Source organism: Scyliorhinus torazame, chromosome 8, assembly GCF_047496885.1.
Source record: "Scyliorhinus torazame isolate Kashiwa2021f chromosome 8, sScyTor2.1, whole genome shotgun sequence".
NCBI classification, from domain to species: Eukaryota; Metazoa; Chordata; class Chondrichthyes; order Carcharhiniformes; family Scyliorhinidae; genus Scyliorhinus; species Scyliorhinus torazame.
The window spans coordinates 5,885,991-5,958,079 of NC_092714.1; the positions used below are offsets into that span (position 1 = coordinate 5,885,991).

Here is a 72,089-nt window from a genome sequence, read left to right on the forward strand (position 1 = left end):
GCGCAGAATATTGCTAATGTGGAAAGAAGCCAAGACCCCGGGGGTGGAGACCTGGATAAATGATATGGCGGGGTTCATAAAGTTAGAGCGGATTAAGTTCGTCCTAAGGGGGTCGGCTCAAGGGTTTACTAGGCGGTGGCAACCGTTCGTCGAATATCTTGCGGAAAGATAGATAGGGGAGAACAAAGAAGGCAGCAGCAGCGGCCCAGGACTTGGGGGGGGGGGGGGGGGGAGGGATGGGGGGGGGATGGGGGGGGGGTGTGGCCTGAGACAAGGCTGTTGCCAATTAGGGCTAGTTTTTATTTTTTGTTATTTAATATTTATTTATTTGTTGTTGTTTTTGTTTAAATTTAAAAAGGTCATTATTATCTGTATTGTTACAATGTTGTGTAAAGGATGCACAATGTACTGTGTTGGTTGACCAAAAATTTTCAATAAAATATTATTTAAAAAAAAAAACATTGCTGCCGCATGACATCGAGGTCCCATGTTCGATCCCGGCTCTGGGGCACAGTCTGTGTGGAGTTTGCAAATTCGCCCCGTGTTTGCGTGGGTTTCACCCCACAACCCAAAGATAAGTGAATTGGCCATGCTAAAATTGCCCCTTAATTGGAAAAAAAATGTAGGTACTTTAAATTTATAATAAATAAATAAATATGCATCAAAATATCAAGGAACTGGTTATTTTTCTCAGTTGCCTCTGAACTTATATGATCTACAAACAAGAAAGAGATCTTCAAGATCATTTTATTTTTGTATGAAAAGTGGATTTTCTTGGAAGTGCAGAGCAGATCAGGCAGCACCAGAAGATAAAGATAGATTGATTCAAAGCTCTTCATTTTCTTTGTTGAGATCAGACTCATTATAAAGTAAAAATCATTGGGCAGCACGGTAGCACAAGAGGCTAGCACTGTGGCTTCACAGTGCCAAGGTCCCAGGTTTGATTCCCCGCTGGGTCACAGTCTGTGCGGAGTCTGCACGTTCTCCCCATGTCTGCGTGGGTTTCCTCCGGGTGCTCCGGTTTCCTCCCACAGTCTAAAGACGTGCAGGTTAGGTGGATTGGCCATGCTAAATTGCCCTTAGTATCCAAAAAGGTTAGGAGGGGTTATTGGGTTACGGGGATAGGGTGGATATGAGGGCTTAAGTGGGTCGGTGCAGACTCGATGGGCCGAATGGCATCCTTCTGCACTGTATGTTCTATGTTCCGAGAAATTCAGGGAACAGCAACAACCCTTGCATGTGGCCGCCTTTGACCTCACAAAGGCCTTTAACATTGTCAACCATGAGGGATTATGGAGCATCCTCCTCTATTTCGGCTGCCCTCAAACGTTTGTCACTATCCTCCGCCCACATGCAAAACGTGATCCTGGCCAAAGATCCACCATAGACCCAAGTCAGGTTTCGATTGGAGTCATGCCAGGCTGTGTCATCACACCGATTCTATGCTCGATCTTTCTTGACACAATACTCCATCTCACCCTCAGCAAACTCCCCGCTGGAGTGGAGCTAAACTACAGAGCAAATGGGAATCTGTTCGACCACTGCCGCCTGCAGGCCAGATGCAAGGTCATCCCATCCTCTGTCAATGAACTACATTATGAGGATGATGCTTGCATCTGTGCACACTCGGAGACAGAGCTCCAGAGCTCCAAACCATCATCAACACCTTTACCGAGGAGTACCAGAGCATGGACTTTACACTAAATATCCATAAGACAAAGGTCCTCTACCAACCTGTCCCCGCCACATAGCACTGTCCCCACAGGGCCCTGCGCCAACTCCCCATTGCCGGGGTTTGCGTGAGGTTGCTCTCTAGTCGGTCATGTAGGCCGTGGAGCCTGTCCCATTAAAGGCGCCGTGCTCCCACAGATATAGTCAGAAGCTGTGGAAAAAGAGACCACATCGAGCGTGCATGCTGGAAGATAAAGCAGGCTACCAGTAAAAATAAGAAGAAGCAAGAGCAGAATCAAAGAAAAAGTGTTCATGTTGTACAAAAGGGTTTAAGAGGAATGAGACGTTTCTCAGTCTGAAGACGAATTGTCACTGAATATGTTAGCCATTGCTGGTGTTACAATAGGTACTGGGTCACTCCACTGCTTCACGGACAGCCTGTAAGGATGGAAGTTGACACTGGGGCAGCAGTCTCGCTGGTGCCAGAGACTGTCTATAAACAAAAGGTCAGACATATTCCCTTGAAACCTTTTCAATAATAGTGTTGAAGTGGTGCCATTCAAGGACCGCATTGACGTAGTTTACAACTGAACGGACAGGCATCAAATTTACGCATTGATGGGTTGAACATGGTTAGAAAATATTCGATTAAATTCGCCAAAATCAACCTCATGACTAATGCAGAATCAGGCCTTACATAAATTCTCATGAAACACAATAACATGTTTGACAGTGAGAAGGGAAGTACGAAAGACATCACCACTTTAATGGAAGATTAAAGAAGGGAGCTAAGTGAAACGCTTGAAGGCAATGTTGGTACCCTATGCTATCAGGCCAAACATTAGTAAATGGGCTACAACAATCGTACCAGTTATTAAGAAGGACGGAGCCGTATGGATTTGAGGAGACTTCAAAGTCACTCTAAATCCAGTATTGTATGTGGAACAGTATCCTCTGCCCAATATCAATGGCCTGTTTGCAGGATTGACAGGAGGCCAACATTCACATCAGCTACGGCTTTATTCCAAAGAACAATGGCCCAAATTCTGAGGGGTCAAAGAGGAATCCAGATGCCATTCTGGTTACTGGTAAAGATGAAGAAGATCATCTTCGGAATCTGGACACCACTCTTCTAAGATTGGAGGATTATGGATTGAAAGTCCGCAAGGACAAGTGCGAATTCTTTCAGTCTTCAGTCGAATATTTGAGACATGTGACAGGCTCCACGGGACTTTACAAATCTCCTTTGAAGGTCAAGCCTATTACAGAGGCACCTACACTTCATAATGTTAACCAATTATGATCCTTCTTGGGACTGCTGAATTACTAGAACATAGAACATAGAAAATACAGCACAGAACAGGCCCTTCGGCCCACGATGTTGTGCCGAACCTTTGTCCTAGATTAATTATAGATTATCATTGAATTTACAGTGCAGAAGGAGGCCATTCGGCCCTTTGAGTCTGCACCGGCTCTTGGAAAGAGCACCCTACCCAAACTCAACACCTCCACCCAACACCAAGGGCAATTTGGACATTAAGGGCAATTTATCATTGGCCAATTCACCTAACCCGCACATCTTTGGACTGTGGGAGGAAACCGGAGCACCCGGAGGAAACCCACGCAGACACGGGGAGGACGTGCAGACTCCGCACAGACAATGACCCAAGCCGGAATCGAACCTGGGACCATGGAGCTGTGAAGCAATTGTGCTATCCACAATGCTACCGTGCTGCCCTTAAGAACAAATAAATCTACACTATATCATTTTACCGTAATCCATGTACCTATCCAATAGCTGCTTGAAGGTCCCTAATGTTTCCGACTCAACTACTTCCACAGGCAGTGCATTCCATGCCCCCACTACTCTCTGGGTAAAGAACCTACCTCTGATATCCCTCCTATATCTTCCACCTTTCACCTTAAATTTATGTCCCCTTGTAATGGTGTGTTCCACCCGGGGAAAAAGTCCCTGACTGTCTACTCTATCTATTCCCCTGATCATCTTATAAACCTCTATCAAGTCGCCCCTCATCCTTCTCCGCTCTAATGAGAAAAGGCCTAGCACCCTCAACCTTTCCTCGTAAGACCTACTCTCCATTCCAGGCAACATCCTGGTAAATCTTCTTTGCACCTTTTCCAGAGCTTCCACATCCTTCCTAAAATGAGGCGACCAGAACTGTACACAGTACTCCAAATGTGGCCTTACCAAAGTTTTGTACAGCTGCATCATCACCTCACGGCTCTTAAATTCAATCCCTCTGTTAATGAATGCGAGCACACCATAGGCTTTCTTCACAGCTCTATCCACTTGAGTGGCAACTTTCAAAGATGTATGAACATAGACCCCAAGATCTCTCTGCTCCTCCACATTGCCAAGAACTCTACCGTTAACCCTGTATTCCGCATTCATATTTGTCCTTCCAAAATGGACAACCTCACACTTTTCACGCCCCCCCCCCCCCCCGCCCCCTACAGAAGATTTGTTCCAAATTTTATGACCATTTTAAAGCTGTTGCATAACCTGCTGTGGCAGTGATCGTTGGATCAGTGCAACAACGCATTTGTGCAAACCAAGGAGGCTTTGCTCAAATCTGAAGTCCTGACACATTTCAATCCAAATCTTAGCGTGTGACACATCTCCCAATAGTGTTGGAGTGGTGCTATCTCACATCATGCCACCGGGTGAAGAAAAACCCAGGGCGAGATTCTCCACTCCCGCGCCAAAGTGCCCACGCCGTCGTGAACGCCGTTGAGGTTCACGACGGCGCGAAACGGCCCCTATCCCAACCGATTCAGGGCCCAATAATGGGCTAGGAGCGGGGCCGCGTCATCTACTCGCGCCAGGCCTTGTTGCCGCGTAAAAGCGGCGCCGCATACATGATGCGGCCGGCGCCGCATAACTGGCGTCACCCACCGGGTTGGCCGGCGCCAACCCGTGCATGCGTGGTTGCCGTCCTCTCCGAGTCCGCCCCGCAAGAAGATGGCGGGCGTATCTTGCGGGGCCACGGAAGGAAGGAGGTCCTCCTTCAGAGAGGACGGCCCGATGATCGGTGGGCACCGATCGCGGGCCATCCCACATTTGAGGTACCCCCCGGTGCAGGATCCCCCCCCCCCCACAGGCGGCCCCCCCCAGCGTTCCCGTGCTGTTCCCGACGGCAGCGACCAGGTGTGGACGGCGCCGGTGGGAACCCGCTGTTTTGGCCTGGCTGCTCGGCCCATCCGGGCCTGAGAATAGCGGGGATGCTGGAGAATCGCCATTTTGGGTGTCTCCGGCGATTCTCCGGCCTGCAGAACTCGACGGGGCCGTTCCCGCCACTTGGGAGAATCACGGGAGGGCGTCGGACCGGCGTCCCATGAAATTTTGGCGGCCCAGGCGATTCTCCCAACCGGCGCGGGAATGGAGAATCTCGCCCCCATTGTTTTACATCCAGAATATTGAGCAAAGCTGAAAGGAACTGAGCACAAATCGAAAGAGAAGCCTTAGAAATTATCTTTGGAGTAAGAGCTTCTACCAATTCTTGTTTGGCAAGAAGTTTGCATGATTGACTGGCCATCGTCCATTATTGAAAATTTTTGGACCACATAAAGGAATATCGTCATTGGCACCAAGCAGAAAGCAGAGACGGGCACTGTTTTTGTCTGTACACACATATATCAAGTATTAAGGTGGCACAGTGATTAGCACTGCTGCCTCACAGCACCAGGGACGCGGGTTTGATTCTGACATCAGGTTAATGCCTGTGTGGAATTTGTACATTCTCCCCGTGTCTGCGTGGGTTTCCTCCGGGTGCTCCGGTTTCTTCCCACAGCCCAAAGATGTGCAGGTTAGGTGGATTGGCCATGATAACTTGCCCTTAGTGTCCAAAGGTTAGGTGAGGTTACGGTTATAGGGTGGGGAACTGGGCCTGGGTAGGGTGCTCTTTCGGAGGGTTGGTGCAGATGCGATGGGCCAAATGGCCTCCTGCTACACTGTAGGGATTCTATCAACAATCAAGTTTTCATTGTAATGTAGGTGGGCTTTCTCGTTTATCACAACCAAATAGTTTATCAGCAAGTGGTTCGAGCGGAAGCATCTTCTACTTTGAACAGGTAGATGGTATACCTGTCATTTCAACACAAGTGAAGGAGTAAACTCGGAGCGTTCCAATAGTCTCCAAAGTGATAGAGATGGTGCTCAGGGACAAGATCTCAGAGCCAAAACTTGATCTGAAACCATACTCCACTAGACGACTGGAGTTATCTGGAGTCAGGATGTCTTTGTTGGAGCTCAGAGTAATCATTGCGCCACCACTGAGAAGACGAGTATTGGACAAATTACACCCGGACCATTGTGGAATTGTGAGAATAAAAGAGGTAACGAGGAGCTATTTCTGGTGGACTGGATTGGATGTAGATGTTTTTCATGTGCAAAGATGCAAAACCTGCCACCGGAAGTGGCATCAGCGATCGTCAGCGTGGGTGACTGTGCAGAGTAAAGAAGCAGCCTGCACTGAACACATCTTGTTCACAAACTCAGAACATAGAACATACAGTGCAAAAGGAGGCCATTCGGCCCATTGAATCTGCACCGACCTACTTAAGCCCTCACTTCCACCCGTAACCCAATAACCCCATCTAACCTTTTTTGGACACGAAGGATAATTTAGCATGGCCAACTCCTTTAGTTTGTCAGCCTCCGTGCCTCCTAGCACCAATACTGAGACACTCTTGACCACTGCTACTTAAAAATCAAGGGCGCCTACCGTTCCATCCCCCGACCGCACTTTGGGAAATCAGACCATAAGACGGTGCTCCCTTCTCCCGGCATACAAGCAGAAACTGAAGCGGGAGAATCCAGCTAAGAAGATTGTGCAGTGCTGGTCCGAGGAAACAGAAGAGCTCTTACGTGACTGCTTAGAGACAGTGGACTGGTCCATATTTAAGAACTCAGCGACCAACTTAAATGAGTATGCCACCACCGTCATAGACTTCATCAGCAAATGTGTGGACGACTGCGTGCCAAAGAAAGTGGTACGTACGTTCCCCAACCGGAAACCATGGCTCAATGACGAGATTGACTCCCTACTGAAGGACAGATCTGAGGCGTTCAAGGCAGACGACCCTGACCTATACAAGAAATCCAGGTACGACCTCCGCAAAGCCATCCGAGATGCCAAGAGAGAATATCAAACCAAGCTAGAGTCACAGACAGACTCTCGGCGGTTGTCGCAAGGACTAAACAACATATTGGGCTAAAAAGCGAACCTGAGCAGCAGCACACCCCTCCCCGATGAACTCAATGCATTCTATGCTCGGTTCGAGCAGGTAACCAACAATCAGCTGTTGAGTGCCCCAACAGCCAATAACTCACCCATACCCACCATCACAGCTTCCGAAGTCAGATCGGCCTTCCTGAAAGTGAACCCTCGGAAGGTGATGGGCCCGGACGGTATCCCTGGTCGTGCACTCAGAGCCTGCGAAGGCTAGCTGACAGAGGTGTTCGCGGACATCTTTAACCTGTCCCTACTCCACTCCGAGGTCCCCACCTGCTTCAAGAAGACCACCATCATACCGGTGCCAAAGAAGAACCAGGCAACGTGCCTCAATGACTACCGTCCGGTGGCCCTGACTCCAGTCATAATGAAGTGCTTCGAGAGGTTGATCATGAAGCGCATCACCTCCATACTCCCAGAATGCCTTGATCCACTGCAATTCGCATACCGCCGCAACCGGTCCACAGCAGACGCCATCTCCCTGGCCCAACACTAATCCCTAGAGCATCTTGACAACAAGGACTCCTAGCTCCAAAACCTAGGACTTGGCTCCCCACTCTGCAACTGGATCCTCGATTTTCTGACCAACAGACCACAATCAGTAAGAATGAACAACAACACCTCCTCCACAATAGTCCTCAACACCAGGGCCCCGTAAGACTGTGTACTTAACTCCCTATTATACTCCTATACACACACGACTGTGTGGCAAAATTTGGTTCCAACTCCATCTACAAGTTTGCTGACGATACGACCATAGTGGGCCGGATCTCGAATAACGATGAGTCAGAATACAGGAGGGAGATAGAGAACCTAGTGGAGTGGTGCAGCGACAACAATCTCTCCCTCAATGCCAGCAAAACTAAAGAGCTGGTCATTGACTTCAGGAAGCAAAGTACTGTACACACCCCTGTCCGCATCAACGGGGCCGAGGTGGAGATCATAGAATCATAGAATTTACAGTGCAGAAGGAGGCCATTCGGCCCATCGAGTCTGCACCGGCTCTTGGAAAGAGAACCCTACCCAAGGTCCACACCTCCACCCTATCCCCATAACCCAGTAACCCCACCCTACACTAAGGGCAATTTTGGACACTATGGGCAATTTAGCATGGCCAATCCACCTAACCCGCACATCTTTGGACTGTGGGAGGAAACCGGAGCACCCGGAGGAAACCCACGCACACACGGGGAGGATGTGCAGACTCCGCACAGACAGTGACCCAAGCCGGAATCGAACCTGGGACCCTGGAGCTGTGAAGCATTTGTGCTATCCACAATGCTACCGTGCTGGTTGATGGTTACCGTGATGGTTAGCAGTTTCAAATTCCTAGGGGTGCACATCTCCAAAAATCTGTCCTGGTCCACCCACGTCGACGTTACCACCAAGAAAGCACAACAGCGCCTATACTTCCTCAGGAAACAAAGGTAATTCGGCATGTCCACATTGACTCTTACCAACTTTTACAGATGCACCATAGAAAGCATCCTATCGGGCTGCATCACAGCCTGGTATGGCAACTGCTCGGCCCAGGACCGCAAGAAACTTCAGAGAGTCGTGAACATCACCCAGTCCATCGCACGATCCTGCCTCCCATCCATTGACTCCATTTACACCTCCCGCTGCCTGGGGAAAGCGGGCAGCATAATCAAAGACCCCTCCCTCCCGGCTTACTCACTCTCCAACTTCTCCCATCGGGCAGGAGATACAGAAGTCTGAGAACACGCACGAACAGACTCAAAAACAGCTTCTTCCCCACTGTTACCAGATTCTTAAACGACCCACTTATGGACTGACCTCATTAACACTACACCCTGTCTGCTTCATCCGATGCCGGTGCTTACGTAGTTACATTGTATATGTTGTGTTGCCCTATTATGTATTTTCTTCCCTTTTCTTCCCATGTACTTAATTGTTGAGCTACTCGCAGAAAAATACTTTTCACGGTACCTTGGTACAAGTGACAATAAACAAATCCAATCCAAATCCAGTCCAATCCAATCCAATCCAAGCAGTTATTCAGAAACAAGGTCCTATGAAGTCATTACACACAAAGGTGCAATGGTAACTAAGGATAGCTCCTCCACCATTGTGCAGTCTTATTTCATCGAGGATAAGATCCCAAATGCAATCAGGAACAACATCCAAGAATGATAATCCCATCGATCACTGTGAGCCATTATAGAAATCTCCAGACAGGTTACCATTAAAAGGTGCGGGCATACCAGAAGATTACCTCTACACTGGAGGGACTCATAGATTTACCAGTCCTATACACTTATGTAATGGTAATTGAACATGAACATGTATTGTAAATAGTTATACTTTTTTTAAATGAAAGGTGTCTATTGTAGTAAGCCTCTAAGGGATAGAGGCATACCATCACTAGAAGGGAAATGTATCATGTGATCCAGTCTCAGTTTCACTTTGATCTGTGAGCAGAATACAGGACACACAGCTCTACCGCTGATGACTTCAACCTTTCTAACTTTGTACAGCTGTTCTTATTCGTCTAGTCTGGATAAATGAACCCACAACATATTTACCAAATCCCTTATGAGTGATTGATGCCTTTACTTCATGCTAAAAACACAACAAGGAAAAGGCCTTTTACCCCCTTGAATATGTTCCAATATCAAGGATTGGGAATTATTTTACATATAAAAAGGACAAAGTAGTTAATTTTTTTCTCCTTTTTCCTTTCCTTGATATCCTAAGATAAAAAAATACTATTGGTTGCTGCAGTTCATTGGATATATAAACAAGGAAAGGTTCATGCTATTACACAAATCTTTGTGGATTTGATCGAGTAGATTTGTGTAATGTTTCTCTGCATGCAATGTGGGCATTGGAGACAAGCCTGTCCACATTAATTTCCCACCCCTAAGTTCCATTGAGAAGGTGGTGGGCCTCCTCTATCACTCGCTACAGCCTGGGTGGTGTATTGTGGTCAGGAAGAGAGTTCCAGGATTTTGACCAAGCATCAATGAAGGAACAGTGATATTTTTTCAAGTCAAGATAGTGTGCGACTTGGAGGGATAAGTTACAGGTGGTGGTGTTCCCATGAAACTGCTATCCTTGTTCTCCTTTGTGGTAGATGTTATGTATTTGAAGGTGCTGTTGAACCATTGAAACATTGTCCTGGAATAAGATGATTGGGCTCCAACAACCATAAACATCTTCCTTTGTGCTATGTCGGAATCCAACACATGGACAACTTTTCCTTAATTCCCAATTACTTCAATATTAGTCAGGTTTTTTGATGCCACATTCAGTAAAATGTTGTAATGTTGTCAAGGCAGTTACTCTCACACCTACTCTAGAACATGGTATCTCACAAATAGGTCTGGAGGTGTCGTATGGTTGAACATAAATCGCTTATTGTATCTCATAACTATATACATCTCCAAGGTACAGTCTTAAATGGGTGCTGTCTCCATATTGGCTCCATCCAGACTCTTCTTAGCACAGCCTATCATCATATGCCTCTCTACATCAGTTTGTGGTTGGTACTGTTCCTCCAGTCCCACATTACCCATTGCTCTACCAAACACCCTTATACTACAGCCCACACCATGTGCATAGCCCAGCAGTTTCTACTGGCCAACTGTCAGGCAAGGGTGGGGCAACCTCCCTTGTGGGTCTCCTGTCACCATCATCCCCCCTTTCCTCTAACAAACCAGACCCCCACCCCAATATCTGATTGCTGGGGACTACCCATCCCCTCAGACTTACCTTCAGCTCAGCCTCCATTACCTCCCCTTCATCTGGAGCTGTCTGTAGTTCCATCAGTGGCCACTGCTTAAACCCAGTACTGCTGGGACAACAGAGCTGCCGACCAATCAGATTGGCTGGCAGCTCTCTAAGGGGGGGCAGAAGTCTTGCTGAACCAAACAATGCCCCGCCAAGTGTAAAATGGCTCCAGGGCAGCTGGCTTTCACGTTAGTGGGCTCCAACTGACTTTTTAGTTGTGTGGAGGGGTTGGGAGGGTGGGTGCTGAGAACATGGCACCCCATAAAATCCAGCCCTCAATCTGCTCACCTGACCCTGTTGGACTGGGACTGTCATGACATCTGGAGCTGAAGGTCTTGGCAGGGCACAAACTGAGCATCAATTAGCAGGTTATTGGTGAGTAAGTGCACTTGATGGCACTGTCATTGACAACTTTATTCAATTTGCTGATGATTGAGAGTGAATGGACAAGATGGTAATGATGGCACATCCTGCATTTTGTAGACAGGAAATATGTGGGCTATTTTCCACTTTCTCTGATAGATGCCAGTGTTGTTGCTGTACTGGAAAACCTGGCCACAGTGGTAGGTAGTTAGAGAGAATGCCATCTGAACCACAGAGGATGTTCTCGGGTATCCAGTGCACTCAGTTGTTTTTTCAAATCACCAAATTGGCTGAAGACTAGGCATCTCTGATTTTGTTTTTATATTCATTCTTGGGATGTGAGCGTCACTGACAAGGTCAGCATTCGTAGCCCATCCCTAACTGCCCTTGAGAAGATGGTGGTGAGCTATCTTCTTGAGCCGCAGGATTCCACCTGGTGTATACACCCACAATGCTGTTCCGAAGGAAGTTCCAGGATTTTGACCAGCTACTGTGAGGGAATGGCGGTACAGTTCCAGGTCAGGATGGTGTCTGACTTGGAGGGAATCCTGTAGATGGTGGCGTTCCATAGGCCAGGATTTTCCACTCCCCTCGTGGTGTGTTTTCTGGCAGTGAGGTGGCTTGCTGTGAGCCACTGGCAGGGTCTTCCAGTCAAGACAAGGTCTATGACGTTTTGTGTGGTCCCCCCCCGCCCCCACATTGACAGAACGGACCAATTTCAGGCTGCAATGTTTTAAGCCCGAGATACTGTATGAGTACTGGAGCTACCACCATGAGCATAGGCAGCTGATCAGGTATCCACAGCATCCACCTGAAACATATGTTGGCCATGGGCATATAGAGACCTGTAGGAAATTGAAGGCAGCAGTAAAGATAATCATTCAGTGTATAAACACTGCCCGTGCATTACTGTCCATTTTGTGTCATTGTCGGAGACAAATTTCACCACATTGTGTTTATTTATGCCTGAATATTAAGAGTTCTGACCCAGCTACCATGTCATCCATGTTTGGTTTCATGTGAGTTCGAAACAGCTGCACAAATAGTCTTATATCACTGTCAGGCCTCCTTTGTGTCGGAGACTACTCTATAACTATTCTATCAGTCATGCATACTTGACAAAATAAGTGCTATTCCCTTGGCCCGTGCTATTAAATTTCTCTCACATAGAGCAGACATCAAGTTCAAAACTAAAAAAAATGATATATTCTTAATTTACTTCAGGGAACAAACTAAACTGTCGAGACTTTAAAAAAATCAAAGACACAAGGAGACATTTTGTGAATTAATTTGAGATTATTAAAACTGATGCCTTTGCAGACCGCGATCACTGTTTTGAAGCATTCAATAGCGTTAAAGCTGGAATTATGCATAATGAATGATCACATCAATCTGTATCAGTGTCTGAATCACCAAGGGCAGGAATAGATTTAATGCTACTGTGTGTTACTTTAGAGATTAATTTTATATTAATACTTTGATGCTGTCAGGTACATTTCTATTCATTTTTTAAAAAATTCTGACAATTAGTTTAGATGACCTCAAGCAAATTGTAAGGTAATTTTTCTTTGATTTATTGCAAGGTGAGTTTCTGGTGTCAGACATGCCACTATGGGGAGCTGAAAGGCAGAGAATAAAGAAGCCTGGGCTGCAGGAGCAAGGGGCTGGATTCTGGAACTTCCCTGTATGCTGTGTAATTAACCACAGGCAATGCCTGTCTGTCTCAACTAAATACTATGCAAGATGACAATGACAAAATGGAGTATAAATATATTATTAAAAAATGTACAAATAATTTATTCTTTCAGAATTGAAAAATAATTTTTAGTATTAACATTTTAAAAAGGTAATCCAGCTGATTGATACAGTCGGGTTGTAAAGCGAGCACTGAAGGATCACAGATTGTGGTCACAGGACCCAATGTAACAATTTCCTGATTTTGGAAGGATAATACCAGGAAGGTGACTAATAAGAAATAAGAACTTGGGGTGAATTTCTCACTCACCAATGCAACTTCACAGAAAAAACTGCAGAATCTACAAAGGAATATTGTGAAGTCAAATATTTATTCACTCAACATTAAATAATATTTGGAAATTAACTCTGTTTTTCTCTCCAAATTACTGCCAGACCCACTGCAGATTTCCAGCAGAGATATGTTCCCTTGGAGGTCACTGTAATTGGGCTGGTGCCAGCGGAACGGACTGCCAGTAAGGACATCCTCATCATGAGACATGAGGATTGCAAGGACTACATTTGGAGGATAATCGGAGGTTGAGAGATGAGGCAGAGGATGGGGTGGAGGAATGCAGGGAAGTTACTTGTTTGTTGCAGGCCATGGCTAGGATTGTTTGCTATGAATGCATTACACCATGGCACTTGCTGTTGCAGGACAAACCAATCTTGGCGAGGAGACCTGAAATAACATCTGGTGTCCAGAAAATTACCTCAAATGGTCGAACCATTCCATTGGAGCACGGTGGCTTGAATGGTGATTCATGGGCGACAAAGCCTTTAAGAACCCATCTGGTTTACTAATGTGACCTTTAAGGAAGGAAATCTGCCTTACCCAGTCTGGCTACATGTGACTCCAGACCCATAGCAATGTGGCTGACTCTTAACTGCCCTCTGAAATAGCCGAGAAAAACTGAATTATATTAAATCCATACAAAACTATCACATGAAAATAAAAATAGAAGAACCACTCATCATCGTCCTAGGTAGACCTCCCTCACCTGCAAAATCCTCTTCATTAACGCCTGGGGTCCCGTACCAAAATTAGGAGAGCTGTTCAACACAATAGTTAAACAAGAGCCTGACATGGTCATACTCACTGAATCATATATTATAGCCAATGTTCAGACACCATCACCATCCCTGAGTATGTCTTGTCTTACTGGCAGGATAGATCCATCCAATGTGGCGGCACATTGGTATATAGTTGGGAGGGAGAGGCCTTGGGAGTCCTCAGCATTGATTCTGGGCCCAATTAAATCTCATGGCCTGTGTGGAATTTGCACATTCTCCCCGTGTTTGCGTGGGTCTCGCCCCCACAACCCAAAGATGTGCAGGGTAGGTGGATTGGCCACACTAAATTGCCCCTTAATTGGATCTTGGTTTCGGACAATGCTCGGCACAACATCGAAGGCCGAAGGGCCTGTTCTGTGCTGTACTGTTCTATGTTCTATGTATGTATTACGGCACTGCCTGTGTATTAAAGGTACTACGGTAAATCCCTGCCTGCTGGCTCCTCCCAGCAGGCGACGTATAAAAGTGTAAGCTCTCCTGAGCTGCTCCCATTCTGGTTCCAGCTGCAGGAAGCACAACATCTTGTGCAATAAAGCCTCGATTGTTTCACCATTCGCGTCTCGTGGTAATTGACGGTACATCAGGACGAGAGCTCACGGATGGCCTAATACTGAATCCGGTGGCTGGTCCCCCTCCCCACAATGCAAATTCTGTCCCCCACCCCTTCCGCTGACAATTGGGAAACCTCCCTCCGAACACTAGGGGAATAACGTGTCAACTCCCCACAGCACGCATGCATGAGGGTGACTTGACCGCCCCCCACCCCCACCCCCACCCCCCCACTCCACCAACCTCCCATCAGACCTCCTATCAAACCTCAACAGAGGCCCCCTGTCACCACCTCATCTTCTGCCCCCACCCCCCATCCCTGTCCTCCAAATAGACACTCCTGCCTGAAAGCTGAAGAGCAGTCCAGGCAGTAGGAAGAAATATTACTGATTTTCACTTACCCTTTCCTAACATCTGTTACCTCAGGCAAAAATGTTTAAAGCAGCGTCTGTTATAAGTGTCATAGGCTGCCTTGAAAGGGGCTTCAAATCCCTTGACAGCCTTTGGAATCATAGAATTTACAGTGCAGAAGGAGGGTATTCGGCTCATCGAGTCTGCACCGGCCCTTGGAAAGAGCACCCTACTTAAGCCTACACCCCCACCCTAGCCCCGTAACCCAGCAATCCCACCCAACTAAACCTTTTTGGACACTAAGGGCAATTTAGCATGGCCAATCCACCCAACCTGCACATTTTTGGACTGTGGGAGGACACTGGAGCATCCGGAGGAAACCCACGCACACAAGGGGAGGATGTGCAGACTCCGCACAGACAGTGACCCAAGCCGGGAATCGAAACTGGGACTCTGGAGCTGTGAAGCAACTGTGCTAACCACTATGCTATCGTGCCCCCCCCATGCTACCGTGCCCCCCTATGCAAATCTTACATTCAATTTCACACGGCAGTACATTGCATTAGCCAGTGATCGATAGTTTTATTACTCCAGAGACAGCTGCTTCGTGGATTGTTGATCTATCTTTCCCTTCACGCTTGAATGTATCACAATTACCCTGTTTTCATAGAATTTACAGTGCAGAAAGAGGCCATTCGGCCCATCGAGTCTGCACCGGCTCTTGGAAAGAGCACCCTACCCAAGCCCACACCTCCACCCAATCCCCATAACCCAGTAACCCCACCCAACACTAAGGGCAATTTTGGACACTAGGAGCAATTTAGCATGGCCAATCCACCTAACCTGCACATCTTTGGGCTGTGGGAGGAAACCGGAGCACCCGGACGAAACCCACTCACACACGGGGAGGATGTGCAGACTCCGCACAGACAGTGACCCAAGCCGGAATCGAACCTGGGACCCTGGAGTTGTGAAGCAATTGTGCTATACACAATGCTACCATGCTGCCTACTTTTGATGCAAACTACAGTGTTTATAAATATTCTTACCAAGATTGATAGCTCACCACCACATCAAAAGCATCTAAGTACTTTGTGTTGTGAAAAAGAGCATTTCATTGATCCCCTTAACCCACTATGGGGTCCACCGCATGATGGCCATGCTTGAAAATACCTGCACAAATTCACACCCACGTTAATCGGGGCCGGGAGGGTATGAGCATCACGGGGGCCTGGAGAAATGGGCTTCCAGCACGTTAATCGGAAGCAAATGGGTGTTAATGACCCATTTGTTTGATACTCTTGGCACGGGGCATGGAGCTCATTGCCACCACTGGTGGGGAAATAAAGCATTAGAATGGGATTAACGTACAGCACCGATCCCGTTTTCCAGTGGACGCTCGATTCTTCATTGGATCAGGAAACCCACTCCCGGATGTGGGCAATGGAGAATCCATCCCCAGGTCATGCAAATGGGCCAGCATGCAGGCCACATTCAGCCTGACCGATACCCCGCCCACTGGCATCTGATTCGCTGGTTTGGAATAGCCTGACCAGCTGGAGCAGCTTTTAGGCGCTCCACTCACCACAAATTCCAGATGGCTGCACGCAGACCAGCCCCCAGATTCCGTGAGTCAAAGATAGGCCGAATGCTGGATTAACTTGAGGAGAGGAAGGGCACTCTTTTCCCAAGGGGGTTCCAAGACTCAATCCCACCCTTCTCCACAATGCCTGGGATGAGGTGGCCGAGGTTGTTAGTGCTGCCAGCTCCACTAGGAGGACTGGTGTTCTTATCTGTACCCCTAAACCCTTGAAAAAGTCTGTCAGTATGCCAAGTTTAAAGGTTTGTCATATGAAGGTGAAAGTTATGCCTTTAAAGTAGTGCAAACCTTTGATGTGGTTTTCACACATTCAATTTCATTGCCTTTTGAAGTATTGCAGTCAGAATGTACGACTAAGACACTGAAAGCTTTGAACTGGATTGTTTACATTTAAATTCACACTCCATTGCCTGCTAAGCTATTGATGGACAGATCACTGGACTTGCAAATTGTAGAATCAGATTGTTTATTTTTCTAGCTCTGCAGGGACTCATTTAGTCAGGATAGCAGCTGTTTCTCTAACCGCAATATTATTTAATGAATCTGCCTCTTTGTTCTCAAGGAAATAACAGCTGTGGGGTTGTCCCCCACCTTCTAAGAAGCACTGGTGATCAGGGTGTCATGGTGGCACTATGGTTAGCACTGTTGCCTCACAGTGTGAGCGAGCTGGGTTCAATTCTGGCCTTGATGTCTGTGTAGAGTTTTCACGTTCTCCCCGTATCTGCGTGGGTTTCTTCCGGGTGCTATAGTTTACTCACACAGTCCAAAGATGTGCGGGTTAGGTGGATTGCCCATGTTGTGGGCGGCACGGTAGCACAGTGATTAGTACTGTTGCTTCATATCGCCAGGGTCCCAGGTTCGATTCCTGGCTTGGGCCACTGTCTGTGTGGAGTCTGCACGTTCTCCCCGTGTCTGCGTGGGTTTCTTCTGAGCGCTCCGGTTTCCTCCCACAACTCCCAAAAGACGTGTTGTTAGGTGAATTGGACATTCTGAATTCTCCCTCTGTGTACCCAAACAGGTGCTGGAGTGTGGTGACTAGGGGATTTTCACAGTAACTTCATTGCAGTTTAATGTAAGCCTACTTATGACAATAAAGATTATTATTATTATTAATTGTCCCTTAATGGAGGTTAGGCTACGGGGTGGAGTGGATAGGGTGAGGTGAGGTGCTCTTTCGGAGGACCACTGCTAGACACAATGGGCCGAATGGCCTCCTTCTGCACTGTAGAGGTTCTATGATCATATCAAAGAAGCAGTCGTTCCTCATAAGACAGTTTGCCCACACCAGGTATTAGTATCTGATCTGCTTCCAATGTATTTCTATGGTGGGACTCATCACTTCTGGGTTGCTCATGAGCACTGTAACCACTGGGCTACTAGGCTCTAAACCTAGGATTGTAAAAAGGATGAAAATGTACAATATAAAAAATATCAAGTATGAATATTGTAGACCGAGTGATCTTGTGATGATGTAAATATGTGGCTACCATAAGGGTCAAGTGATGGGGGCGTGAGAGTTCTCCCCAGACTATGGGCAGAGCACAAGCATGGAGTTGCTGCTTAGCTAGTGAATAAAGCAGTGTTTGTTGCAAGCCCTTGTTGTCAGTGAGTGTTTGAGAACCCAACAACTTTACACGGTGTCAGGAGTTGACAGTATAGCACAAGGACCTCGCCACATCAACCCACTCATTTTTGACAAAAATATTGCAAACAGTTGAGAAAAGTTTGAGAAGGGATGGCATATTTACTGTGATGCTGCATTATCTAACAAATGAAAAAAGGTACAAGCTTACACCTTACTAAACTCAGTGTGTCCTGTGGCCGTTGAGAATGTTCACCCATTTGTTTTCCAAAAGGAGGGGGAGAGAATATTTTTCTTCTGGTAAAATATACAATGCTTAACAGGCAGGTGTTTAATTCAACAAACCAAAGAGCTGATGAATCAAAACAATTTTATATGGCAGCTTAAAAAACATAGCAAATAAATGTGTATTTGAAACCCGTACTGATGAATTAGTCAGGGATCAAATTGTCTTTGGGGTCCACAGTGATCTTGTCCGTAAGCAGCTTCTGAGAGAGAAAAATGTAACACTACAACAGCATCTGCATGTTAAACTAATAGAAAAAAGCCTCAGCGATTTTAGACGGGAAACAATTCAAGGGCACATTCTGTCCCATCACCCTGAGAACAGAACAGCACATTTTGCATATGTTAAACGCTCAAATAAATGTGGCAAGTGGAATTATTTTGCAAAATGCTGCAGATTGAAACCACAGCAGTCTTCCTCTGCCAGCAGCCACATTGCAGCCAGTCAGTCCTACAGGGATTGGAGCGTCAGCAAAGTGAACGAACGGGAGCTCAGCCAAAGCAGCGAAACCACTGAGCCTCCAACAACACTCTGTTGTGAGAGTGTCCACACTGTCACAGGAAAGGCTGAGATCTTCACCACCCTCAACATGAGATACGGTAATGCAAGACTGAAGGTAAGAATTACCACTGGAGAAAACTATAGCTTTTTGCCCAGCCGAATGCTATACACCGTATCTCGGTACCCAAATGGACCTCAGGCTCATGACAAACAAGCCACATGTACCAAATTTGTGGCCACTCTCCACTGCACACAGGGCAGTTTCAAGTTTCATACAGTTGAGCACAACGTAAGGTCACTTTTAGGTCTTTGGGGCACCCTTACTCTCGGGCTCATCCAACCTGGTCTAGAGGAGCATGCTTTAGAACACCAGGCCTCGGAAATGATAGAATGCAAAGACCTCTTCAACTGTGATCTCATTGGTTAGCTACCAGTTGTATACCACATGAGACTAGATGTTTCGGTACCACCAACAGTCTGTGATTCGAGAAGAGCACCAATAACCATGAAGCAGAAAGCAGTCAATGAGCTGCGTTGGTTGACGACACTGGGTATCCTAACTCCTGTAGACGAGGCCATAGAATGGGTTTCTGTAATGGTGGCTGCAGTAAATAAAGACGGCAGGCTCAGGATATGTATTGACCCAGTTCACTGAAACAAGTCACTGCTCAGATCTCATCTTCCTATGAAGACAGTGAACAGGTGATATCAGACATGCTCAAAGTTCATGTCTCTGATGGGCAGATATTGTTTTCTTTGTATGTCCTGTGGTATCTCCAGTGGCAGTGAGGTTTCCCAGTGTTGTATGGAGCAACATGTTGCAGGCCAACCCTGCAAATTCATTGCTGATGATACCCTGGTCTGGGATCATACTGTACAAGAACATGATACACATCTTCGTCTCATCCTCACCAGAATCAGGACCAGACAGAGGAAGCTTAACCCTGCTAAATGCAGATTCAGTGTCAACCAGGTTCCTCACACGGGTTATTCACTCACAGTCAATGGTGTAAAGCCAGATCCAGACAAGACAATGGCTATGTGACAGATGGCCATTCCCGTCGACAAGCCCACTTTACAGCGTTCCCTCGGTTTGATAAATTATCTTCTAAGATAGATACCTTTCTAAGAATAGGAAGATTGTGAAGCTAAGCATGTGCTTAAAGATTGGTGTAGGAAGGAGTGTTTCAGATATCTCGATCATTGGGATCTCTTCCGGGGCAGGTGGGACCTGTAAAACAAGGATGGGTTGCCCCTAAACCAGAGGGGCACGAACATCCTGGGCGGGAGGTTTGCTAGCGTAACTCTGGCGGTTTTAAACTATTGTGGCAGTGGGGTGGGAACCAGAGCAGTAGGTCAGCAGGAGCAGCAACTAAGGTGGAACTAGAGAATAAGGCCAGTAAGACTGAGAGGAAAAGCAGGCAGGGAGATATTGCTGAACTCAGCGGGACTAGTGGTCTGAAGTGCATTTGTTTCAATGGGAGAAGTATAACAGGTAAGGCAGATGAACTTAGAGCTTGGTTTCGTACTTGAACTATGGTGTAGTTGCCATTACAAAGACTTGGTTGAGGGAGGGACAGGATTGGCAGCTAAAGGTTCCAGGATTTAGCTACTTCAGGCAGGATAGAGGGGGATGTAAAAGGGGTGGGGGAGTTGCAGTCCAGGTTAAGGAGAATATCACAGCTGTACTGAGGGAGGACACCTCAAAGGGCTAATACAGTGAGGCAATATGGGTAGAGCTCAGAAATAGGAAGCGTGCAATCACAATGTTGGGGGTTTACTACAGGCCTCGCAACAGCCAGCAGTAGATAGAGGAGCAGAAATGGAGACAGATTTTGGAAAGATGTAAAAGCAACACGGTTGTTGTATGGGTGATTTTAACTCTCCCTATATTGACTAGGACTCACTTAGTGCTAGAGGCTTGGATGGAGCAGAATTTTTAAGGAGCATCCAGGAGGGTTTCTTGAAATAATATGTAAATCGCCCAACTAGAGATCGTATTGGACCTGGTGTTGGGGAATGAGCCTGGCCAGCTGGTCGAAGTACAATAGGGGAGCATTTCGGGAACAATGATCATAATTCCATAAGTTTTAAGGGACTCGTGGATAAGGATAAGTGTAGTCCTTGGGTGAAGGTGCTAAATTGGGGAGAGGCTAATTCCAACAATATTCGGTAGGAACTGAAGAATTTAGTCTGGGGGCGGCTGTTTGAGGGTAAATCAACTTCTGATATGGTGGGAGTCTTTCATATGTCAGTTGATTCGAATTCAGGACCGGCATGTTCTTGTGAGGAAGAAGAATAATTATGGCAAGTTTCAGGATCCTTGGATATTGAGGGATATTGTGAGCCTCATAAAAAAAGAAAAAGGAAGCATCTGTAAGGTCCAGAAGGCTGAGAACAGATGAAACCCTCGGAGAATATAAAGTGCACTGTAGGAATTCCATGAAAGGAGGAAGGAACTTAAGCAAAGAGTCACAAGGGCTAAAAGGGGTCATGAAAAGTCCTTGGCAAACAGGATTTAGGAGAATCCCAAGGCATTTTATACATATTTCAAGAGCAAGAGGGTAGCCGGGGAAAGGGTTGGCCCACTCAAGGGCGGAGGAGGGAATCTATGTGTGGAGCCAGAGGAAATGGGCAAAGTATTAAATGTATACTTTGCCTCAGTATTCACCAAAGAGAAGGACTTGGTGGATGATGAGTCGAGGGAAAGATGTGTAGATAGTCTGGTGCTGCCGATACCAAAAAGGAGGTGCTGGGTGTCTTAAAAAGCATTAAGGTAGATAAATCCCAAGGGCCTGATGGGATCTACCCCAGAATACTGAGGGAGGCAAGGGAGGAAATTGCTGGGGCCTTGACAGAAATCTTTGTATCGTCATTGGCTACAGGTGATGTCAAAGAGGACTGGAGAATAGCCAATGTTGTTCCTTTGTTTAAGAAGGATAGCAGGGATTATCCAGGAAATTACAGGCCGGTGAGTCTTACGTCATTGGTGGGGAAATTATTGGAGAAGATTCTTAGGGACAGGATTTATTCATATTTGGAAACAAATGGACTTATTAGCGATAGGCAGCATGGCTTAGTGACTTGATCACTAACTTGATCAAGTTTTTTGAGGAAGTGACTAAGATGATTGATGAAGGAAGGGCAGTGGATGTTGTCTACATGGACTTCAGTAAAGCTTTTGACAAGGTCCCTCATGGCAGACTGGTACAAATAGTGAAGTCACATGGCATCAGAGGTGAGCTGGCAAGGTGGATACAGAACGGGTTAGGTCATAGAAGACGGAGGGTAGCGGTGGAAGGATGCTTTTCTGAATGGAGGACTGTGACTAGTGGTGTTCCGCAGGGATTAGTGCTGGGACCTTTGCTGTTTGTACTATATATAAATGGTTTGGAGGAAAATGTAGCAGGTCTGATTAGAAAGTTTGCAGCCGCCACAAAGATTGATGGAGTTGCGGATAGCGAAGAGGACTGTCAGAGGATGCAGCAGGACAGAGATCGGTTGGAGGTTGAATGAACTTGGAGTATTTTCACTGGAATGACAGAGGTTGAGGGGCGACTTGATAAGAAGTATACAAAAAATTATGAGGGGCAGGAACAGATTGGACGCTTTTTCCGAGCGTGTAAAAGTTATTTACTAAGGGACATAGGTAAAAGGTGCAAGGGGAAAGTTTAGAGATGTGCGTGGCAAATATTTTTACACAGAGGGTGGTGAGTGCCTGGAATCCGCTGCTGGGGACGGTTGTGGAAGCAGATACGATAGCGAGGTTTACGAGGTATCTTGACGAATACATGAATAGGATGGGAACAGAGGGATATGGACCCCAGAAATGTAGAAGCTTTAGTTAGACAGGCAACATGATCAGCACAGGCTTGGAGGACCGAAGGGCCTGTTCCTGTGCTGCATTGTTCTTTCTTCATTCCTTGTTATACTGAGGTTGCTGGACCGCTCTGTCAGGTCCTCCACCAGGATGTTGAATGGTGCTGGCAGGAGCAGCACACAGCCGTCTTCAACAGACTCAAACAGGCACTCACCCCCTCACCAGTGCCACAATACTTTAACGTTTGAGCACCCGTATTCATATCAGTAGATGCTTCCCAAGACGTTATTGGCGCAGAGTGCATCCAGATTGGCAGACCTTTGCTTCAAGGGTTCTCACTGACACTGAGACTTGTTCTGCTCAGATTGAAAAGGAATTCCTCACTCTCGTCTTCGCCTGTTAGAAATTTCATAACTTCATATCTGGTCATCCTGGAACTGCTGAAACAGGTATTCAGTCACTCAGAACCATCTTCAAAAGGTCTCTCCACACTGCGGCTGCACGACTGAAACACATGATGCTGAAGCATCATTACACTCTCAGCATCGTCTAAAAACGTGTTCAGGAGCTGTGCTTGGTTGACGCCCTCTCCAGAACCTTCTTACCCACTACAGAGCAAGCAGATCATGAGGAAGACAGAGACATCATGACAACAGAGGTGCTGTCCTCTTGTCGACTCCAGGAACTCAAAGTTGCCTGACAGGTGGACATTACAGGCAGAAAACTGCACGTCATCACGAGGGGCTGACCTGAGTCCTCAAGGGAGCTTCCCCATAAGCTCCGCACAATCTTCACCATCAGAGATGAACTAACAGTACAGGATGGACTGATTCTGTGTGACCAGTGACCCATCATTCCTACTTCTCGTCAGAGATTTCAATCACAACAACTTCAACAGGTGCATCCTGGGTTGGAAGCCGCCAGATACAAGCCCAAGGAATCACTGCACTGGCTGGTCCTCCATATACACATACATGGAGAGGGAAGTCTCCAGATGTGCAATGTACTCCAGCAGCATCAAGCAAAGGAGCCGCTGCATTTACACGGGGTCCCAGGCCGCACATGGTCATTCACAGCAGTGATATCTTCGAATGGAATAGTAAACATTCAGTCTTAGTCGATTCGTATTCCGGGTGGTTTGAACTCAATTACCTGCCAAACATGCCGAATAAAACAGTCATCATCAAGCTTAAAAGACATTTCACCACACACGGCATCCCACAGATACTCATGACAGACAACGCTCGTAATTCGGCTCCACTGAATTTACAAACAGTTCAACGGCGAAACGGGATTGCACAAATTACTATGCTGCACTTCTCAGACTACAAAATTTATCATGACATGCCCTTTCCAGGCACATCAGCACCACAATTCCTACTGTTCAGATATGCTGTAGCCCAAACCTGAAACCAACGTGAATGCCGATTGAGAAACCTCATGCAATGCCGATTGAGAAGCAAAACACAGTATGATTGAAATGTCTAGAAACTCGGCCCTCTAGTGCCTGGTCAAATGGTCAAGATCTAGACTGCATATGACCTGAACAAGTTGGCGGTGGTACACAGCCATACCCCGCAAATGAACAGTTACCTGGTAGCCTCAGACTGTACGTACACAACCAGCCTCACCACATCCAGCACCATCAGATACCACAGCACACCAGTCATCTGGCCTCCAGTACAGGCCTCCTACTACAGCACATGCCTACACCGGTGGACATGCAGACTCCTCCAGAGACCTAAGCAGCAAAGCTTGCACCCATTGAGTACACTGGTGAAATGCCCCAGGTCATCGACACTGACAACACCAATCTGTGAAAAACTATCGCAGAACCAATTGGCATAACCACACATTTAGGGCATGTGATCAAACTGAACATAGGGTTCCAAGACAATATCATCACATAGTCAGCAACTGGCCTTCGAATCTCATCATTGCTCAACAAAAGAAGTGGGGGAAGGAGACGCGAAGGGTTATGCACCAGCTGCAACAGCTTAATATATGTCTCACCAAATGTAAACAGTTATTTGTTATTGTTAGCCCGTTCAATCTATATGTTATATATGGGTTCATACACAGTTACTGGTTGCGCAAACTGTTACATCTCAATACCACCGGATGTCCCAACTTAAACAGAGAAACTGTGGACCAGATGGTCATGTGATGACATGGCTACAAAAAGGGTTATGTGACGGGAGCGCAGGAGCTCTGCCCGGAGCATGGGCAAAGTACGAGTATGGAATAACTGCTCAGCTGGTGAATAAAGTATTGTCTGTTACAAGGCCTTTTTGTCAGTGTTTGGGAACACAGCAAGAACAAAGAACAAAGAACAACGAAATGTACAGCACAGGAACAGGCCCTTCGGCCCTCCAAGCCCGTGCCAACCATGCTGCCTGACTAAACTACAATCTTCGACACTTCCTGGGTCCGTATCCCTCTATTCCCATCCTATTCATGTAATTGTCAAGATGCCCCTTAAATGTCACTATCGTCCCTGCTTCCACCACCTCCTCCGGGAGCGAGTTCCAGGCACACACTACCCTCTGTGTAAAAAACTTGCGTCGTACGTCTACTCTAAACCTTTCCCCTTGCACCTTAAACCTATGCCTCCTAGTAATTGACCCCTCTACCGTGGGGAAAAGCCTCTGTCTATTCACTCTGTCTATGCCCCTCATAATTTTGTAGACCTCTATCAGGTCGCCCCTCAACCTCCATCCTTCCAGTGAGAACAAACCGAGTTTATTCAACCGCTCCTCATAGCTAATGCCCTCCATACCAGGCAACATCCTGGTAAATCTCTTCTGCACCCTCTCTAAAGCCTCCACATCCTTCTGGTAGTGTGCCGACCAGAATTGAACACTATACTCCAAGTGTAGCCTAACTAAGGTTCCATACAACTGCAACATGACTTGCCAATTCGTATACTCAATGCCCCGGCCAATGAAGGCAAGCATGCCGTATGCACGTCCACAAATCTTAATTAATATTATTTGGGAATAGATATCTTGGGCGGGATTCCCCCCTACCCGGCGGGGCGGGGGATTCCGGCGTAATGGAGTGGCGGGAACCACTCCGGCGTCCTGCCGCCCCAAAGGTGCGGAATTCTCACCTTGAGGGGCTAGGCCCGCGCCGGAGTGGTTTCCGCTCCGCCGGCAGGCGGGAAAGGCCTTTGGTGCCACGCCAGCTGGCGGCGAAAGGTCTTCGCTGGGCGACGCATGAGCGGGAGCGTCAGCGGCTGCTCACGGCATCCCCACGCATGCGCAGGGGAGGGGGTCTCTTCCGCCTCCGCCATAGTGAAGACCATGGCGAAAGCGGAAGAAAAAGAATGCCCCCACGGCACAGGCCTGCCCGCGGATTGGTGGGCCCGATCGTGGGCCAGGCCACCGTGGGGGCATCCCCCGGGGCCAGATCGCCCCCCCCCCCAGGACCCTGGAGCCTGCCCGTGCCGCCTCGTCCTGCCGTTCAAAAGGAGGTTTAATCCACGCTGGCGGGCGAGGGTTGACAGCGGCGGGACTTTGGCCCATCACGGGCCAGAGAATCGGCGGGGGTGGGCCCGCCGACCGGCGCGATTCTCGCCCCCCGCCGAATCTCTGGTGGCGGAGAATTCGGGACACGGCGGGGGCGGGATTCACGCCAGCCCCCGGCGATTCTCCGACCCGGTGGGGGGTCGAAGAATCGCGCCCCTTAGCTCCAAAATTGGGAGCTTTTCTGAATATAACTCAATGTTATGTTTAGTATTCAATCAACATTATTCCAAAATAATAATCCAGACCAAATATAGATTTTGTATCACATTTGTGTATTCTGCTCCATCTCCTGTTACAAATAGATCTAAACAAGTGGATCTAACAGGAGTTTGGTTCTGTGCCATATTCCTCTTGCTTCGCAAACAAACTTAGGTAATTATATTTATGAGCAATTAATGATTTTATGTAATTAAAAGTTGTAGTAACTGATTTGCATGAATAGTCTATTTTTACATTTAAAGCTCATCAGTTTAGTACTGAATTAATGCAGTGGGACAAAGTAAGGAAGGCTTGTGATTGGATCAATCACATTATTCAGAAAAGAAAGAACTTATCTTCATAAAGTACTTTTTATGACCTCAGAAAGTCTCAAAGTGCTTTACAACCCATAAAGGAGTTTGAAATGGAGTCAGAGTTGTAATGGAAGCACTGTGGCATACAATTAGCACGCAGCCAGATCCACAAACAACAATGTGATAATAATCAGATAACTATTTTAGTAATATTAGTGATAAATATTGACCCCGATAACAGGGAGAGCAGAAACCCCGTTTTTCTTTGAAATTTGTCATGGAGTCCTTTATATCCACCTGCAAAGCAGACAAGGCCTTGGTTTAACATCTGATGCCAAATCTGGTCCCTGCAACAGTGCAGCACTCCTTCAGTATGCCAGCTCGCTCACATCTGTAGTCGAGCTTGGACCCCTAGCCTTCTGAGCAGAGAGAGGTGTCCAGCCAGTTACAAAAGTAAATTGGGATCAGCTTTTCTAACATTCAGCCAGACTGTCTAATATTAGAATGGCTCCACCTTAAGCTCATGTTATTGTGAAAACTATCATAATTTTGTCAATGTTATAGTTTTTCTTCTGACATTAGTATCTGCAACAATCACAGCTTGCATTTATATACCATCTTTAATGTTGCAAAATGACCCTCGGTGTTGCGTTATTCTTTGAGCTGGCAGTGTAAAATCAATTGAGAACATAAAGCACTTCCTCCAGGTACAACAGGAGACTGTCTGCTGATTCAACTTCTGTTAGAGAGTCACTCTGTGGCAAACTGTGTGTTAAGTCTATCTCTCAGGGAACATTTGTTCTTTTCTTGAATCTTTACTCTCCAGAACAAGGGGGAGGGGTTGCAAATCTTCTCAGCTACTTTAATACACTTATTTTGCATCAGAATGGGTAGTTTCATTTTGCTTTATACAAATATTCTCATGTCAATGATGTCATTGACTCACACAAAAGCTGAGAAAAACGGGCAAATCATTGGTTTGTTGGAGCCAGATCCTCCATTTATTAAACGAACAGAGTGCATCTCAGCAAAACTCAAGCAAATATATTCAAACCTAATCGCTGACTCGAACATTGATCCATGTGTGCAGAATTCTAAAAAGGCCCACTGCAGTACCAGGATATTTACTGCAACAGAGCATTAAACAAGGCCGATGGTTGTAGATCTGAGAGTTTTAATGTTAATTAACTATCAATTAACTAATAAACTTCCTGAACACTAGAGTATGTAAGCATTCATCAGAGTTCAATGATATTAATTAAAATATTTTATTGATATTGTGGTATTTGGTTATATTAAATATTAGGGAGAATGTTCATAGAGATTCATAGCTTGGACATTTTTCCTCTGGGTATTTACGTCCCTCAGAGATTAAATAACCTGGCGAGTTCATGACCAGTCAGATTCTTTTGTAGGAAATGGGCTTGATAGGAAAATAGCAACTTCTCATTCTTATGCCTTCTGTTCTAGGTTGTTAACCATCAGAGCTGTTTCAGTTTTAAATGAGCCTAGTGCTTTTGAAAACCCAATGCTATATGACATCAGCATGGCAACTGAGAATAACGGTGTATTAGTTCCAGAAAAGGACAGAATGTGGGCTTGCAGCCACCAATCTCCATCTGGTGATTTCCGAAGTGAAAGGAACCAGAGTGCAGGTCAGTCTGAACCCTTCGATCAACCAGCTATTGAATAGCAGAAGTTTGAAGTAGGTCGAAAATCAGAATACTGCAGACTCTGGAAACATGAAGTAAAAACAGAGATAGCTAGAAGTACTCAGCAGGTCAGTCAGCATGTGTGGAGAGAGAAACATAAGAACATAAGAACTAGGAACAGGAGTAGGCCATCAGGCACTTGGAGCCTGTCGGAGTTAATGTTTCAGGGATATGACCTTTCATCACAACTGGGAAATGTTAGCCGGATGGTGGAAAAAGAAAGAAGGAAGTTCTCTGTGAGGCTGGAAGACAAAGAGAGATTGGAGTTCACAAAATTATTTCACGGGATGTGGGTGTTTCTGGCCAGACCCATCCCTAATTGCCCTTCAGAAGGTGGTGGTGATCCAGCTTCTCCGGCCTCCCGCAATGCTCCGCCCCCACCAGGCGGACGTGACACGGCGTGGTTCACTTGTGGTATTTAAAACAGGAACTGGGCGCCAAGGCTGCTGAGGGTGTGAGAGGAGGCAAAACATGTTTCCAAGGCACAACGGTGGCCTGCCAGTTGTGCCACTTGCTGGGGCGGGCATCTATCTGCCAGAGCCGGAGGGAGTAGCGGGGAGCAACCAGGAGACGGGCCGTGGGTTTGGCGTGCCCCCAACATGTCCCATAAATATGTGGAGCAGCAAAGATCATATGGGTGCCACCACCCCCCCCCCCCCCAGACGACCCATCAATAGGATGTGCATAGCCCAACACAGCCAGTGGCCCACCAGCTGTTGGCACCCCTCAGTGCACCCATCTGAGGCACAGCCGCACTGCAGGGGAAGTGGGGGGGTGCAGAGCGCAGCCGAACAGCGGCAGCATGCACCGTGGCCTTTGCCATCTACCCTGGTACAACACCACCCCCACCCCCACCCCACAGGCCAAATGCTCCACCAGAGGCACCATCGGCCAGCCCATCCCACAGGAACACTGGCTGTCACCAAGCCCCGCCTGCCCACTGCACCCCTGCTCCCATCCAAGCCGCCCCCGGACAGGTAGGCGCAACCATCGGGTCACGCAGAGGACCCATGGTCCCAATGGGTACCCACTCCCCTCATCAACCCTGTCCATGGTCCCTGCCGTATGCATGTCATCAGTCATGGCACCGGTAGGTGAAATGCGGTGCCCCCCTGCAACCAGATGCACCCTGCTGGTGGGGTAGCACACGGCCCACCCAAGTACCCATGATAGACTCCACAGGAGGGTGCAGTACAAGACTGCAGAGCGTAATGCTGGCAAGGGATAGAGTGCAGTAGGAGGCTCCCCAGTGACTGGCACCAGCTGGGCCAGGGGCGCAGTGCAGAGGGAAGAGTGTCGGGGGTGGGGGGGAAACGGCAGGGGCGTGAAGCTAGGATCGGGAGGAAAGAGGGGCTGTGGGGGGCAGGAGTTGCAGTGCAGGCCAGGACCCTTGCGTAGCCGGGTGATTTCAGTGCATAGCCAGGTGTGGTTGGCATCTGCCTGGCTACCTCAGGCCTGGCGAACGCACTGTGGCTGCATGGGCAGCAGCTGCTCAGGGAGGACCCTGCTGTAAAGGACCTTGCCCCAGAGAAGCAGGAGTCAGCGGTGACGATAGAGAGCTGGCCACCCAGCAGGCCGAGGGGAAGTGGGAATGAGACGTCACCATCAGGCCACGACGGCATCAACACTTAGCCTCAGGATCAGCGAATCCCGCCCTATTTTCCTCTTCTTATATAATTACGAACAATGTTTTTCTATGTTTTCTTACAGATTTGAGGATCCTTCGAACCTCGAGGCCCGGACCCGATGACCCGACACGACCCCACAGGCATCCCTGTAAGAACACTATTCACGACGCCCTATGCTGCTCTTGCTCATGTATTTGCTTTGTTTGGCCACTTGTTCCGCACTGTAACCAATCACTGTTTGTCGATGTACCATTTGTCAATGTACTCTGACAATTATTCTTTTGTCTACTATGTACGTACTGTGTATGTTCCCTCGGTCACATAAAAACACTTTTCACTGTACTTCGGTACATGTGACAATAAATCTAATCAAATCAAATTGAACTGAAATGTTAACTCTATTCTCTCTCCACAAATGATGCCTAACCTACTGAGTGTTGTTGGGTGTTGGTTACCATAAGAGCATATGACACAGGAGCAGAATTAGGCACTCGGCCCATAGAGTCTGCTCCCCCATTCAATCATGGCTGATAGTTTTCTCATCCCCATTTTCCTGCCTTCTCCCCATAACCCCTGATCCCCTCCCCATAACCCCTGATCCCCTTAATAATCAAGAACCTATCTATCTTTGTCTTAAAGACACTCAGTGATTTGGCCTCCACAGCCTTCTGCGGCAAAGAGTTCCACAGATTCACCACCCTCTGGCTGAGGAAATCCCTCCTCACCTCTGTTTTAAAGGATCGTCCCTTGAGTCTCAGATGGTGTCCTCTGGTTCTAGTTTTTCCTCCAAGTGGAAACACTCGTCTCGGTTGGTTGACATAGTCTTTCGCAGGTTAACTGTAAGTCTTTATTAACCCCCAGAATTATTTACAAATATATAATAAATAGTACAAGTTTGGAGCTCTCGCCATACTGGCTGGCACACATGGCTTTCTCCAACCTGACCCTGGGTGAGGGTCATATGTTCTCTTACATAACTGTGTGGGTGGTACTGTACTCAGTCCCAAATTAACACAATATGTGCCACATCCTTATACTATACCTCTTGCCAAGTTTTTATTCAATGTGTTTAATGGCTATGCTAGTTTACATTAAATCTGCTGGCTCAGACACAGGAAGCGCCCCATGTCAATTCCTGGAAAGAGAAATCAGTAACCTGCATTTAAACCCCTCAGATCCTTAAGCTGAATGCCATTCATTCATCTCCTCATTAGGTTTTGACTGACAGCTTTCGCGCACATGCAATTGTGAGCTTTACTTCATTCATCTTTTTCATGACTCAGTAACTCTGAAGTGCTCTGACCATAACAGTTACAAATATCAACCACTTCAAAGAGCATTCCAATCACCCACTTCACGCTATAGTGATTTTGAAGTGCTCAACTGGAAATTGACAGAAATTAATTCTCTTTGAAGTGGTTGATGTTTGTAAACATTGTGGTTACAGCACAGGGTTACTCACCCATGAAGGGAGATGAATGCACCAAAGCTATCAGTTGAGTTTGTGGAAGCTGTCAATCACAACCCACTAAGAGAAACAAATGAGTGACTTGCAGCTAAAGGATCTGGTCACTGCTTTTCTCTTTCCAGGAATGGACACATGGTGCTTCCTCTGTCTGAGCCAGCAGGTGTGTGTTACAGCAGTAATTGTTTTCACTGCCCTTGTCGGGCCACGGGTCTCTTTTCTGGGTGGCCTGTGGGGAGGCTCCTTTTGTTAGCCTGTCTCTGGGGTGGTCACTTTAGTTAGGGGGTCTCTGTGGCAGGTCCCTCTATTTAGGGGGACTCTCTGAGGAGTCCCCATATTCAGGGGGTCTTTCTGTGTGGGCACCCTATCCATAGGGTCTCTGTGCAAGGTCTCCATATCCAGAGGTCTCTGTGGGGTCCCACTATCCATAGTGCCTGGGGTGGGGGGGGGGGGGGCCCTATCCAGGGGCGCTGGTTTCTTGACAGGTTTCTCTTTTCTGGGAGGAATCCTGTCAGGGGTCTCATTTCTGAGTGGTCTGTGGAGATCTCTCTATTTAGGGGTCTCTGAATGTGGTCTCTCTATTTAGGAGGATTTTTTGGAGGGGACCTCTCTGGGGATTCCCTTATTTTTGGGTCTCTCGGGGGGAGGGCGGATCAGGTCACTCCTGTAATTGAGGGGTAGGGGAGACCCAGAAGATCCATCGGTCAGGGCTGCTTTGCAATGAGGGGGGTGGGGTCTGATTTTTGATGCGGGGGGAGGTGGGGGGTGGGGTTGGTGTCCAGAGGTGGGACCTTGCTATTGGGACGACCGCATAAAATGGCAGCCCGATATCAGGAATCCCTCGGGAATCCCTTGCAATCCTGCAATGCAAACATTTGCATGGCTAAGGATTGGGAATGGCTTCCTGATTTATTCTCCCAGCATGCAGCAGTGCAGGAAGCGATCGGGTCTGATCCAGCGGCCTGTAAATCGCCCCATTATTACCAATAAAAAAAAGTTAAAGTGTGCCTTCCAAAGATTAACATCAGTGGTGGGGTTCACAGGGGCTGCAGTGTTGCACCGAGTTTGAGCTAAGTACACACTACTCGATTTTGAATCAATGATGCTACTTTACTGAAATTTTGCATTAGAGTTGACGATGATTCGCTTTCTATCAAGTGCTGAGATTTTGTATCAGGACCTGTCATTTCAAACCCCAGTATCCCTCCCCTGCAGAAGAGCATTTAATCTTCAAGCTGTGGTGATTATTGTACATTTTTAGAATTTCTTGGCTGTGTGATTCAATGAGGCATTCCCACAAGCAAACATGAAATAACAGCGAGTAAGGCAGTCAGAAAATCAGCCTATCCAATTTTTCTCTCTACATTTTGAAGATTAACGTTTTTCCACCCCACAAGAATAGATTCTTATTCACATTTGCATTTCTTCTTTTTCTCATTTTGAGGCCTGCACAGAATGTGAGGTAGGACCAGATGGCTCAGATAATTTGCATATGAATGTAAACATTGGCAGTGAAGAATGCACATTTGGGCACAGAATCTTTCTTTTAATAATTCAACTGCAATTTATTTCAGGATATTCTTTGGAAGCTGTTTTTGACCTGAATGGTGTGTCTGGTTTACACACAGCAATAAATATTTAGCTTTACTGGACAACAATACCTGAATTAGACTGGTTTCTTGTGTGGTTAGACTGTATGAAGTAGCATTGGGTCAGCACGGTAGCACAGTTGCTTCACAGCGCCAAGGACCTGGGCTCGATTCCTGGCTTGGGTCACTGTCTGTGCGGAGACTGCACGTTCTTCCCGTGTCTGCGTGGGTTTCCTCCGGGTGCTCCGGTTTCCTCCCACAGTCCAGAGATGTGCTTGTTAGGTGAATGATACATTCTAAATTCTCCCTCTGTGTACCTGAACAGGCTCCAGAATGTGACGACTAGGGGCTTTTCACAGTAACTTCAGTGTTAATGTAAGCCTACTTGTGACACTAATAAAGATTATTATTAAATGTGCTGTTCACCATTATAATGGGAGAGTTGGGTAATAGAGGGTTGAATTTTGATGGGTCAAATACTTTTTCTTGGCTTCAACCTTTATTATAAACTTATGTTTTTTAATAGATTTTCAGTCAGTAAACATATTGTGAAATAAAAATGTACCTTACCTGTCCTCACTTCAATATCTGGGTTACAATGTGGTGGAATCCACAAAAAAGAGACAACTTACTTTTCAAGATTTGTTGTATAAAGATTATGGACAGGATTCTCCGCTTGGCGGCACCAAAATTGTATTCAGCGATTGGGCGGAGAATCCCCTTTGACACCGAAATCGGGCGCGGCGCCTGTTTTTGGATGCTCCGCCTCCTCCAAAACAGCATCATCAGTGAGTATGCCGCATGCCGTTGGGAACGGCCTCAGGACGTCACCTGATGATCCTCCCCTGATGCTCCATCCCTGATGGGCCGGCTTCCCGCCTGCGTTTTCGCCAACTTTGCGTGGTGGCTGTAGACTGTATCCAGCGCCGCCAGTCACGGGGGGGGGGGGGGGGGGGGGGGGGGGGGCGTTCCGCTAGCCGGGGGGGCTGCGGCGGGGGCTGGAGAGACTGGTGGGGGGTGGTCTGGGGGTGGCGAGGAGGGTTACAGGGGGACACTATCTGGCAGGCCGGGTCCACGCGCAGCTGGCGCCATATTGTACGGCGCAGCCACTGCAATTTGTTGCTGTGCACATGCGTAGCCACGGACCCAGCAATTCTCTGGCCGTTTCTGTCGGGAATGCTGGGGTGTTTTGTGGTATGGCTGCTAGCCTCTTACTGGGTGGAGCATCGGTGCGGGGCGACACAAACGTTTTCATCGTAAAACTAGGCACTTCCTCCGGACACAGCCTCAAAATTCGAGAATCCAGCCGTGTATTTCCACTGTTAAATGCTTTTCTCATATCTCAGCATAGTTAATGCCATTTAAAAAAATTTTATTTTTATACTTCCACTGTCTAAAGAGAAAATACTCACAAATAAGGGCAAAAATCAGTATTTCTCTGCTAGGTTCAGGTTGATAATTCAGCAAAAATCTGAACTGCATCACAAAATATTTATTGACTCATCGAATCTAAGGACTGAATATCCATGGGCCACTGACATCAAGAACTGAGAAGAATGGGGGCTGAAAACTACGAAGCCGGCCAGTACGCCAGTCTCCCAATCCCGTACCCAACATCAGCCAAAGCTTTGTGTCCCATGAGGATCGCCCATCTCCATGAAACGGCAGGAATTAGGCTGGTTAAGACCCGTGTTAAGCAGAGATTTTCCAGTCAGCCTCCAGTTTGTCAAAACAATGGGGGCAGGTTAACTGTGTGAAGGCGGGCACCCAGCAGTAGGCCCTGGTAGACCCACAAGCCCTCCCTGCCTGTGTGGGTTGGGGTGTAGTCAAATACACTCTGGGGCTCTGCCTTCCTTCTCACAGTAGTGGCCTAGTTGATTTTTTTCACTTTTTAATGAAAGTTTTAAAAAGTTACTGCGAAGGCACCTTCTTGTTGAAGCATCCTCTCAGTTACTTACCTTTTCCTGCAGTCAGATGCTCCTCTGAAGCTGGAGGGCCTCTGATTGGCGCTGAGAAAGCCCATCCACTGCCCTCAGTTGGACAAGAACCTGTCTCCATGCCAATCAAAGAGGCGCCCTGATCAAACTTCCAGGTCAGTGATTGTTTCCTCTGCTGGAGGCAGATTCAGGACCCCGAACAGTCGCCTTCTCCCCCAGGTGAAAATCCAGCCCTATACAACTGCTTTCCCCACAAATCGCTTGTTCTAATTACATTCTTCTGATTGCTCACCACCCATAATCTTTAATATTCTGCATTGGGAGCAACAATCTAAATTCCTTTTTAAATAATTTATAGACTCTGCTTTCGTAACAGTTTGTGGAGGAACATTTAATATTCTAACCAATTCTCTGTAAATTCTTCCTGTGATTATTTTAGATTCCTTAGGTTTTTGTTACCATATCACCTACCGATGGAAACGATCTTTCACTATTCACCCTGTCATAACCCTTCATAACCTTTAATATTACCCTGGACCTTCTTTGTTCTAGTGAGAGTAGCCTAATTTATTCAGTCATAATAGTAACATCATGTCCCTGGTAACATTCTACTGAAACAAGGTTCTCCTGCTCTATGACTAATCTCTTACATTTAATCTGTGGTCCATCTCATGGATTTCCCAACTCCTGGAAAATTTGCTTCCAACTTCTCTGATCATCAAACTATCACTGCAGGAGTAGCTCAAGTTAGCATTCTTCGCCTAACTATTTCAGCTGCTTCATCATTTACTTTTCCTCGTCATAATGTTAAATGTGCATTGCTCCCTGACAATTGTACAATGTCCATTTACAATTCCCCAGAAAATAAAGTGGTTCATGCCCATAAGCAGCAAGAGTCTTGTACAACATTCAAGCAAGTAACATTCTTGACGCAAGGATCATCTTGAACAAGACAGCCCATCCATCTCCACACAACAATCTGTGGCCCCATCACTGCCAAATGCCCCATTATCCTGGGGAACAGTATTCACCAGATAATTGTTCTGGCTGCTACGCAGGTCTGAGACTGAGTTTCTGTGACAGGTGACTCACCTCCTGATTCCCCAAAGCTTCTCCACCAGCAAAATATCTGTTCCTAAGCTGCCTGAGGCAAATGTAAAATTTGAACACATGAAAGACACTCTTAGTCTAATTTATAGGACTGGGTACTTTTTATTATCAAATTCCGATGAGTCATGGCATCAAAAAATCTGTGAAAAGAAAGTCTCCAAAAATTCATCCACATCGCCTATCGAAGTGGCTGCTACAAACTACAGAAACAAAGAGAATGGCCAACATGCTTGTTAGGTTACCAACAGAAATGAATTATTCTGCTGTCGGGAGAGAGACACTGTGGAGGAAACTTCTATTCAACCAGTACCGGATGTCAGACAAGTCAGGACAGTGTGTGACTTGGAGGGGAACTTTGAGTTTACATGCACCTGCTACCCTGGTCCTTTGAGGTGGTACAGGTTAGGGTTTGGGTGGTTCTGTCAAAGTGATGGTTGGGTTGTAGGTATAAATTCCCACAGTTCGCTTCCTGCCTCTCCGATGTCTCTTTCTCTCCTTTCTCCCATAGAGATCAGAATCTGAACCGGGTGGTAGGTTCCATTCCCTGAAGGACATTCGTGAACCAGTGGCTTTTTCTGACAATCAAGCAGTTTTCATAGTCACCTTTTCCTAGTGCCGGCCCCACAAATGACCAGATTCATTCAGCTCAATTTCACAACCTGCTTTTGTGTTTTTGTGGGTTCTCTCTCACTCCCTTTTTTCTGATTGAAAGCAATTTCACAGGGGGTTATCTGACAGATTTCCCAATTTATTGCAACCTGGATATAGAACATAGAAGATTACAGCGCAGTACAGGCCCTTCGGCCCTCGATGTTGCGCCGACCTGTGAAACCACTCTAAAGCCCATCTACACTATTCCCTTATCGTCCATATGTTTATCCAATGACCATTTGAATGCCCTTAGTGTTGGCGAGTCCACTACTGTTGCAGGCAGTGCATTCCACGCCCTTATTACTCTCTGAGTAAAGGACCTACCGCTGACTTCTGTCCTATATCTATCTCCCCTCAATTTATAGCTTTGTCCCCTCGTGCTAGACATCACCATCCGAGGAAAAAGGCTCTCACTGTCCACCCTAACTAATCCTCTGATCATCTTGTATGCCTCAATTAAGTCACCTCTTAACCTTCTTCTCTCTAACGAAAACAGCCTCAAGTCCCTCAGCCTTTCCTCATAAGATCTTCCCTCCATGCCAGGCAACATTCTGGTAAATCTCCTCTGCACCCTTTCCAATGCTTCCACATCCTTCCTATAATGCGGCGACCAGAATTGCCCGCAATACTCCAAATGCGGCCGCACCAGAGTTTTGTACAGCTGCAACATGACCTCATGGCTCCAAAACTCAATCCCTCTCCCAATAAAAGCTAACACACCGTATTCCTTCTTAACAATCCTCTCAACCTGGGTGGCAACTTTCAGGGATCTATGTACATGGACACCGAGATCTCTCTGCTCATCCACACTGCCAAGAATCTTACCATTAGCCCAGTACTCTGTCTTCCTGTTATTCCTTCCAAAATGAATCACCTCACACTTTTCTGCATTAAACTCCTTTGCCACCTCTCAGCCCAGCGCTGCAGCTTATCAATTTCCCTCTGTAACTTGTAACATCCTTCCGCACTGTCCACAACTCCACCGACTTTAGTGTCATCTGCAAATTTACTCACCCATCCTTCTACGCCCTCCTCCAGATCATTTATAAAAATGACAAACAGCAGTGGCTCCAAAACAGATCCTTGTGGTACACCACTAGTAACTGGACTCCAGTCTGAACATTTTCAATCAACCACCACCCTTTGTCTTCTTCCAGCTAGCCAATTTCTGATCCAAACTGCTAAATCACCCTGAATCCCATGCCTCTGTATTTTCTGCAGTAGCCTACCGTGGGGAATCTTATCAAACGCTTTACTGAAATCCATATACACCACATCAAATGCTTTACCCTCATCCACCTGTTTGGTCACCTTCTCAAAGAACTCAATAAGGTTTGTGAGGCACGACCTACCCTTCACAAAACCGTGTTGACTATCTCTAATCAAATTATTCCTTTCCAGATGATTATACATCCTATCTCTGATAAACCTTTTCAAGACTTTGCCCACAACAGAGGTAAGGCTCTCTGGTCTATAGTTACCGGGGTTGTCTCTACTCCCCTTCTTGAACAAGGGGACAACATTTGCTATCCTCCAGTCTCCTGGCACTATTCCTGTAGACAAAGATGACTTAAAGATCAAAGCCAAAGGCTCAGCAATCTCCTCCCTAGCTTCCCAGAGAATCCTAGGATAAATTCAATCTGGCCCAGGGGACTTATCCATTTTCACACTTTCCAGAATTGCTAACATCGCCTCCTTATGAACCTCAAGCCCCCCGTTGCATTTTGATCATGGGAGGAAAAGGCACCGTTCACATGGAGAGAAACCGTAAACGTGTTCTGTATGTGGAAGAGACTTCAGCCAATCGTTTGACCTGTCAAATGCAATCATTCTGGACAGGAACTGTGACAACTGTGGGAAAGAATTCAGTTACCAATGTGAGCTGGAACTTCGTCGACATTGCCACACTGGGAAGAGATTCATTCATCCATTGATTCTGTCTACACCTCCTGCTGCCTGGGGAAAGCGGGCAGTACAATCAAAGACCCCTCCCACCGGGCTTACTCACTCTTCCAACTTCTTCCATCGGGCAGTGGATACAGAAGTCTGAGAACACACACGAACAGACTCAAAAACAGCTTCTTCCCCGCTGTTACCAGACTCCTAAATGACCCTCTTACGGACTGACCTCATTAACACTACACCCTGTATGCTTCATCCGATGCCGGTGTCTATGTATTTCCATTGTGTACCTTGCGTTGCCCTATTATGTATTTCCTTTTATTTTATTTTATTTTATTTTCATGTACTAAATAGTCTGTTTGAGCTGCTCGCAGAAAAATATTTTTCACTGTACCTCGGTAAACGTGACAATAAACAAATCCAATCCAATATAGGGGACTGGGAATCAGGGGTGGAAAGACTTCAATAAAGCTCAGTGATGTCAACAACAAAATCTCACTTCTTGGGCATTATGTTCTCCAAAAATTGCAAAGCGTAATTTTGTGCGTGACTGCCGGAGTTGATTCCCGTCTGGCTTGGTCGGAGAGAGGTCTATTGCAATTTTCCCATACTTAATGCAATACCCCCATGTGACACACACCGAGCTGGAGTCCCCATGTGACACACACCGAGCTGGAGTCCCCGTGTGAAACACACCGAGCTGGAGTCCCCGTGTGAAACATACCGAATTGGAGTCCCCATGTGAAACACACCGAGCTGGAGTCCCCGTGTGAAACACACCGAGCTGGAGTCCCCGTGTGAAACATACCGAGCTGGAGTCCCCGTGTGAAACATACCGAGCTGGAGTCCCCGTGTGAAACACACCGAGCTGGAGTCCCCGTGTGAAACACACCGAGCTGGAGTCCCCATGTGAAACATGCCGAGCTGGAGTCCCCGTGTGAAACATACAGAGCTGGAGTCCCCGTGTGAAACACACCGAGCTGGAGTCCCCGTGTGAAACATACAGAGCTGGAGTCCCCGTGTGAAACATACCGAGCTGGAGTCCCCGTGTGAAACATACCGAGCTGGAGTCCCCATGTGAAACACATCAGGCAGAAAACCCCATGTGAAACACACCGAATTGGAGTCCCCGTGTGAAACACATCAGGCAGAAAACTCCATGTGAAAAACACCGAGCTGGAGTCCCTATGTGAAACACACCAAGTTGGAAACCCCATGTGAAACATACTGAGCAGGAAACCCCATGTGAAACACACCGAGCTGGAGACCGCATGTGAAACATACTGAGCAGGAAACCCCATGTGAAACACACCGAGCTGGAGACCCCATGTGAAACACACCGAGCTGGAGACCCTATGTGAAACACACCGAGCTGGAGACCCCATGTGAAACACACCGAGCTGGAGACCCTATGTGAAACACACCGAGCTGGAGTCCCCATGTGAAACACACCGAGCTGGAGTCCCCATGTGAAACACACCGAGCTGGAGACCCCATGTGAAACATACTGAGCAGGAAACCCCATGTGAAACACACCGAGCTGGAGATCCCATGTGAAACACACCGTGTAGCTGGAGTCACCATGTGAAACATACCAAACTGGAGACCCCATGTGGAACACACCGAGCTGGAGACCCCATAGAACATAGAAGATTACAGCGCAGTACAGGCCCTTCGGCCCTCGATGTTGCGCCGACCTGTGAAACCACTCTAAAGCCCATCTACACTATTCCCTTATCGTCCATATGTCTATCCAATGACCATTTGAATGCCCTTAGTGTTGGCGAGTCCACTACTGTTGCAGGCAGGGCATTCCACACCCTTACTACTCTCTGAGTAAAGAACCTACCGCTGACTTCTGTCCTATATCTCTCTCCCCTCAATTTATAGCTATGTCCCCTCGTGCTAGACATCACCGTCCGAGGAAAAAGGCTCTCACTGTCCACCCTATCCAATCCTCTGATCACCTTGTATGCCTCAATTAAGTCACCTCTTAACCTTCTTCTCTCTAACGAAAACAGCCTCAAGTCCCTCAGCCTTTCCTCATAAGATCTTCCCTCCATGCCAGGCAACATTCTGGTAAATCTCCTCTGCACCCTTTCCAATGCTTCCACATCCTTCCTATAATGCGGCGACCAGAATTGCACGCAATACTCCAAATGCGGCCGCACCAGAGTTTTGTACAGCTGCAACATGACCTCATGGCTCCGAAATTCAATCCCTCTACCAATAAAAGCTAACACACCGTACGCCTTCTTAACAACCCTCTCAACCTGGGTGGCAACTTTCAGGGATCTATGTACATGGACACCGAGATCTCTCTGCTCATCCACACTGCCAAGAATCTTACCATTAGCCCAGTACTCTGTCTTCCTGTTATTCCTTCCAAAATGAATCACCTCACACTTTTCTGCATTAAACTCCATTTGCCACCTCTCAGTCCAGCGCTGCAGCTTATCAATTTCCCTCTGTAACTTGTAACATCCTTCCGCACTGTCCACCACTCCACCGACTTTGAAATGAAATGAAATGAAAATCACTTATTGTCACAATTAGGCTTCAAATGAAGTTACTGTGAAAAGCCCCTAGTCGCCACACTCCGGCGCCTGTTCGGGGAGGCTGGTACGGGAATTGAACCGTGCTGTTGACCTGCCTTGGTCTACTTTCAAAGCCAGCGATTTAGCCCGGTGTGCTAAACCAGCCCCTTTAGTGCCATCTGCAAATTTACTCACCCATCCTTCTACGCCCTCCTCCAGGTCATTTATAAAAATGACAAACAGCAGTGGCCCCAAAACAGATCCTTGTGGTACACCACTAGTAACTGGACTCCAGTCTGAACATTTCCAATCAACCACCACCCTTTGTCTTCTTCCAGCTAGCCAATTTCTGATCCAAACTGCTAAATCACCCTGAATCCCATGCCTCTGTATTTTCTGCAGTAGCCTACCGTGGGGAACCTTATCAAACGCTTTACTGAAATCCATATATACCACATCAACTGCTTTACCCTCATCCACCTGTTTGGTCACCTTCTCAAAGAACTCAATAAGGTTTGCGAGGCACGACCTACCCTTCACAAAGCCGTGTTGACTATCTCTAATCAAATTATTCCTTTCCAGATGATTATACATCCTATCTATTATAAACCTTTCCAAGATTTTGCCCACAACAGAAGTAAGGCTCACTGGTCTATAATTACCGGGGTTGTCTCTACTCCCCTTCTTGGACATGGGGACAACATTTGCTATCATCCTGTCTTCTGGCACTATTCATGTAGACAAAGATGACTTAAAGATCAAAGCCAAAGGCTCAGCAATCTCCTCCCTAGCTTCGCAGAGAATCCTAGGATAAATCCCATCCGACCCAGGGGACTTATCTATTTTCACACTTTCCAGAATTGCTAACACCTCCTCCTTATGAACCTCAAGCCCTTTTAGTCTAGTAGTCTGAATCTCAGTATTCTCTTCGACAACATTGTCCTTTTCCTGTGTGAATACTGACGAAAAATATTCATTTAGCACCTCTCCAATCTCCTCGGACTCCAAGCACAACTTCCCACTACTGTCCTTGACTGGCCCTACACTTACCCTAGTTATTCGTTTATTCCTGACATATCTATAGAAAGCCTTAGGGTTATCCTTGATCCTACCTGCCAAAGACTTCTCATGTCCCCTCCTGGCTCTTCTTAGCTCTCTCTTTAGGTCCTTCCTAGCTAACTTGTAACTCTTGTGCACCCTAACTGAACCTTCATGTCTCATCTTTACATAAGCCTCCTTCTTCCTCTTGACAAGTGTTTCGACTGCTTTAGTAAACCACGGTTCCCTTGCTCGACCACTTCTTCCCTGCCTGACAGGTACATACATATCAAGGACACGCAGTAGCTGTTCCTTGAACAAGCTCCACATTTCCATTGTGCCCATCGGCTGCAGTTTTCCTCTCCATCCAATGCATCCTAAGTCTTGCCTCATCGCATCGTAATTGCCTTTCCCCCAGATATAACTCTTGCCCTGCGGTATATACCTATCCCTTTCCATCACTAAAGTATGGAGACCCCATGTGAAACATACCGAGCTGGAGTCCCCATGTGAAACATACCGAGCTGGAGACCCCATGTGAAACATACCGAGCTGGAGTCCCCATGTGAAACACACCGAGCTGGAGTCCCCATGTGAAACATACCGAGCTGGAGTCCCCATGTGAAACATACCGAGCTGGAGTCCCCATGTGAAACACACCGAGCTGGAGACCCCATGCGAAACATACCGAGCTGGAGTCCCCATGTGAAACACACCGAGCTGGAGTCCCCATGTGAAACACACCGAGCTGGAGTCCCCATGTGAAACATACCGAGCTGGAGTCCCCATGTGAAACATACCGAGCTGGAGTCCCCATGTGAAACATACCGAGCTGGAGACCCCATGTGAAACACACCGAGCTGGAGTCCCCATGTGAAACATACCGAGCTGGAGACCCCATGTGAAACATACCGAGCTGGAGACCCCATGTGAAACATACCGAGCTGGAGTCCCCATGTGAAACATACTGAGCTGGAGTCCCCATGTGAAACACACCGAGCTGGAAACCCCATGTGAAACACACCGAGCTGGAGACCCCATGTGAAACATACCGAGCTGGAGACCCCATGTGAAACATACCGAGCTGGAGTCCCCATGTGAAACATACCGAGCTGGAAACCCCATGTAAAACATACCGAGCTGGAGACCCCATGTAAAACATACCGAGCTGGAAACCCCATGTGAAACACACCGAGCTGGAGACCCCATGTAAAACATACCGAGCTGGAGACCCCATGTGAAACATACCGAGCTGGAGCCCCAATGTGAAACACACCGAGCTGGAGTCCCCATGTGAAACACATCAGGCAGAAAACCCCATGTGAAACATACCGAGCTTCTGCACTGTAGGGATTCTATGAAATACAAGCTGTAATGCTCTGGAAACAAACCTGTATGTACAGCTCATTTTTGGTTAACATTGTAATCTGAATTTTACCCCACCACATAAATTAAGGGTAGGCAGTGGTTTAGTTGTATTGTCAATGGATTAGTAATCCAGCAGTGCAGGGTAATGCTTTGAGGTCACGGGTTCAAATCTCACCATGGCAAATGGTGAAATTTAAATTAAATTTTTTAAATTCTGGAATTAGGTCTAATGATGACCATGAAACTATTGTTGATTGTCGTCAAAACCTATCTGGTTCACTAATGTGCTTCTGGGAAACAAATCTGCCGTCCTTACTGTGTCTGGCCTACATGTGACTCCAGACCCACACAGCGATGCGGTTCACTCTTCACTGCCCCCCACTGAATGGCTTAGGGAGCCACTCAGTTCAAGGGATGGGCAACAAATGCTGGCCCAGCGGCGCCCACATCGCAAGAACGAATTAAAAAAAAGAAAACACAGCTTTGAAAGTCATCACATGTTCCAGAAATGCTTCAAGCTGACATGGTATAAAGACGAAATCTAACATTAATTTACTCAATATATCCTAAGTTGCTTTGTTTCAGCTTTTTAACCAATATAATATTTGCTCTGACTAAAAAAAGTCATCATGCGGCAATGTCAGCATTAGAGAGGTGATGTGGCAGTGATAGCATCCCTCTGGACTACAAGCTCTGGGTGTAAGTCCAACGGCAGGACGTATTGGCCACGGAAAGAGCGCTCACAGCGTGGCTTACAGGCTGATAATCGGCTCGGGAATCTTCCCCACTAATCCCCGAAAGGAAAAAAGTCTGTGTGTGTGAAGATACTCTTAAAAAATGCCAGCAATTGCACAGAGCTAAGATTTGAAAATGTGTTTGTAATGCAGTACAACACTTAATATGGTACTGGAGAATATGAATGAAGGACTATAATCCATTAAAATCGTTGTGGAAAATAACATTTTCAATATGATCATTGGGTTGTAATAACATTGACGTTCTGACTATATTTTTCCTCAGAAATAAGATTAATTTACTAAATGCGAGTTTTAATTATATTGTTATGCTAATTGTTCCATCTGCAAGCAAAATGCAGATGGCGTAGTGGATTTGCATATATAGTGGCGTGCAGTGTACATTCCCCCAGTGATATCACTGTGTCTAGTTAGCAGATTGATAACAATATTCCATAGGAAAGAACATTTATTGCAATACATTTTAATCCTGTATGATACTCTTAATTCACAATCTGAAATTGATTACTACTTATAGATCTGTAACCTCCAGCACTTCATTATAGCTCAAAATGCTATCTGCAGACACAGGCAAGGTTTGGGCGAACAGAACATGTCACTCTTCTGTTGCATCTCTGGTTAACAGTTTAAGTGGACATAGTGCCAAATATTCACATAGATCCATTTTATTGACATCAAAGAGTCAAAACAGCACCCTAAGCAATTCCTGGGGTTGGGGGTAAGAGCACTGGAGGCCCCTTGTGTGTGTGGGGGGGGGGGGGAAGGATACATCAGAGGCTCTGGCAATAAGATATGAGGCATTGAGGGGATTGTGGATGGGATGGGGGTAGGGGGTGAAGGGCTGGGAGGATGAGGTGATGTCCAAGCCCTCAGGAGGAGTCGGAAGCCTCTGCGAAGAACCACAGACCTTGTGGAGGGGACTCCGGGGGACTGGTTGGAGGCTACATGGAAGTGAGATCCAAAGGGTTGAGGAAGAGAGTATCCGATTCTTGGGAGTTGGCAGTACATTAGGTCCCGTTGGCAGTACGTTAGGTCATGAAGGCCTCGCCTTCTCAACCTTGCCCCGCGCCTGAGGTGTGATGATCCTCAGGTTAAATCACCACCAGTCAGCTCCCTCCCTCATAGAGGAAAACAGCCTCTGGTCATCTGGAACTATGGCAAATTTACTGTAGATAAATGGACAGGCACTGGTCTGTTGATCCATCACTCTCCTAAAGATTTTTTAAAAATTCTTCCATGGGATCTCAGCATTATCAGTAAGGGCCAGATGTATTGCCCATCTCCAGTTGCCCTTGAGAAGGTGGTGATGAACTGCCTTCTTGGGCCACTGCAGTCCATCTGGTGTACAAACATCCAAGTTGTGGGTTTCCCAAGGCATGGGGAACCTGAATGTCCAGAGTTAAATGAAAAATGTTGTATAAATATGAGGCACACAGCCTCATTATACTATCTAAATTGACAACCCGCCTGCTGGGAGCCTGGTTAGCTGAACGTCCTCCCCTCCCGCATCATTCCTCCATTAAATCCCGGGTCCTGAAGTAGGTAAATTGGGGTTGGGATTTGGATTTTTAACACTTTAACCAGTCATCCAACCCCAACCTACCTACATTTTGGGGGTTAAAATTCTCCCTCTTAATTCTGTTTTTCTCTCTCCAGGTGCTGCCTGTCCTGTTAAGTGTTTCCAGGGATTTTCATCTTCACTTCAGATTTCCTGCAGCTGCAGTATACTGTCGTGTAAAACTAAAAAATGTGTTAAGAGTTCATCCAGTACAATTACAGGCAGCAATCTCAAGGCTTATAGTGTTCATTTAAAAATGTTAAAAGGTTTAAACAATACAGAAAAAATCAACTATTTCCCAGGTGGAAGTTATAAGTAAACATCAGTTTCCAAAGAAAACCAAAATGTGATACACAACACTGTGCTCATAGTTTAGTTTTTTAACTTTTTTAACCAATGAAAATGATTCAGTGCCATTTAATACCAATTTATTGTTGAAACACATTTGGTTCAATGTGGTGATCTGATATTGATGAGTATGTTTCCTGGTAACAGCATTTTCTATCCTTTGGGAGCCAGACTGGAATAGACAGTTCCTAGTATTAGCCTTGAGTGATGAGAAAAATGACCCAATGTCTTACAAACTGATTAAACCAGGCTTGTGAGGCTCAGCATTCATCCAAGACAGGATATAGCTGCATTAACAAGAAATAATCACAATCAGCATCTCTCTCAAAAAATGAAAATATACAATTATTTTGCTAATAAAAAATTAAACTGTGGATTCCAATGGCATCAAGATGGGTTGTAAAGTGGGGGAGAAGAAATTAAATAACACATGGTTAAAATGGCACCTGCTCCCCGGACATGTCTTGACAAGCCTTGTTGCCGACCGGTGACCAAGATCCCTGGTGGAGGGATCGCTGTGCGGGAGTCCTCCCCCTTACCATTGAGGTATAGGAGTCCCATTAAGGTAGGTTGTGTTTGGTCACGGACTCCCAAGATGCCTGCGTCGTTTGTGACCCTGTGGAGTCCATGGATCACGTATATGCAAATTGTCCTAGACTACACCCCCTTTTTTGATTTGTGAAGAACCTGGGGCGGGATTCTACGACCCCCTGCCGGGTCGGAAAATCTCTGGAGGGGGGCGGCGTGAATCCCACCCCGCCGCTCCAACACCGGCTGCCGTATTCTCCGGCGCCAGTTTTCGATCGGGAGCAGGGTTTATGCCACGCTGGTCGTGGGCGGCAATTCTCCGGGCCCCGATGGGCCGAACAGCCGTCAGTTCCTGGCCAGTCCCGCCGGCATGAAATGGACATGGTCCACTATAGCGGGACCTGGCTTGTCTGCCTTCTAGCGGGGTCCTCGGGGGGCCCGGGGGGATCCCGCTCCGGGAGGGGCGGGGGGGGGGGGGGGGGGCCACGATGGCCTGGCCCGCGATCGGGGCCCACCAATCTGCAGGCGGGCCTGTGCCGTGGGGGCACTCTTTCCCTCCGCGCTGGCCTCTGTAGGGCTCCGCCATGGCCGTTGCGGAGAAGAACCACCCCTGTGCATGCGCAGGAACACGCCGGCAGGTCTGCGAATGCGCAGGAACACGCCGGCGGTTCTGCGCATGCGCCAACTTGCGCCAGCCCTTCGACGCCAGTTGGCGTGGCGCCAGCCCATCCAGCGCCGCCCTAGTCCCCGGAAGTCCCGGGTGGCCCGACGTCGGAGTGGTTCGCGCCGTTCTTGCCGCTGGCGTCGGGCCATCCAGCCAGTTGCGGGAGAATCCCGCCCCTGTTACTTTCTTTTTGTTGCACTTCAGAGCCATGCTCCTGATCTTAGGGCTCTCAGTGCAAAGGTGAATGGGGAGGGAGGAGGACATCCCATGGGCCTGTTCCTGGGCCTGGCTAAACTGGACATAAATAGGCCCTGGTTGCAGGCGGTCGAGGGAGCCGTCCGTCCTGGCTTGTCTGCCCTTCTTCTGCAGCTATGTTCACTGCTGGGTGCCTCAACAAATGAAGAACCTGGGGCGAAATTCTCCGGTATCGGCGCGATGTCTGCTGACTGGCGCCCAAAACGGCGCAAATCAGTCGGGCATCGCGCCGCCCCAAAGGTGCGGAATCCTCCGCACCTAGGGGGGCCGAGCCCCAACCTTAAGGGGCTAGGCCCACGCCGGACGAATTTCCGCCCTGCCAGCTGGCGGAAAAGGCATTTGGTGCCCCGCCAGCTGGTGTGGAAATGACATCTCCGGGCGGCGCATGCGCGGGAGCGTTAGCGGCCGCTGACGGCATTCCCGCACATGCGCAGTGGAGGGAGTCTCTTCCGCCTCCGTCATGGTGGAGACCATGGTGAAGGCGGAAGGAAAAGAGTGCCCCCACGGCACAGGCCCGCCCGCGGATCGGTGGGCCCCGATCGCGGGCCAGGCCACCGTGGGGGCACCCCCCGGGGCCAGATCGCCCCGCGCCCCCCCCCCAGGACCCCAGAGCCCGCCCGCGCCACCTTGTCCCGCCGGTAAGGTAGGTGGTTTAATCTACGCCGGTGGGACAGGCATTTTAGCAGCGGGACCTCGGCCCATCCGGGCCGGAGAATCGCGGGGGGGGGGGGGGGGGGGCGCCAACCGGCGCGATTCCTGCCCCCGCCGAATATCCGGTGCCAGAGAATTCGGCAACCGGCGGAGGTGGGATTCACGCCAGCCCCCGGCGATTCTCCGACTCGGCGGGGGGTCGGAGAATCTCGCCCATGGTGTCTGCTGGCACCATCGAGGCATTCTGTGTTAAGTAATGGGTTAAGAGACATTGTAATTAGTTGTCTAATTTATGTTAAGTATCCATTAATTGACACTGATAAGTAAAGGGGCTTCAGGTGGCCTCTTGTCAGGTGGTGTGTTAAGCGTTTTGTGCAGAGGCTGTGGAAGTGAAATAAATGGTGTTTGGTGAAAAGGAACAAGAACTTTAGACTCTTCATATCGCAGCAACTAAAACGGCTAACAATTGGTAGCGAGGATGGTTGCTGTGTGAATGTGAAGGGTTGAAAGATACAACTTTTCCAGATCAAACCAAGGAGTGAGTGAGAAAAGAAAAAAAAAAGGGATATATGGCTGAACCGAGGATAAATATGGCTGGATATGACTATCCTCCCTTATTTTCTGAAAGGGAATCGTACGACCAATGGAAAAGTGCAGTAGTTATGTGGATTAAGGTAACTGCTTTGGGAAAGAGAAAACAAGGTATGGCATTGGCTCTTTCTCTACCATATGGCAGTAAAATCCAAAACAAAGTACTTTCTGAGCTGGAATTGGAAGAGTCAGACTCAGAAGAAGGTCTGGAGACTTTATTACATTACATGGATAAGATTTATAAGAAAGATGACTTGTTAAGTGCGTATGAAGCATGGTCGGATTTTGATAAGTTCCGGAAAATGGAGGATATCTCCATGGAAGACTATACAATGGAATTTGGCAGACTATATAAAAGGCTGCAGAAACACAATCTGGAATTTCCACAGTCTGTGTTGGCCTTTAAATTACTTGACTGTGCTAGAGTGAGCAACATGGATAGACTCCTGGTTTTGACAGAAGTTCAGTTTACTGATAAGGAGACCTTATTTGAACAGATGACAAAAGTTTTACAAAGGTTTCTGGGGAAACATTCGATTCCGATGGCTCTGATGACCGAAATAGGTCAGCCTGCAATAAGGCAGAATATGGAAGATACACTAGTAACAGGATGGCGAAATCGTATGGCGACGAACAGGGCTCAAGACTATAGACCGAGACAAGAAAATTATGAAAACAGAAACCCAGTTAGAACCTACAAGAGGAAGATGAATCCCAGAAATACACGGAGCATGATAAATCGATGTTTTCGATGTGACTCTCAATACCATTATGCTTTCAACTGTCCAACTCATTATGATAGAGTGTTTGAAGCGACACAAGACACGGAAGAGTCAGAAGAGGAAAAAAATAGCGACCAGAAAGAAGGCATTGTCCTATTGACAAGCAGCTTTACGCCGGTAATGAGGGTGTTGGTTGCAGAATCCTTCAACTGTGCTGTATTGGACAGTGGCTGCACATCTACTGTGTGTGGAATTGACTGGTTAAAATGTTACCTGGACTCTTTGAATGCTGAAAATCGCAACAAGGTTAAGGAATTTGAAAGTTCCACAAGTTTCAGGTTTGGGGATGATAATACTCTGAAGTTGCTGAAAAGAGTGGTGGTCCCTTGCAATATTGCTGGAGTGAATCATTTCATTAGCACGGATGTTGTATCAAGTGAGATACCTTTGCTTCTGAGCAGACCGTCGATGAAGAGAGCACACATGAAACTGGATATGGAACAGGATAAGGCAACTGTTTTTGGGAAGACGGTGGACTTACAATTTACACAGTCGGGACACTATTGTATTCCCTTACTGACAAATAATTTTTAAAGTAGAGTGGTTAAGGATGTGTTAATGGCAGTTGAAAATGGGACTTTAGCTGATAAAAAGCTTGTGATATTAAAACTGCATAGACAATTTGCACATCCGTCTCCTCGGAGGCTGAAAAATTTAATAAAGGATGCAGGGGTAAGGGATGACGACTATACTAGACTGATAGAACAGGTTAGTGACCGCTGGGAAGTTTGTAGGAAGTACAGAAGGACACCAGCACGACCGATAGTAACCCGACCTTTGGCCAGGGATTTTAACAACATGATGGGCATGGACTTTAATATCTGGGATAAAGCAAATAATATATTTATTTAGCATTTTGTAGATTTAGCAACCAGATTTACTCAATCATCGATTGTACGAAGTAAAGAAAAGAGAGTAATTCTGGATCAAATCGTGGAAAAATGGATAGGGACAGGAATGGGTCCACCGGCAAAATTCCTTACGGACAATGGGGGAGAATTTGCTAATGATGAGTTTAAGGATGTGTGTGAAAACATGAATATCAGAGTTATGAATACGGCTGCAGAAAGCCCATTTAGTAATGGTGTCTGTGAAAGAAATCATGCTGTCATCGATGACATGCTTCGGAAAATTTTGGCAGATCGACCAAATTGCAGGCTAAATTCAGCTTTAGCATGGGCAGCACATGCAAAGAATTAATTGCAGATGGTTCGGGGCTATAGTCCTTACCAATTAGTGTTTGGTAGAAATCCTAAAATTCTGTCCATTTTGGATGACCAGCCTCCAGCTTGGGAGGGGACTACAATTAGCTCTGGTTTTGCTGAACATTTAAATGCATTACATAGCAGTAGAAAAGCTTTTTTGGACGCAGAAGTCTCTGAAAGAATTCGCAGAGCTTTAAGACATAGCGTACGGCCATCAGATGCCGTTTTTCAGCAAGGAGGTATGTATACTATAAGAGAGACAATTCTAATGAATGGAAAGGCCCAGGGAAGATCATAGGCATAGATGGCAAAACAATTATTTTGCAACATGGTAATCAAACTGTTAGGGTACATTCAAAAAGAGTAGAGATTACAAATTTTCAAATTTAGACAGAGCAGACAGACATGACGAGGAACCAGAGTCATCTGGTACGCATGTGTTGCAGAACTATGAGGACCAATTAACTGATAGCATTGCGCAGGTCAAGGAGACACAGCCTGAGTGAGAGAGATACAGACCGAGTGAGAATTTGGTAATTTGGTGCAGTGAGGTAACCAGGAAAGGTAAGTGGTTAATCTAATTTTGCTGTTTTTCAGTTAAAAGTGCAGTGTAGATTAGTGTCTGATTGGCTGAAGCTGCCCCCACCCTAATTGCTGAGAGGCAGATATCTGGCAGTCACCTGAGGCCTGTTAAGGGGCACAAAGGTACACATTGTTTTCTTCTCTTTGAAGTTTTAGTGTGAGTCATCCTAAAGTCTGTATAAAAGACAGACAGAAAGCGCACATTAGTAAGCATTGCGCAGGTCAAGGAGACACAGCCTGAGTGAGAGAGATACAGACCGAGTGAGAATTTGGTAATTTGGTGCAGTGAGGTAATTCGGTGAAGAGTGGGAGAAGGTGTTTTTTCCCGACTGTTTTGTTCTCTCTCTTTCTTCGGGCCTAATTTTGGGAGCCGTTCGGAGGAGGAGGAGCAGTCTCTGTGAGTATAAAAACCTAACGGTAACTTCCTGTTTTCCAGTTTTTTTTCCAAAAGTGACGTCAGAGGGAAGCTATGATCTGAGTGGTTGATAGCAAATCTGCCCCAAATTTAAAAAAAAACACAGCTAAACTCATAAACTTAAATTAAACTAATTAATTAATTAGTGATGGCTGGTCGGGTGATGTGCTTGAGCTGCTTGATGTGGGAGCTGGCAGATCCCATTGCGAGCTGCAGCGACCACATCTGCAGTAAGTGTTGGCTGCTCGAAGAGCTCCGGCTCAGAGTTGATGAGCTGGAGTCTGAGCTTCAAACACTGAGGCACATCCGGGAGGGGGAGACTTACCTGGGCACTGTGTTTCAGGAGGCAGTCACACCTGTCAGAGTAAGTAGTTTAAATCCTGCCAGTGGCCAGGGACAGCAGGGTGTGACTGCAAGTCAGGCAGGTAAAGGGAACCAGCAGTCAGGAACTCAGGAGCCTCAGCCCTTGACCCTGTCCAACAGGTATGGGGCACTTGCTCCCTGTGTGGATGGCGAACAGGGCTGCAGGAAGGATGAGTCAGCTGACCAAGGCACCATGGTTCAGCAGGCCATTCAAGGGGAGGGAGTAAATAGGCAAGTTGTAGTTGTAGGGGATTCTATTATCAGGGGGATAGATAGTATCCTTTGTGAGCAGGATAAAGAGTCCCGCATGGTATGTTGCCTGCCCGGTGCTAGGGTGCGGGACATCTCTGACCGGCTTGAAAGGATACTGGAGAGGGAGGGGGAGGATCCAGTTGTTGTGGTCCATGTCGGTACCAACAACATAGGCAAGTCTAGGAAAGAGGACCTGTTTAGAGATTATAAAGAGCTAGGATTCAAATTAAAAAACAGGTCCTCAAGGGTCATAATCTCCGGATTACTGCCCGAGCCACGTGCAAATTGGCATAGGGAGGCAAGAATAAGGGAAGTTAACACGTGGCTGAAAGAGTGGTGTGGGAAAGAGGGATTCCTTTTCATGGGACACTGGCATCAGTTTTGGGACAGGGGGGACCTATACCGTTGGGATGGTCTCCACCTGAACCGAGCTGGGACCAGTGTTCTGGCGAAAAGAATAAATAGGGTGGTCAATAGGACTTTAAACTAAAGATTGGGGGGGAAGGGAAAGTCAGGGAACCAAGAGGTGAAGTAATCAGTGGGAAGCGTAGCTGCTTAGGAATACAAAAAAAACACGAAAAGACAAAACTCAGGAGAGGTTACGATAGTCCCCATCCCACAAAATATGACACAGTGTATGGCAAGGCTCAGTAAACCAAGGTCCACCACACTAAGAAAACAAAAAGGTACGGTCAATAGAGAATTAAAGGTGCTATATTTAAATGCGCGCAGTGTACGGAACAAGGTAGATGAGCTTGTGGCCCAGATTGTGACTGGCAGGTATGATGTGGTAGGCATCACAGAGACGTGGTTGCAGGGGGTTCAGGACTGGCATTTAAACATCCAGGGATTCACAACCTATCGAAAAGACAGGGAGGTGGGCAGAGGAGGCGGGGTTGCCTTGTTAATTAGGAATGAAATTAAATCAATAGCACTAAATGACATAGGGTCAGATGATGTGGAGTCTGTGTGGGTAGAGTTGAGGAACCACAAAGGCAAAAAAAACATAATGGGAGTTATGTACAGGCCTCCTAACAGTGGTCAGGACCGGGGGCACAAAATGCACCACGAAATAGAAAGTGCATGTCAGAAAGGCAAGGTCACAGTGATCATGGGGGAATTCAATATGCAGGTGGACTGGGTAAATAATGCTGCCAGTGGACCCAAGGAAAGGGAATTCATTGAATGTTTACAGGAGGGCTTTTTGGAACAGCTTGTGATGGAGCCCACGAGGGAACAGGCCATTCTGGAGTGTTCTGTAATGAGCCAGACTTGATTAAAGATCTTAAAATAAGGGAGCACTTAGGAGGCAGTGATCATAATTCAATCTCCAATTTGAAAGAAAGAAGGTAGAATCAGATGTAAAGGTGTTACAGTTAAATAAAGGTAACTACAGGGGCATGAGGGAGGAACTGACGAAAATCAACTGGGAGCAGAGCCTAGTGGGAAAGACAGTAGAACAGCAATGGCAGGAGTTTCTGGGAGTAATTGAGGACACAGTACAGAGGTTCATCCCAAAGAAAAGAAAGGTTATCAGAGGGGGGATTAGGCAGCCATGGCTGACAAAGGAAGTTAGGGAATGCATCAAAGCAAAAGCTGGGGGCAGCACGGTAGCATTGTGGATAGCACAATTGCTTCACAGCTCCAGGGTCCCAAGTTCGATTCCCGGCTTGGGTTACTGTCTGTGTGGAGTCTGCACATCCTCCCCGTGTGTGCGTGGGTTTCCTCCGGGTGCTCCGGTTTCCTCCCACAGTCCAAAGATGTGCAGGTTAGGTGGATTGGCCATGATAAATTGCCCTTAGTGTCCAAAATTGCCCTTAGTGTTGGGTGGGGTTACTGGGTTATGGGGATCGGGTGGAGGTGTTAACCTTGGGTAGGGTGCTCTTTCCAAGAGCCGGTGCAGTCTCAATGGTCCGAATGGCCTCCTTCTGCACTGTAAATTCTATGTCTATGTCTATGTCTAAAAGAGAAAGCCTATAATGTGACAAAGAGTAGTGGGAAGTCAGAAGATTGGGAAGGCTACAAAAACAAACAGAGGATAACAAAGAGAGAAATAAGGAAAGAGAGGATCAAATATGAAGGTAGGCTAGCCAGTAACATTAGGAATGATAGTAAAAGTTTCTTTAAATACATTAAAAACAAACGGGAGGCAAAAGTTGACATTGGGCCGCTCCAAAATGACGCTGGTAATTTTGTGATGGGAGACAAGGAAATAGCTGAGGAACTAAATAAGTACTTTGCGTCAGTCTTCACAGTAGAAGACATGAGTAATATCCCAACAATTCCGGAGAGTCAGGGGGCAGAGTTGAATATGGTAGCCATCACAAAGGCGAAAGTGCTAGAGAAACTAAGAGGTCTAAAAATTGATAAATCTCCGGGCCCAGATGGACTACATCCTAGAGTTCTAAAGGAGATAGCTGAAGAAATAGTGGAGGCGTTAGTTATGATCTTTCAAAAGTCACTGGAGTCAGGGAAAGTCCCAGAGGATTGGAAAATCGCTGTTGTAACCCCCCTGTTCAAGAAGGGAACAAGGAAAAAGATGGAAAATTATAGGCCAATTAGCCTAACCTCGGTTGTTGGCAAGATTCTAGAATCCATTGTTAAGGATGAGATTTCTAAATTCTTGGAAATGCAGGGTCAGATTAGGACAAGTCAGCATGGATTTAGTAAGGGGAGGTCGTGCCTGACAAACCTGTTAGAGTTCTTTGAAGAGATAACAAATAGGTTAGACCAAGGAGAGCCAATGGATGTTATCTATCTTGACTTCCAAAAGGCCTTTGATAAGGTGCCTCACGGGAGACTGCTGAGTAAAATAAGGGCCCATGGTATTCGAGGCAAGGTACTAACATGGATTGACGATTGGCTGTCAGGCAGAAGGCAGAGAGTTGGGATAAAAGGTTCTTTTTCGGAATGGCAACTGGTGACGAGTGGTGTCCCGCAGGGTTCGGTGTTGGGGCCACAGCTGTTCTCTTTATATATTAACGATCTAGATGACGGGACTGGGGGCATTCTGGCTAAGTTTGCCGATGATACAAAGATAGGTGGAGGGGCAGGTAGTATGGAGGAGGTGGGGAGGCTGCAGAAAGATTTAGACAGTTTAGGAGAGTGGTCCAAGAAATAGCTGATGAAATTCAATGTGGGCAAGTGCGAGGTCTTGCACTTTGGAAAAAAGAATAAAGGCATGGACTATTTTCTAAACGGTGACAAAATTCATAATGCTGAAGTGCAAAGGGACTTGGGAGTCCTAGTCCAGGATTCTCTCAAGGTAAACTTGCAGGTTGAGTCCGTAATTAAGAAAGCAAATGCAATGTTGTCATTCATCTCAAGAGGCTTGGAATATAAAAGCAGGGATGTACTTCTGAAGCTTTATAAAGCATTAGTTAGGCCCCATTTAGAATACTGTGAGAAATTTTGGGCCCCACACCTCAGGAAGGACATACTGGCACTGGAGCGGGTCCAGCGGAGATTCACACGGATGATCCCAGGAATGGTAGGCCTAACATACGATGAACGTCTGAGGATCCTGGGATTATATTCATTGGAGATTAGGAGGTTGAGGGGAGATCTAATAGAAACTTACAAGATAATGAATGGCTTAGATAGGGTGGATGTAGGGAAGTTGTTTCCATTAGCAGGAGAGACTAGGACCCGGGGGCACAGCCTTAGAATAAAAGGGAGTCACTTTTGAACAGAGATGAGGAGAAATTTCTTCAGCCAGAGATTGGTGGGTCTGTGGAATTCATTGCCACAGAGGGCGGTGGAGGCCGGGACGTTGAGTGTCTTTAAGACAGAAGTTGATAAATTCTTGATTTCTCGAGGAATTAAGGGCTATGGAGAGAGAGCGGGTAAATGGAGTTGAAATCAGCCATGATTGAATGGTGGAGTGGACTCGATGGGCCGAATGGCCTTACTTCCGCTCCTATGTCTTCTGGTCTTATGGTCTTATGGATCTAGACAGAGTTTCTGTGGAGGAACACAACACTTCCGGTGAATTAGAACAGGCCATTTTTCCGAAAGGGCAACTGCCAAAAGTTGGTACAAAAGTGACATACTTGCCTGAAGGGTCTAGTCAATGGAAGGATGCAACTGTTATTAGTAGTGCAGGGAAGGCCACTGGAAAGTATAAACATTGGTTGAATGTACAGCATTCAGAGGAAGGAGTCAAGACAATGGATTGGGAAAACAAAGTTCAAAAATGGAGGGCACAGAAACGCAGTGCCAGTTCAGAAAGTACATCGGATAGTGACAGGTTCGCAGGAAAATGTCGAGAACTATTAAAAGGACATCCCACAGCAGAAGGGAAAGATCAAGCAGTAGCAGTACAGAACGAGATACCAGGCGTGAGAGGGGACGTAGTTTGTCAAGATCTCGGAACATGAGTAAGACTACGAATACTAATAGGAGTAGAAGCCCACATGCACGTGAGATTTTGGTGGCTTCAAATAAATTAGATGAAAAAGTTATTAAAGAAGCTAAACAGCAAGAATTGCATAGTTGGAGTGAATTTGGGGTATACACGGAAGTACCGGATAGGTGACAAAGAGCTCTATCCCACAGATGGATTTGCAGGGAAAAGGTTCTTCCGGATGGAACTTATAAGGCTAAGGCCAGGCTTGTGGCAAGGGGATTTGAAGAAAACTTAGAAGATCAGGATTGAAGGGTAGATTCACCTACAGCAGGAAAGGTTATTTTAAAGATCTTCTTGGCTCTATTAGCCACAAAGGCATGGGAATGCAAATCTATAGATACAAAAGCTGCCTTTTTGCATGGACATCAGCTTCAGAGAGACATTTTTCTCCGTCCTCCTAAAGAAGCAGCTAGCACAGAAGGGGTACTCTGGAAGTTGAACAAATGTGTATATGGATTAAATGATGCATCTCGAGTCTGGTATTTTTCGGTCAGGTCAGTTTTGTTAAAGTTAGGCTGTTGCTAGTTGAAAGCAGATCCTGCAATGTTTTACTGGTACTATAAAGGAAATCTTTCTGGCATCTTTATGATGCATGTCGATGATTTTTTGTGGGGTGGGACTAGTGATTTTGAAGCTATTGTAATCTATGGTTTGAGGAAAGAATTCAGGGTTGGAAGTCAGGCTTCCGGTGCATTTAAATATATTGGACTGGAAACCTTACGTCAGCAATCTTATTTGGAAAGCATCACCCCAATAGCAATTAGTCGTGGCCGAGTTTCACAAAAAGACGCAATGGTTTCAAAGAAAGAAAAAGAACAACTGCGAAGTTTAATTGGGCAACTGAACTGGTTAGGTAGACAGACTAGACCGGACGTGAGTTTTGATGTCTTAGAGTTGAGTACAAAAATGAATGATCCCAAAGTGGAAGACATAATAAGAGCAAATAAAGCGTTGGCCAAACTAAAAATACAGGAGTGTGTTTTGAAGTTCCCGGTTTTAGGAGACCTTAAGCACTTGAAACTCATAGTTTATTAGCTACGCAAATTTGTGTGATGGGGTTTCAAGCGCAGGAGGTTTTATAATTTTCCTTTTGGGGAACAATGGTAAATGTTGCCCACTTGTGTGGGAAACAAAGAAAATAAGGAGAGTAGTAAAAAGCACTTTGGCTGCTGAGACGTTAAGCCTTGTCGAGGCGGTGGATATGGCCTTTTATATAAGTATGATATTGACAGAATTTTGGGGATTAGGGGATTTGGGTAATATACCTATTGACTGTCACATTGACAATAAATCCCTGTGGGAAAATGTGCACTCTACAAAAAGTGTCAATGAAAAGAGGTTATGGATAGACATCGCAAGTTTGAAGCAGATGTTGGACAGAGGGGAAATAACAAAAATAAAATGGGTCGACAGGAGCTATCAACTGTCAGACTGTTTTACGAAAAGAGGGGCGAGATCACAGAAACTTTTGGATATTGTTAATGAAGGGCGTTTGTTTCTGTTTTTTTTTTTCTTTCTCGTCCAAACAAAAATAAAAGGGGGGGAAATCATGTGTGTGTTTTTGAGTTTCTTGAAATTTTGTTTTCACCTAATTTTTTTTTTTCTCCAAGGAAGGGGAGACTGTTAAGTAATGGGTTAAGAGACATTGCAATCAGTTGTCTCATTAATGTTAAGTATCCATTAATTGACACTGATATGTAAAGGGGCTTCAGGTGGCCTCTGTCAGGTGGTGTGTTGTTAAGAGTTTTGTGCAGAGGCTGTGGAAGTGAAATAAATGGTGTTTGGTGAAAAGGAACAAGAACTTTAGGCTCTTCATATCACAGCAACTAAAATGGCTAACATTCTGTAACGGTGGGTCTGCACTGTTTATCAACCCCTTTAATGACATTTGTTTTGATGGTTTAAGTTTCCTTTGCAATTCTGCTTCCTTTGATGCAGTATCCCTTGATGGGCTGCCTTTCAATTTATCCCTCAATTTCTTGATTTTGTTTATTTGATTAACCCAAATGATGCACGCTGCGAAAATTACAATGGCCCAGATCTCTATGAAGTGACAATTATCATCGGATTGCCACTCAAGGAGAACGTTTTCACACCGAGATGTTCATCAATATTTCTTGCCGGGTCTTCGGAGTCCAGCTTCTCCAGCGTCTCTCAGCTCAGACATCTCCATCACAGCACAGTAGCATAGGGTGGAAGGCACTGACCAGAGAGAGGAACCCTGCATGGGTCTACTGGATAATGTACATATTGTTTCACTCGGTGTGGTCTGACCGTGTCCTTATTAAAGATATGATGGCTGGTGAGTAAAGTGGATGGTGAGTAAGGTGGTTGGTGGGTAGGGCGTGAGGTGGCTAAGGTGGCAGTTTGGTAGAGATGCAAGTGAGTAGGCGGCAAGTGGGTGAGGTGGTATCTGGGTATGGTGGTAGGTGGTTGGGCTGGCAATGGGTAGTGTCGGGGGTGGGTAAGGTGGCAGATGGGCAGGGTGGCAGCTGGGTGAAGTTGTAGGTGGGTGAGGTGGCAGGTCAGTGCGGTGGCAGGTCAGTGAGGTGGCAGCTGCGTGAGGTGGTAGGTGGGTGAGGTGGTAGGTGGGTGAGGTGGCAGCTGCATGAGATGGTAGGTGGGTGAGGTGGTAGGTGGGTGAGGTGGTAGGTGGGTGAGGTGGCAGGTCACTGAGGTGGCAGCTGGGTGAGGTTGCAGGCGGTAGCACAGTGGTTAGCACTGTTGCTTCACATAGCAGGGTCCCAGGCTCAATTCCCGGCTTGGATCACTGTCTGTGTGGAATCTGCACGTGCTCCCGGAGTCTCTGTGGATTTCCTCCGGGTGCTCCGGTTTCCTCCCACAAGTCCCGAAAGATGTGCAGGTTAGGTGAATTGGACATTCTGAATTCTCCCTCTGTGTAACCAAACAGGCATCGGAATGTGGCGACTGGGGGATTTTCACAGTAACTTCATTGCAGTATTAATGTAAGCCTACTTGCGACAATAAAGATTATTATTTATAGATGGGTGAGGTGGCAGCTGGGTGAGGTGGCAGTTGGGTGAGGTGGCAGGTCAGTGAGGTGGTAGGTGGGTTCAGTTGTAGATGGGGAGGGTGGCAGGTGGATTAAACACATGGACTGCAGCAGATCAAGAAGACAGCTCCCACCACCTCCACAAGGGCAATTAGAGATAGGAATAAATGCTGGCGTAGCCAGTAACGTCTGTTTCCCATGAAAGAGTAAAAAGGTGGGTAGGGTGACAGGTGGTAGGGCAGCAGATGGGTAGGGTTTTCTTATTATGGGATGTAGGCTTATCCAGACTACCTTTGAACTGAGTGGTTTGTGAAGCCATTTCAGAGGGCATTCCGGAGTGAACCAGATCTTCCGCGGAATTTTTCCTTTTGGGGACTAAGTTCCCACGCCAGCCGGAAAACTGGCGAGAATCACTCTGGGCTTTTTCCTCGAAAGTCCGGGGTGATTCCCCGTTTTCCAGGGGGCTAGCAGAGCCCCGGCATCCGTCCCGCAGCTCTGGCTGCCGGCGGGGCCCTGCTGTCCAGACTGCGTGGCTGTGCATGCACGCGGCGGCCCACTTTAGCGCGGGAGCCGGTGACATGGTTGACCCACACAGCGGGCCCACACAGAGTAAGGTAGATCCCCCCCAGATCGTGATGGCCCGCCGATCGGTGGCCCCCGATCGCGGGCCTGGCCACCGCTGAACTAAAATTTGAATTCAATAAAAATCATTGCTTCAGTTGTTTCACCAATGAACTTCCTCCCATCATAAGGTCAGAAGTGGGGATGTTCGCTGATGATTGCACAATATTCAGCGACATTCATAACTCCTCAGATACTGCCGCAGTCTGTGTCCAAATGAAGCAAGTCCTGGGCAATATCCACCCAATAAGAAAAAACAGTTTGGACCAGTAATCTTATTTCCTTATTTTTAATGTTTCTTTGTTCTGGGGCAGGCTTAGGCTGACAAGTGGCAAGTGACATTCACCCCACACAAGTTCCGGGCAATGAACATATCTGACAAGAGAGAATCTAACCATTGCCTCTTGACATTCAATGGCATTACCATCGCTAAATCTCCCATCCTGAGAGCTACCATTAACTAGAAACTGAACTGGATTAGCCATATGTAGCAGGTCAGAGGCTAGGAATCCTGTAGCTAATAACTCTCCTCCTAACTCCCCAAAGCCTGTCCACCATCTACAAGGCACAGGTCAGGAGTGTGTTGGAATACTCTCCATTTGCCAGGATGAGTGCAGCTCCAAGAACATTTAAGAAGCTCGACACCATCCAGGACAAAGCAGTCTGCTTGATTGGTACCCCATCCACAAGCATTCACTCCATCCCCCACCAAAGCACAATAGCAGCCATGTTTACCCTCTACAAGATGCTCTGCAGGAACTCACCAAGGCGTCTCAGGTAGCACCTCCCAAACCTACGACGGCTACCATCTAGAAGGATAAGGGCAGCAGATCCTTGGGAACACCACTACCTGGAGGTTTCCGCGAAGTCACTCACCAACCTGATTCAGAAATAAATCACCGTTCTTTCACTGCTGCTCGGTCAACATCCTGGAACTTCGGGGGTGGCGCATGGCGCAGGTGGCGCACTGAGACTACGGCGCTGAGGACTGGGGTTCGAATCACGGCCCTGGTCACTGTCCAGGTGGAGTTTGCACATTCTCCCCATGTCTGCGTGGGTTTCATCCCACAATCCAAAAATGTGCAGATTAGGTGGATTGGCCACGCTAACTTGCCCCTTAATTGGGAAATAAAAAATAATTGGGTACTCTTAAGTTTTAAAAAAAACTAAATTAAAAAAATTAAAAATCCTGGTCCTCTCTCCCTACCAGCACAGTGGGTGTACCTCCGCCACAGGGACTGCAGCGGTTCAAGAAGGCAGCTCACCACCACCTTCTCATGGGAAATTAGTGATGGGCAATAAACGCTGGCTTAGACAGCGACTCCCACATCGCATGGATTCATTTTTTTTTTAAATTCTGGAGTTACCCAGTAATTAGACTTATTTTTTGAAGAAAATGTCCCAATTAACGATTCATGTAAGTCCCATGAAATTGTCTGACTGACTCAGAGTTGTAGCATTTCGCAATTGGTTCCGGGAATTAGGGAAATTGTTCAATAGAAGTTCAAACTTCCCAGGCAATTCTCATGGGGGTCAACATATTGAGACTTCCACAGGGTCCTGACATACACATCTTGGGACATGTGACCAGCCTCCGATGACCTGGGCACCAGAAAATCTGGGCCAATACCTTTACATCCTTCATTAATGATATTATTTGTTGCTTTGCATTTTGTTTACCTACACTGTAGATACTGTTGCAAGTCAGCTGATTTATTGAACACTCACCACTAAAATCAAATATTCAAGGAATGAAAAACAGAAATAGAAAGGACAAGGACAAAAAGCAGTTGAAGTTAAGTCTACTTATTTGTAGCCAATCCAAGCCAACAAAATACTTTTCATTAGCCATTTCCACAGACAATGAGACCAACCTCAAAGCCACCCTTCAGCTCCCACAGATCGAGGGATCTAGATATCCAGGACAAAGGGACTAGGGTCTGGCAGATGGAATACAATGTGGACAAATGTGAGGTTATCCATTTTGGTAGGAATAACAGCAAAAGGGATTATTATTTACATGATAAAATATTAAAACATGCTGCTGTACAGAGGGACCTGGGTGTGCTAGTGCATGAGTTGCAAAAAGTTGATTTACAGGTGCAACAGGTGATTAGGAAGGCAAATGGAGTTTTGTCCTTCATTGCTAGAGGGATGGAGTTTAATACTAGGGAGGTTCTGCTACAATTGTATAAGGTGTTAGTGAGGCCACACCTGGAGTATTGTGTTCAGTTTTGGTCTCCTTACTTGAGAAAGGACGTACTGGCGCTGGAGGGTGTGCAGAGGAGGTTCACTAGTTTAATCCCAGAGCTGAAGGGGTTGGATTATGAGGAGAGGTTGAGTAGACTGGGACTGTACTCGTTGGAATTTAGAAAGATGCGGGGGGGGGGGGATCTTATAGAAACATATAAAATTATGAAGGGAATAGATAGGATAGATGCGGGCAGGTTCCACAGGCGGGTGAAAGCAGAACTAGGGGTCATAGCCTCAAAATACGGGGAAGTAGATTTAGGACTGAGTTTAGGAGGAACTTCTTCACCCAAAGGGTTGTGAATCTATGGAATTCCCTGCCCAGTGAGGCAGTTGAGGCTCCTTCATTAAATGTTTTTAAGATAAAGATAGATAGTTTTTTGAAGAATAAAGGGATTAAGGGTTATGGTGTTCGGGCCGGAAGTGGAGCTGAGTCCACAAAAGATCAGCCATGATTTCATTGAATGGTGGAGCAGGCTCGAGGGGCCAGATGGCCTACTCCTGCTCCTAGTTCTTATGTTCTTATGTTCTAAATCCACCCTTCAGCGGGCTACAGGTCGAGGGATCTAGATATCCAGGACAAATTCACTCTTCAGAATGCTGCCAGTCCCTTCACTTGGATCTGCTGCTTACTGGAATCTCTATCACGAGATGGCCATATACATCCAATCATACACTTCACAGACACTGAGCTTTGATAGTTTAGGAATCATCTTCTAACTTTATACCAGGGGTTGTGGTCTGTGGGAATAGGTATTGGAAATTCTGTGTGCGCTGTGTGGTGTTATTCAACCATTAACCTAAACAGCTGAAAAATCAACTGAGGCATATGCTCCAAATGTCCTTGGCGGTAAGTCGAACAACTGCATTTACTAAAAGAGTTAGAATTGTTTGGAATAATTTTATGAATAGCTGAATGGAAGCATAAGCATTCGGAACATACAAAATAGATTTGGTAGTTACAATTGGAGCAAGTGGCGACCAGAGGGATGAGCCTCAATGTGACAAGTGGCCTTTAAATAATCCGTGACTTTACTGATGCTAATTAAATTATGCTGCAATCATTTCTCCCAGTTAAGCACCAGAAAACTTTTTATAACATCAATATAACTTTATCCTTAATTAAGGAAGTAAGATGATTAGTGGTATGTTTGTATTTATTGCAACAGAGCTGGAAGTAGAAGAGCACAAAAGCTTTGCTGTGGTTATAATGCTTTGGCGTGATCACAGCAGGAGTGCTGTGTGGAGCTTTTACTAAAGGAGGATAGATTTGTCATAGTGGGGCTGCAGCGAAGGTTCACTAAATTGGACCCTGGGATGAGAGGGCTGTCCTGTGAGGAGAAATTGAGTAACATGGGCTGTCTAAAGTTAAAAAGAATGAGAGGCGATTTCATTGAATATATAAGATTCTGAGAGGGCTTAACAGGGTAGGAGTGAGAAGCTGTTTTCCTTGACTGGTGAGTGTTGAACTGGATGTCATAAAGATGGATTTTCACTGAGTCAGGTAGATTCTGTGGAGGGGTGAAAATGGTGGCTGGGACCTGACTTCGGGATTCTGGACCCCATTTCTGAGGTTTCTAGTTTTCAAGAAGCTTTGAAGGATGCAGTTGCACTCCCCATGTGGCTGGCTCCATTCCGGGGATAGACATGTCCCGATTCTCTGCAATTTTAATGGAATCGGACCAGCTCTTCAAAGAGTCTTAGTTCATGGCACCTCAGAGAAAAGGGTCCATGCAGAAACCTTTAGAAATGTAAGTTCAAAAGGTCCTCCTCATGCCCCAATGCCAAAGTATATCATCCACCCACCTTATCTGGCCCATCAAGCCTCCCAAGCCAAGGTGTGCCCCCCCCATTCACCCCCGATGGACCCTCAACCCCCAGGCCAAGGTATGTATTCCAGCCCACTACCTGTGGCCCCGTCATGCCCCCATGCCATGGTTTACCCCACTCACACTTTCTAGCCTCTCATGCCACTGTGGTAATATCACTGGATTACTAATTTAAAGACCTAGGCCAATTCTCTGGGGACATGGGTTCAAATCCCACCATGGCATTTGGTGGAACTTTAATAAATAAATCTGGAATTGAAAAGCTAGTCTCAATAATGGTGACTAAGGAACCATCATCCATGGGAAACAAATCTGCGATTCTTACCGGGTTTGGCCTCCATGAAACTCCAGACCCACTGCAATGTGCTTGACTGATAAATATTCTCTGAAATTGTTCAGTAAGCCACTCAGTTCAAGGACAATTAGGGAGAGGTAACAAATGCTTACCTTACCAGTGATGCCCACATCCTATGAAAGAATGTCTATTTTCACACTGTACACTCTATCGAACCAATGAACCCAATAGTGACAACAGGATTTAGTAAAATAAAGTCATTCATGAATAACCTTTTACTTTTGAAAGAAAAAACTTTTTACTTGCGGGCAATAAAAGTGTCAATCATCCAGACCTTTTAAAATATCAACAGCTGAAACTATAAACACTTGGATCCTGTGAAATTGACAGCAGAGGTCTAAGAACCAGAGCTGTCAATAAAGCACTGTTCTTCCTGGGGCTCAACTGTTTCAGTACTCTAATAGATTTCTGATCTTTCACCAAACCTCATTATGCATTCTTAGCCAAGTGCCAATAGCACAGTCCCTGTGGAGACAAAGAGAAGATGTGCATCCATGAAGCACTGTGGGCCTTCAGAAGCAGAATTATATTCAACCACAATCTGTAACCAAAAATTTGCTGCAGGGGCAGCACGGTAGCCTTGTGGATAGCACAATTGCTTCACAGCTCCAGGGTCCCAGGTTCGATTCCAGCTTGGGTCACTGTCTGTGCGGAGTCTGCACATCCTCCCCGTGTTTCCTCCCACAGTCCAAAGATGTGCGGGTTAGGTGGATTGGCCATGATAAATTGCCCGTAGTGTCCAAAATTGCCCTTAGTTTTGGGTGGGGTTACTGGGTTATGGGGATAGGGTGGCGGTGTTGACCTTGGGTAGGGTGCTCTTTCCAAGAGCCGGTGCAGACTCAATGGGCCGAATGGCCTCCTTCTGCACTGTAAATTCTATGATTCTAAATTCTATGATTCTTGATTCTAAATCTGGTTCGGTGAAGAGTGCAGGAGGATAAGCTTAACAATCTTCAGCTGCTTCTCAATGACCTTCACTCCATCATAAGGTGCAGGAGGGGTATATTCATTGAAGGTTGCACAATTTTCAGCATCATTCACAACAAAACTCAAGATGTTTGACACCATCCAGGACAAAGCAGTTGGCTTGATTGGCACCCTATGCACCACTTTCAACATTTACTCCCTCTACTACTGACACACAGTGGTAGCACTGTGTACCATCTACAAGATTCACTGCAACAACTCATCAATACTTCTTCAGAACTCCCAAACTCATGATCTTCAAAACCTCGAAAGATAGGGCAGCAAGCACACGGGAACACCATTACCTCGAAATCTCTCACCATCCTGACTTGGACTTATGGGGCGGGATTCTCCCCTACTCGGCGGGGCGGGGGGTCCCGGCAGGACAGAGTGGCATGAACCACTCCGGCGTCGGGCCGCCCCAAATATGAGGAATCCTCCGCACCTTTAGGGGCTAGGCCCGCCCCGGAGTGGTTGGCGCTCCGCCGGTTGGCGTGGAAGGCCTATGGTGCCACGCCAGCCGGGGCCGAAGGGACTCCGCCGGCCGGCACAAGTCCGCGCATGCGCGGAAACGTCAGCGGCTGCTGACGTCATCCCCGCGCATGCGCGGGGGGGGGGTTTACCAATGCGTCAGCCATGGCGGAGGCTGATGGTCGGCACGTAGGAAAATGGTGCCCCCACGGCACAGGCCCGCCCGCAGATCGGTGGGCCCCGATTGTGGGCCAGGCCACCGTGGGGGCACCCCCGGTGCCAGATCGCCCCGCGCTCCCCCCAGGACCATGGAGCCCGCCCGCGCTGCCAGGTCCTGCCGGTAAGGGACTTGGTTCAATCTACGCCGGTGGGACTGGCATAGAAGCAGCGGGATTTCGGCCCATCGCGGGCCAGAGAATCGCGGGGGGGGGGGGGTCCCGCCGACTGGCGCGGCGCGATTCCCGCCCCCGCCGAATCTCCAGTGCTGGAGAATTCGGCGGCTGGCGGGGGCAGGATTCACGCCGCCCCCGGCGATTCTCCGACATGGCGGGGGGGGGGGGGGGGCGGAGAATCCCGCCCCTGATCACCATACTCCTTTGCCGATATTGAATTGTCCTCAGGACCACACAAATTGCAGAGGTTCAAGAAGATCATAAGACATAGGAACAGAATTAGGCCATTTGGCCCATCACGTCTGCTCCACCATTTAATCATGGCTGATGTATTTCTCATCCCCATTCTCCTGCCTTCTCCCCATAAACCCTGATCCCCTTATTGCAGTTCAGCACCATCTTCTCAAGGGAAATTCAGGATGGTAATAATTGCTGGCCTTGCCATCAATGCTTATAACCCAGCCATCATTGTATGAATTAGCTAATTCAATGTTTAGTACATCATTGGGGTGCTAGTTTTAAGTACAATTGTTCTGCATCCACCTTGTTTTGAGATTTAAGCTGCTATGGACATCTAACTGGAAAGGTTACAAGCTGCCTACATAATCTCCTATTAATTGCCTGTAAATGGCCTTGTGGCTATGACTGATAAGTTTCCTTCTCCCAAAACATGCCATGGGTAAGTGCTCAGATTTGGAGAAATTATTACACTGAGTTGGTATCTGATCTAACAGGAATTGTAAGCACAATTTGCATAGAGCTTAGAAAAGTTAGTCAAGTATGCAGCACTGATAAATGGTCTCAATGAAGCAATATAATAGGAATAAGTAGATTATTTGTAAAATTATTTTACGGGATGTGGGCGTCACTGGCGAGACCAGCATTTATTGCCCATCCCCAGTTGCCCTTCGAAACACGGCATTATTTTTGAATTCCTAAAAGTTCCTTTGAACAAAACAAGGCATCACCAAAGTCTTCTCCTCTTCCATGCCTCGTGACACACAAGGTGACCCACTTCTTTCATGGCTTTATATCAAGCATGTCAGGGTTATTCCTGAAACAAAGTACCTTTTTACAGGGACTAACTCTGAAGAATCAGCTCAGTCTGATAAATGCAAACATTCCACTGATGGCAACCATGTATTCAGAGGTCAGGGTCACCATGGCTACAGAGTGTTCCCATTAAATATAAGTACATCACTGGAGATTAGCTTGAGTATTGTATTCACCAGCTTGTAAATCAGAACAGCCATTTCAATGTGGTGGATTCCCTAAGTATAGTGGCGTTGCACAGCCAATTTTCCAAATGTATTTGTTCAGCACTTTGGGATGTTTCTCTACATTAAATGCACACGTTGTCAATGCTGCTGCTTGCATAGCTCAAGTGGGGATCTAAACGGTTTGGACTGAAAGATGAAAGGAGCATCTGTCCCTATTGTTAATTCATTATCAGCATCTGGAGGTTCTAGTGGATGAAAAAATCAACTTAAACAGAGTCCTTCGGGGCTGTACTGAGAAGAAGCTAATTGCATTCTGATCTTTCCTCCAACATTATGCTTGTGGCATATAAGACGCGCATCCAGCAGCTCTCCTGCATTATTCCGATGTCTGTTTATGTGATAAAAGATCTTCCATCGCAGCCTGGACGAGAACTTCCAGCTGTTGACGCCAACGGGATATTCCGGTCCTGCCAACGGCGCACGACCCCATGGGTGGAATCAATGGGAAATCCATTGACAGCAGCGGGACATGACGACTCCACCACTGGCCAATGTGAGCTGCCTCCTGCCACTGGGACGCACGCCGCAGAGAGACCAGAGAATCTCACCCTATGGGTGGAATGTTCCTGTTGTTTCGGGCGTGGAAATTGCTATGTATCGCGCTGGTACCAGGATATAGATCGGTTGCATTTGGATTTAGATTTATTGTCAAGTGTACCGAGGTACAGTGAAAAGTACTGTTCTGTTTACAGTCCAGACAGATCGTTCCATATATGAAAAACATAGGACATACGATAGATATGTCTCATATAAGGGGCTTTTCACAGTAACTTCATTTAATGTAAGCCTACTTGTGACAATGAAGATTATTATTAAAAGTTCTGGCCTTGTACATATTCTTGTAAATTCAGACATAGACATCGAGTGAAGCATTACGGAGTGTAGTATTACTCAGTAGAGAAGATGTGTGGAGAGATCAGTTCAGCCTTATCCTCGACTTCCTGACCCATAGACCACAATCAATAAGGATAAACAATTACACCAGCTCCTCAATACTGCAAGCCCTGCAAGGCTGCAAACTTAGCCCCCTACTATACTCCCTACACACACACAATTGTGTGGCAAAATTTGGCTTCAACTCCATCTAGATGTTTGCTGATGACACGATCGTAGTGGGTCAGAACTCGAACAACGATGAGTCAGAATACAGGAGGGAGATAGACAACCGAGAGGAGTGGTGTGACGACAACAATCTCTCTGTCAATGTCAGGAAAACTAAAGACCCCTGGTCATTGACTTCAGGAAGCAAAGTATCGTACACACCCCTGTCAGCATCAACGGGGCCGAGATGGAGATGGTTGACAGCTTCAAATTCCTAGGGATGCACATCACCAAAAATCTGTCCTGGTCCACCCACGTCGACGCTACGACTAAGAATGCACAACAGTGCCTATACTTTCTCAGGAAACTAAGGGAATTCGGCATGTCCGCATTACTCTTACCAACTTTTACAGATGCACCATAGAAAGCATCATATCTGGCTGCATCACAGCCTGGTATGGCGACTGCTCAGCCCAAGAAACACCAGAGAGTCGTGAACACCACCCAGTCCAACATGTGGACCTGCCTCCCATTCATTGATTCTGTCTTCACCTCCCCCTGCCTTGGGAAAGTGGGCAGCATAAACAAAGACCCCTCCCAGCCCGGTTATTGACTCTTCTAACTTCTTTCATCGGGCAGGATGTACAAAAGTCTGAGAACACACACAAACATATTCAAAAACAGCTTCTTCCCCGCGGTTACTAGACTCCAAAATGACTCTTTTATGGACTGATCTGATTTCTTCACACATTTCCTTGCTGAGTAACTCTACACTCCGTATGCTTACCCAATGCCTGTGTCTATGATTTACATTGCGTATTTATCGTATGTCCTATGTTTTTTCATGTATGGAACGATCTGTCTGGACTGTACGCAGAACAATACTTTTCACTATACCGAGGTACATGTGACAATAAATAAAATCCAATCCAAATCCAAATCTTGTTGTAAATAAATGGTCATTTTGTGTTTCACTTACAAATCAGGGGCGAAATTCTCCGTAATCGGCGCGATGACCGTCGACCGGCGCCAAAAACGGCACAAATCAGTCCGCCATTGCGCCGCCCCAAAGGTGCGGAATCCTCCGCATCTTGAGCGGCCGAGCCCTAACCTTGAGGGGCTAGGCCCGCGCCAGACTGATTTCCGCCCCGCCAGCTGGCGGGAAAGGCCTTTGGTGCCCCGCCAGCTGGCGCGGAAATGACATTGCCGGGTGGCGCATGCGCGGGAGCGTTAGCGGCCGCTCACGGCATCCCCGCGCATGCGCAGTGGAGGGGGTCTCTTCCGCCTCCGCCATGGTGGAGACCATGGCCAAGGCGGAAGGAAACGAGTGCCCCCACGGCACAGGCCCGCCCACGGATCGGTGGGCCCCGATCGCGGGCCAGGCCACCGTGGGGGCACCCCCCGGGGTGAGATCGCCCCGCGCCCGCCCCAGGACCCCGGAGCCCGCCCGCGCCGTCTTGTCTTGCTGGTAAGAGAGGTGGTTTAATCCACGCCAGCGGGACAGGCATTCCAGCAGCGGGACTTCAGCCCATCCGGGCCGGAGAATCGCCGGGGGGGGGGCCCGCCAACCGGCGCGGCGCTATTCCCGCCCCCGCCGAATCTCCGGTGGCGGAGAATTCGGCAACCGGCGGGGGCGGGATTCACGCCAGCCCCCGGCGATTCTCCGACCCGGCGGGCGGTCGGAGAATCCCGCCCCTGATGCCTGTAAGTCATTGGAGCAGTCAAGGATCAAAGATCCCAGGAAAATATACAAATTATTGGTTAATTCACCAATATTGGGAATCTGGGGCTTGTGGGACTGGAATTGACTGCGCACCCACCCAGAGTGTCGTAACACAAGAGAGAGAGAGAGAGAGATTGGCACTCGCAGAAGCCAAAGAAAAGGAGAGGGGCTTTCAAAGGGAAATGGAATGAAATAAGATTGAAATGGAAAGGGAAAGGTTAACAAAGGAAGAGAGAGAAAGATTGGCCATGGCAAAGAAAGAATGAATTTGTACTTCAGAACCTGGCACTGCAAGGAGAGCAATGACTTGAAAGGTTGAAAGTAAAGGCAGGAGCTGAGGAAGGTCTCGAGGAAGAACAAATACTTCTGAGTCAAAAGCTTAATAGGGAAATAATTATTTGGGAGAATTTAAAGATTCACATCCTGCAGCAGTGAAAAACCATCTGGAAGATCAAAGAGTAAAAATGGCTAGACCACAGAAATGGCGGATGATTTTGAAGTGGTTCGTGAAGGAAGTGTGGTTCCGACATCAATTCCAATCTATGAGAGCGAGAAACTGGGGAAATGAGAAATTCACAGGTGGTCAATGCAGAGGAGGTGAAGGTCATGTTAAGGAGAGTGTGCCTCAGAGTAAAAAAGAAACCAATGATAGTGGTAGAGAGGTGAGAAAACTTGTGTTTTCATTGTAATAAAGTTGGACGTGTGAAGTCACAGTGTTGGTGGCTTTAAAAATGTGTTGGGAAGAGACCGGATAAGCCAGTGGGCTTTATTAAAGTGGCAGAAGAAACCACTGTTCCAGTGGAGGAGGTGCCACAGAGTGTACAAAATGTACAGTAGATGGTGGATAAGCCTGAACTTTTTAAGGATTTTATTTGTAAAGTTTACTCATTTGTACAAAGTGGAGTAGGAAATTAGATTAAGATCTCATGGGATACATAGAACATAGAACGATACAGCGCAGTACAGGCCCTTCGGCCCACGATGTTGCACCGAAACAAAAGCCATCTAACCTACACTATGCCATTATCATCCATATGCTTATCCAATAAACTTTTAAACAGGAACTTTTATACAGGAACAAGTCAACTGCTAATGGTGAGAGATAAGAAGATATGTGGTTTTGAAGGCACATTGTTGGAAAGGGTGGTAATATGTGGGATGGGTGGTGAGAGCAGCAGTGTGCCAATATGTAAGGTTAGTGAGTCCATTGAAAAGTAGTGAAGTGGTAGTAGGAATAATAGAAGAAATGCCATTCCCAGGTGTACAATTTATC

General features: G+C 46.9%; 1 long non-coding RNA gene across 1 annotated transcript; it reads left to right on the plus strand.

The window, feature by feature from the left end:
* Positions 1–18,657: 18,657 nt before the first annotated feature.
* Positions 18,658–30,232, plus strand: LOC140428710 (uncharacterized). Its single transcript, XR_011948832.1, has 3 exons — positions 18,658–18,834; positions 28,052–28,236; positions 30,004–30,232. It is a non-coding gene; the product is annotated as an uncharacterized lncRNA (long non-coding RNA).
* Positions 30,233–72,089: the final 41,857 nt, after the last annotated feature.